Source organism: Abrus precatorius, unplaced genomic scaffold (assembly GCF_003935025.1).
Source record: "Abrus precatorius isolate BTA unplaced genomic scaffold, Abrus_2018 Scaffold7, whole genome shotgun sequence".
Taxonomy (NCBI): Eukaryota; Viridiplantae; Streptophyta; class Magnoliopsida; order Fabales; family Fabaceae; genus Abrus; species Abrus precatorius.
Window position 1 is genome coordinate 965010 of NW_020874417.1, and position 59068 is coordinate 1024077.

Genomic DNA, 59068 nt, shown 5'->3' on the forward strand with positions numbered 1-59068 from the left:
TCTCTTACTCACTCACCTTCAACTTCATGAGGTAATTCCTTTCCTTGGTTTTTGTAATTTCCTGCGTGAAGTTTCAAATTTACATCATAACTCTTCTTCTTCTCCTTGGAACAGTGTGAAGGTTAGGATATCAGGTTTGAATCATGGTCTCCGATAAATGTAGTAGAGAGAAATAATTACCATTTTATCTGACTACCCTTTGAACATTAAATTCATTTCTTCACCGAGATAACGTGTACCATGTGAGCTATAGCATGTTTATGTGAGAACTATCAATACATTCTCTTTTATTACGGCGTCTCTAGCTTGAAACTTGATCAAGGGACACTGTTTTACGTTTATAAGCGGTTTCTTAACTTGAGCTCCTTTCAATTCTTTCGAGTCTTCGCGTGGAAGTTAACTGGGCAATGTAACTCAAGCACCATACTTGCACAAAGACGAGTTTCTTGGAAGTGTAATAGAGGAAAGTTTTCAATGAGCGAGGCCTTGTAACAGTGTAATCGAAAATGATGAAACATGATATAGAGTCAATACGACGGTTCTGCTGTCCAAATGCGTTTGTTGTTAAAAGAACCATTAATCTGTTATAGACTTTAGTGTTTGTTTGGAGATGGTTAAATTATGAAAATATTCTTAAAAAATGTGTAGAGCAAGACACTCAAATTCAATTTTTTTACTCTTCTAAATTAATATTTTTTCTTATATTTTTATAATTTTGAATAAATTTAACTAATAACTAAGAAGGCGTAAAAAAAGTGTATTATAGAAGTGTTGCTATTGTTAAAATTAACTAGTTTAAACTTGCTGTCAGTGTTTGGTGTGAGAGATTGAAGTAGGCTCCAAGTTCAAAGAGACATGGAGATGCATGTTGGTCAACTGTTTTACACCAGTGTCTTACGCCTCCATATTCTTCTAAACATCATTGTTATTTGTTGCTAAGTTCGGAAAGCACAGTTCTACATGAAGTTCTATTAATTTTATTTCAATGAAAAAACAATGCTAGAGGAGTTCAAACTTGTGATTAAAGTAATTTAAAGTGAGGGTTTTTATTACAGGATAAGGTAAAAAAATATATAACTATTAATAAAAATCAATGGTTAACTTTTGTAAAACTATATTATTTATTTTATATATAGAATTTACTTATAATACATATACCATGAAAAATGTAGAAAAATGATCCATAATAATTTTTTATTAACTTTTACAATAATTATTTTTGAAGTTATATTTATAATAAATTTTAAATAATTAATAATGTCAAAACCTTTACATTAATAGAATAACATTGTGTTAAAATTAAAGACACCCATATACGTATGCATGTATATTCGTATTTGATCACAATTTGAACAGTTTATTCTTCATATTTTAGACCTAGAAAGTTTCGGTGTCCATAAACTATTTGAGAGGTTATGGCAAACAGAATCGAAGGAGTCAATATCCATTATGGGAAACCTGTAAGCCACCCATCACCATTATCACATTCTGCATATGGAAGGAAGGACTTTGATTTCTCGTTTAACCGATAGAGTCAAACGTCTCAATAGAAAATTAAACTTTAGTTTGTGAAATATGAAAAATTATTGTTAGGAGGACGACGAGGATGATGAAAGGTTATGTTTAATCAAGTTTAATAGGATTTTAATCATGTGTAATCTTTCCTAATACAACAAAATCAAGTTTTTATTTTTAAATTGACATAACTTTTATTATATAAAAACTAATAAACATCCTTTCTACAACCTCAACCCCCAACATAAGCATCCTTTCTTCTTTAGTAATTATTGAATTAAAACATATTGTTATATTTTATTTTTCATTAATATTTTAAAAGTGACTAGTTGAATTTGCAAAAATATATAATATTTTTTTAAAATGAATTTTATTAAATCAAAATTTTAATTTAATTTTTTTATATAATACATTAAATTTACAAATTTAATATTAATTAATCATTTATCGCTTTGATATATTTTAATAAATAAATTGTATTTTATTTAAAATATAAGTAGATAATGCTAATGTAAACACAAAGTTGATTTAAGTGATAATGACATTGAAGACATGTAATTTTTATTTTGACAAAATTCTAATGAAAGTATGAAAAGTGTTTGTAAGAGAGATCGAGTGAGAAGGGAAGTGAAAGTGATAATAATTACAGCATCAAAGTTTGTTAATGATAGTTTTAGTTTCATCAATAAAATTTTTGCAAATATAAAACATTATTGTAACCATTTTTCTTAATCACGAATTCCATGTCATTCTAATCACAACATGATCTAAATAAATATTGTTGTACTACTTTTAAACATTTTTCTTATAAAATGATAATTGTGATAGCCACTACACCATTTTTTGCAACTCAATGTGAGTGAAGAGAAGATTAAATGATGGATGAGCTTGATTTTAAGGAATTTTATAGCATGTTTCTCATGGGTCAGATTATTTTAGCTTTTTGAGTGATTTCTAGAATAAATAAAAATCATTTTATTTTTAGAGATTTCTTAAAAATTACAAATTAATTTTTATTTGATTATAAAAATATTTTATATTTAGTGGGTAGTTATAAATTTAAATTTTTTTAAGAAACTATTTAAAACAGTTTCTCTATAAAAAATCAGATCACTTTTAGCTTTTAATTTTTTTATTACCGAACTAAATAATTAAAAAAATGAAAAGTGTTTTTTTTTTAAATTTTTCATGAAAACTTAGACAAACGAGTTAATTATAATTTTAGGTATTGAAATTGATCTCATTTTATGATCACTGTAATTAAATTGTAAAATTTGTAACACGTAGTAATGGAACAAGAAATTTCATTTGTTAATTAAATATTTTAGGATATGTTAAAGTAATTACTTAATCAAGTACTTTAAAAAGCTCTTATGTTATAAAAACTTACGATATATCATGCGATTTGTTGAAATAAAAAATTATAAATTATATTTATATTTTTTTTTATAAATTCTTTTAAACACTCCTTTAACATAACCTAATTCTAAAGATCACTTTTATTTACTTTTAAAAATATAAGAAAAAAATAAAATATTTTCAATAACCAGAACACAAAATTAAAATTTTTCAAAAGACTAAAATTATAAAATGAGTTTTTAACTTTGAAAATAGTATGAAATTTTAGAATAAACGTAGACAATCCAAGTAATTATAAAGCGACACAGTTATATATATATATATTTTTGAGACTTGAGTATTATCTTCAATTTTTCAGAAATTATGTTTTGTCTGAATTGTTTTTTCTTATTAAGTTGTTATTAAAACAGTACAGAAACAACAATTATGTCAGATATATTGATTAGAAAATTATAATTTGCTAACATAAAAATTAGAATAGTTTTGTTTTTCAGAAAACTATGTGAAGCAACCAACGTGTGTTCTGGGACCGGTTTGCTTAAAAAAGAGCGCTGCAAAAATGATTCTCGAACTTTCAATTTGGACTCTATTGGGACTTGGCAAAAATTCAAGTTTCTCTGATCTAGTCTAACAATTTTCCACCAACAATCCCCATTTCCTCACTCTTCAACATATGCATCTGCATCACTATCGATTTGTTAGCTTCTCAAGAGACTAACAATGTTGCATGAGCTTCTGCTAGCTTTACTGGGCTACACCGGCGACTTAATCGTCGACCGGAGGGACCAACTCACCGTCGAAACCCCCGTCTCCGAAGAATGCACTTTCAAGCTCGCTCCTGACATCTCTTTTATCGATCCAAGTGACAGGTTCTCACCCCAATTTTCAATTTTCATTTTTTCTAAAAACCCCCAAAACAATTCGTTTTATAGGGTTGTTTATTGATGGGCACGTTGAAAATTGAAACTTTCGAATGAATTGTGTTGGTTTCAGGGAGCTTATTGAGAGGATCATTGTGTTGGGGTTTTATTATAGGGAGATGGAGCGATTTTCTGCCAAGTCTAGGAATTTAAGTTGGATAAGGTCTTCAAATGTGAACCCTTTGGAGAAAAGGGAGAAGGCCAGTGTTTATCGTAGGGCTCTAGCCAATGGCATTGTTGAAATACTCTCAGTTTATAGGTCTGCGGTTCTGCATATTGAGCAGAAGTTGTTGTCTGAGACCATGCCTATCTTGGCAACAGTTACTCAGGGTCTTAACAAGGTAAATTTTTCTGTCCCCTCTTTTCTGTTTATTTTGACATTGACTTTATTTTTTATGTGATTTCCAGTTTTTTACCCTTTTGCCACCACTGTATGAGCTCATACTAGAGATTGAGCGTGATGATATTCGTGGAGGTCAACTTCTTAATCTTCTACACAAACGATGCCACTGTGGAGTTCCGGAATTACAGACTTGCATACAAAGGTATGCAGTTCTTTTCATGCGTAGTATTGTTGGTAATGTTAAGATGCGTGCTATGTCATTTCCATGTATACGATGATCTGGCTAAATTTTGCAGTTGTATAAGACTATTAGTCAATAAACATTTACAGTTTTAACTCATGAATTCTTTAATGCTATTAGTCGCTAGACAGTCCTTAATTTATTAAAAAAATATTGGTGAAGGAAAAATATCGAAGACTATCATATTCACAGGTTAATGATGAATTTCTTTTTGGGACCAATTTGTTTATTCTGGTTCTGAAAATGCCTAGGTCTTTGCATCAGTCTTCAGATCATACTCCTGGCTAATTGTTATTATTATCTTTTTGGTTATTCTTGTCCAAAGCTTAGGCTTCTTTGGCATGGGCACCAGGTCATGTATAACCAGCTTGCATCATGGATGATTTATGGGATTCTTCAAGACCAGCATGGAGAGTTTTTCATTAGGAGGTAGCTCAATAGTAATTTTTAGATATACTGTTGATATGTGTTATTTGTTTATCTTTTTGTATGCATATCTTGTATCTCATGTCACAGTTATAGGGTTGACTGATGTGGTGTTGTATTGCAAGTGTGGTGATTAGAATATGATATATATTTTTCCATTTATTATCTGAGAGTTCGTAACTTGTGATTCTGTGAAGGCTATTTTTGAAAATATTTCCATAGTTGATGCATCATACTACTAAATTGGGTATAAAACCATAAGTTATCAAAACAACTGTAACCCTTGTTATATTTCAGTAGTTTCTGTTGTATGCTATTCTCACCTGGATTTGACCATGACTAATCAATACTTTTTTTTTTATCTGTTAGAATATATGAAAATTTCCAATATTATCTTGATCTTATCTTAGATTATCCTTTAGGATTAGTTTCTCTATTTCCTTATCCTCTCTTGAGATTGGCTACCATATCTCTCACGACTTGTTATTTAGTTAGGATTATGATTAGTACAAATAGGGTTAGTGCTTTAGGTTTTATGATCATATCATCACACTATATCAAGTTATACCTATTTCATAGTATTTTGTCTCTATTCCTTCTATATTCTTTCTCTATACCTAAAAGCTCACAATTTCAACATTGTCCATTATATTGTATACTTAAGACTTAAAGAGAACCTATTAGCAAAAGAATATAGAGAAGAAATGTGGGTGATGAAGACAATTAAAAGTATGATCTCTGCTATTAAATCTAAGTGCTCTTTCTCTCCCCTCAAAACTAGACAAAACTATGTGGTATATATGTCTATTATGATGTGTTTGGTACATGAAAACTAATTTATCTGGATATTAGTTCTTCCTCTACACTTCTGTAAAAACTTTGTGATTGTTTGGTAGCATTGATAATTTCTGGTTTCTCAGGTTCCAAAGTCTCATATTTGTGATTGCTTTGCATTTATATACTTGACCTGATTCATTTGCTTTTCAGGCAAGAAGATAGAGATGTAGAGAATGGATCATCTCATCCAGACATCTCTGAAAAGTTGGCACGCATGTCAACGGATGATGCATCTTTGACTGATTGGCACTTAGGCTTTCATATTTCTTTGGTAATTGCTCTCATTATTAGCTAATCTGTACATGTCATGACATGGAACTCATTTCATTTTTAATGAAAATTGTTTTTGCTCTTATTGTTTGTAGTTCACTTGTCTGTTTAATAAATGATATTTTTTTTCCAGTTTGATGTCCTTTCCTTTAAATTGACTAGCGACCAATGGTTTATACATACAACTTTTGTTATTTGCATATGTTTTGCAGGATATGCTGCCAGAATATATACCTATGCGTGTAGCAGAATCAATTCTTTTCGCTGGCAAAGCTGTCAGGGTTCTACGAAATCCAAGTCCTTCCTTCCAGTCTGGAGATGGCATGCATCCTCAAATGCCTAAGAGCTTTCAGAAAACACTTGGATTGGCAGGGCGTTTTCATTTTCAGACGGAACCTGCAATCAATATGGGAATGGGAGGAGAAGATCTGCTTCCACAATCTGAGGCTGATAAGATTGAAGCAATGCTTCTGAACCTAAAGGTTGTTGGGTCCTACCACTTTACTTTAACATATAGATGCTGATTTTCCAAAGCTGTTTTCTTATTGGTTGGATACTTGAACTGTTGGCAGACTTTAATTTGGTTTACTTCTACAGTTCTGAAAAACTGACTGATGAATTATGTGTTGTGATTCAGATTTTCTTCGCCATTAACATTTCCCATTAGTCTCAGGCAAACTCATTTTTAGCTTTCTGCAGGAATCGTCTGAATTTCATAAAAGATCATTTGAATGTGCTGTGGACTCTATTCAGGCGATTGCGGCCAGTCATCTATGGCAGGTGCTTAACATAAATCTTATGTTCATATATTTATACATATTTGCTGCATTTTTGTTCAGAGATTTCAATTTCTTTTCCATCCATGTCTGCAGCTTGTAGTTGTACGTGCTGACTTAAATGGCCACCTTAAGGCCTTGAAAGACTATTTTCTTTTGGCAAAAGGAGATTTCTTCCAGGTAAAGCTTGAAATAGAGTCTATACTGACATTTTGATTGGCAATGGGTGCCTGTAAACTTCCACATTTTGTTTTATTTGTGTTGAAGAATGTACTGTTTATTATAAATTAAAGTTTGACATTTGCTTGAATGGAAGTGACAAAAGATGGACGATTGGGGTTGGGGCTGGGGCAAGGGGGTAATGGGAATTTTCAACTTTTGATAACTATCCATGAAATAATGATTTCAATTATGTGTTTTCTCTTTTCCTGTATGTGTTTGTTTTAACCCTTGAAAGTGATCATACTGGTTTCATCCTAGTCCTTTTATGTGTCTCTGTCTATTGCCATATCATATGACATTACTTTTAATAAATCATACTGTACCCATGTAGTAATTTTAATCAATCAGCATGTAGTGTAAATTGTGGATTGCTAGTTATTTTGATAGTAGCTGATTGATTTGTAATTGCTCATAAGTTTTGGTTCCTATCATCCTAAATCTCTGAAATCTACATTTTCTTTATTTCAGAATTATCTCATTTGGGATGAATGGGAAAAGATAACTTTTGAACCTGCAAATTGGCTTGATTCTTGAACTAGTAAATAATAAATAATTCAGTTACAAGATAGGAGGTGTTGCCAATTACTTTAAACTTCAAACTGCAAATCAATATTAGGTAGTTCTCCCTCTATGTTGTGTCCTTGGATATGCATAAATTATTCAGTGAGGTTCAAACTTCAGGTTATCATCTACTTTTAATGCAATTATACTGATTTCTTTGATTTACTCATGATTTTCTGCACAAGTGTTTCCTTGAGGAAAGTCGTCAGTTAATGAGATTGCCACCGCGCCAATCAACTGCTGAAGCTGATCTTATGGTCCCATTTCAGCTGGTTTGTTTTACTTGATGATATGATTTTTAGGCTTAATGACTTTTACATGTTAGTTACATAAGTATGTTTGTGTTTTTGATGCATTAATGAAGCTTAGTTACAATGCAGGCTGCATTAAAAACTATTGGTGAAGAAGACAAATATTTTTCTAAAGTGTCCTTGCGGTTAGGATCCATATTCATATATTTCCTTTCACTTGTGCTATCATCATGCTGAGCTGTTATGAATTGTATGCGCTAATATGTCTTATTCCTCTTCTAGGATGCCATCTTTTGGAATCACAGTTAAATCTTCCCTATTAGATTTACCAAAGGCAACCTCTTCTATAGATGGTAGCTCTGGTGCTTCACTCTCAAATGCTTCAGAAATGTCATTTGATGGTTGGGATGGCATTGCTCTTGAGTATTCTGTTGACTGGCCTTTGCATTTGTTCTTTACTCAAGAAGTCCTCTCTAAGTAAGTTTCTACTGCTAATGTCCTGATGCCAAGGGATAATTATTTTGTCTTGCTATTTATTTTATACTATATCTAACTGGAAACTGTTACGATATAAAACTTTTTAGAAAGTGTCATGGCATTGTAAACCAAATGCGGAAGATGTAAAGATGTTACATTATTACAGGGATCATTGGTTTAAGAGATATATATCAGCTGTATTGGGGATATATCTTGTGAGAGCTTGGTTTACTTTATTATGAACAAATGGGGACTGTTGGATAATCTGGCTTAAATGGTCATGTTTGAATGAGTTTTTAAATAAGTTACATAACTTTGTGTTTTAATCATGACCATTCATGCAAGATTCAATAATCAGGATTTGTCCGCTCACTCTCATACTAAAACAGTGCTCTGGTATCATGTCTTCATAAACTTGCTATGTTGTTTCTGCACAATTAACACTTTTAACAGGTACCTTAGAATATTCCAATACTTACTGCGGCTCAAACGAACGCAAATGGAGTTGGAGAAATTATGGGCATCTGTAATGCACCAGTATCACAGTGATTTTGCTAAACACCGAAAGGATCAAGACAAGTGCTCAATAACACTGCAGAAAAGTCAGCGGTCTCGACCAATGTGGCGTGTTAGAGAACATATGGCATTCTTGATCAGAAATCTCCAATTTTATATTCAGGTTGTTGTCCATATTATATTTTGGATGCAGAAGTTGTTAGATTGCTACTACAATTATTGTTTGAAGTAATTGTGTTATCTATATACTCATTCAGTGCTGATACGTTTGTTTGGATATACACACAGTCACACAATCAGTGGGCAACTTGAGAGAAAAGTTTGGGGGATGGGCATGCTGGAACTAAGGGGGCATGTGGCCATGGTTTAAGGTTTTTATTGGTTGTGCTATCATGGGTGGCTGCATTGAACCTTATTTTTATTGTTGGGGGGGCGGGGTGGTGTGAGGTTAGAAAATTCTCCGCTACATGCACTCACATATTTTAATGTGTGTTGGATTGAGTAAAAGAAGTACAGTGATGGTATCATATTGACAATTGTTTGTAGTGTACTGTTACAACTGTGCCTTTTGTAATGAATAAATGTCTATCTCACGTTTAAAATTTTGTCTTTCCCTTTGCAGGTGGATGTGATAGAGTCTCAATGGAATATTTTGCAATCTCATATCCAAGATTCTCATGATTTTACAGAACTTGTGGGCTTTCATCAAGAGTAATAATTTTTCTATTGCATGCTTTTAACTTTTACATTTTTAGTGAAAAATTGTTTTGCTTGCTAAACTATTTCACATGCATTATATAATTACCAACACAATTATATTTATCCAAATTAATATTAGCTTCTTGGTGACCGTCAAAATGGTAGGCTGATTTTTATCCAATTGCTGTTGCCTGTAGGGATCATATTTTACTTTTATGGTCCAAGATAACATAGGAGCTGCTTGGTTATAGAAAACATATTTTATTTTCACTTTTAATTAAAAAATGCCATATTTTTTCATTCTGTTTCTGATTTTAAAGATTTATAAAGGAAATAAAGAAAACATTTTTGAAAACAGAAAATAAAATAAAAATAAAGTGACGTTTTTGTAATTAAAAACGAAAACCAAAAAAATTTCTTGAAACCTAATGCCCCTTAGCTTTTCAGTTTGCTGTGATTGGGCATAGATAGGAATACTATTGTAGCTCAGGAAACTGCTTCCTTTACCATGAACAAGCAATTCAATGAGGAGAAATAGGAATGTTGTTAACATTCACTTTATTCTCTTTGGAAGCAGTTCTCAGGTGCCAGTGTTTAAACTTACGGCTTTATGAATTATGAATGTGTCATTGTGGTCTATTGTATTCCTTGTGGTGACTGTTTTACCTCAATATTGTTTATTACTGCATCTTTCATATTTGATTTTCATGTATCCTACAGGTATCTGTCAGCCTTGATTTCACAGACTTTCTTGGACATTGGTTCTGTGTCCAGGATCCTGGATAGTATCATGAAGCTTTGCTTGCAATTTTGCTGGAATATTGAGAATCAAGATAACTGTTCAAATGCTTCTGAACTTGAACATATAGCTGAGGTAGTATGAATTACTGGCTTTGCCAAAAATATGTACAGGAATATGCAACTCACTTAAAACCGATAATGTCCTCATACAGTTTCATATATTAATCTTGGTAGGCTTAATAGCTGAACATTTTTATTCAAGAGAAAAATTAATATGCTAATTTATCTTCTTATTCATTCCATGCCATGTGTAACTGTCTTATTCGTTTTGTACTATTATGATATATTATGAATTGCAGAATGATACTCTGCATTCTCCGTATAATTCATTATGACTTAATAATAAAATCATGGGGGTATGATGATACATCTTGGACTTCTGTAGTTGTAACTTGTACCTCTCTAAGATCTACTATAAGACAGACTGAATTGGCTTTCAAGAACTGCAGATTTGACTTCTAAACAAAATTAATTATCAACTCTGGAACATCATAGACGATAGTCAGAACAAGTACTATATAGTTGCTTCCTTACAGTTCTGTTTTGCACAACCCACCTTGTTCAAATTGAGCAGGCAGAAATTTATACGGGATACATGCTTGAGCCCTTCAATTTCCCTTCAAATTTCTTAAGTTCTACCTCACTTAACAGAACAAACAAGAAATGAAAAATTACTATTTATTTCATTCTATTGTCGAGTGCATGCTGTCAAAAATTGAACTTTCTTCATTTTAGATGTATTCATACAAATTTAAATCTCTTACTGTGGCTAAATTGCTGAGGTTGTTTTGTGCTTGAACCTTTTTCATATTACTGGTTGCACTTCTATATTTTAAAATTAGATCTCCATCCTTTACTGCAATCTGTCTTTTTGACTGTGTATTTATCTTTTTGATGTTTTCTGAAACCTAACTTCTACAGGAATTCAACAAGAAATCAAATTCCTTGTACACGATACTACGCAGCAGCAGGCTTGCTGGAAGTCAGCGTGCTCCATTTTTGAGACGTTTTCTCTTGCGGTTAAATCTGAATTCGTTCTTTGAGGTAAAACAATCAGACGCTTACTCAATGTTACTGTTTAAATCTGTATGTCTTACTGCCTATTCTTTTGTCCCTTAACAGGCCACTGCAAGGGGTGTGCTGAATGTTGTCAGGCCACGTCCTACACTTCCTGTTTTAAATCAACAATAGTATCATACCACCACAAATTCAGAGTTTCTCACTTATAGGGATGTTTGGCATGTGTCCTTCGGTTGAGTAAATTCCCCCTTCCCATTTGGTGAGCAAATTTTGCTGTTGATAATCAAGTTACTTTCTAGTCGCCATTGGCATTTTATCATCCGGCAGCTGTCCTTTGAAAATCAGCTGCACATTCCATTTGCTATTTTGAGAAAGTGGTCCTTGATCCTAACTGATTTTGATTGATGTTATTGTAAATGCTGGTCATTTTGGAAGGTTGTTCATGCTTGTGCTTCTTATGTGGCTGGTGGATGGCTGTTGCTGTCTTTCCCACTATTGTTACCTTTTGTAGATGGAAGCAGGGATCTTTGTGTATAGTGTGATTGGTTTTTCATATCATGATTTACTTTACTCAATGCAATTCTTTTCGCGTGGTTAAATTTATAATCTGAATGTGTTCGGTTAAATGTATATATTTCTATTACGCTTCAAATCCTTTATCCCGTCATACCCTTCGAAATTCTCTTCATATTTCCATCTGCCAGAATATTAATGCCTTGAATGACTTGAGCTATCTAAAAGTACAAGTACCATACCGGATGAAAATTGACATGATATAGCAAAATGACCAACTTTGGGTGATTGTTCTCTAACGTGTAAAATAAAAACTTTTAAGATTCTTCCTTTATCTGATAAAGGGTGTTTAATTCACTATAAAAAATGCGAACTTAACGAAACACTGAAAAAATAGAAGCACCAAAAGATAAGGAAATTTGGAGAATGGAGACCAAACTGTGTGTAGAAGAATGCTGAAGTGCAAGCAGAAGAAAAAGGTTAGGTGGAGGTTGTTGGTGGCCAGCCTTCAAAGACTATAATACATATTTGATTATTCCTTTGAAATCCGTTGATATCTTCTAATTTTTAATGAAAATTGTTATACATAATTTTTTATTATATATTTTTAAATGTGTATTTACAAAAATTATATATGTTAATTTATTGTAATGTAAAATCAAACAAACATTGTATATTACAAAGTAAATAAAAAAAATAGATGATCCATTAACAAAATTAGTTTAAGAAAATAATAATTTTATTTTAGGGTCATTCTGATATTTTTATGTACATGCGTTGCTTAAAAATTGACATGAAAAAGAGACAGATACAAAAAAAAGGGCCCTGATGGGATGATTGTACAGTACAATTCCAAGCCACAAGGAGAGAGAAAGAGAGAAGCGCCTTACCAACAACATCTTACACTAACCCAACATCACAAAGCAGAGGTAGTAGGTAGTGGAAAGATAACATAACATATACATAAACATAAGCTTCATATTCACTTCATTCTTCAATTCAAACTATCTCAACCCCAAAACCAAAATGGATTCCAATCACCAAATTGCAGCAGAAACAGAGAAAGATGAACAAAATCAAAACCCAACACACTCCACAGAACCTCCATTCGCGGTAGCATCACTCTCGCTCACTCTCTCCACAGTTCTCCCATTTGTTCAACCTAAGATCCCATCTTTTTTCTCTCGAACACAACCCAACAAGCTCAAGTTCCCCCCAACTCAGGCTTCGTCCCTCACACACCTCTCTCTCTCCACCCCCGCACCCACCAAAACCAGCTTCAAATCCAACCTCTCCGCCAACCCACTCCACACCCCACATTCCCTGGGACCCCACCGCCCCCTCGACCCTTCCAACGCCGCCGCGCTCCGCCGCGCCTCCATCGTATGGTTCCGCAACGACCTCCGTCTCCACGACAACGAGTGCCTCAACGCCGCCAACAACGAATCCCTCTCGGTTTTACCTCTTTACTGCTTTGACCCCTCCGATTACGGGAAATCCTCCTCCGGCTTCGACAAAACCGGTCCCTACCGTGCCTCCTTCCTCATCCAATCCGTTTCGGACCTTCGCCGGAACCTCCAGGCTCGAGGCTCGGATCTGGTGGTTCGGGTGGGAAAACCCGAGACGGTGTTGGTTGAATTGGCAAAGGCCGTTGGAGCTGATGCCGTTTACGCTCACAGAGAGGTTTCGCACGATGAGGTGAAGACGGAGGAGAAGATTGAAGCTGCGATGAAGGAGGAGAATGTGGAGGTTAAGTACTTTTGGGGAAGTACTTTGTATCATGTTGATGATTTGCCTTTTAAATTGGAGGATATGCCTTCTAATTATGGAGGGTTTAGGGATAGGGTTCAGAAATTGGAGATAAGGAACACTATTGAGGCCTTGGATCAACTTAAGGGTCTTCCTTCTCGTGGTGATGTTGAACCTGGGGACATTCCCTCCTTAATGGACCTTGGCCTTAATCCTTCTCCCACAATGCCACAGGTTTGTTCCTGCTTCTTCTTTTTGTTACTCTATTAGTAATTATTTATTTTCTTTATGTTTCTTATATTTAGTTGCTGTAGTGTAAATACTAAATGGTTTTGCATTCTTAATACTAGGCTACCTATGTTGAGAGTGTTTGAACATGGGGTATGTCAATTGTCCCCTTATGTGTTTATATTGTCACTCCTTTTTAAGTTTTTTTTTTTTTCTTTCTAAAATGCCCCCTTTTCTAGTCCTATTTTATGACTACAAAGGTATTTTACATTGAAAATAAAAACTTAAATAGAAGTGAAAAATAGTTATGAGAGTGACATTAAACACTGCCTTGAACTGAAACAGAAACATAGGGTAGCCTTAAACATCTGCACAACTGCCAACATTATTTCATTTTGCTTGCTATTGCTATTTGAGTTTTGATGCCATGCCAAAGTTGTTTGGGAAAAAAAATAGCGGATGTTTGCAAAATTTCGTTTCCATTTTTTTGTGCTTTGACTTCTATGTTGCCATCCATCACTTCTCGGTGTTCGTGTCAATATGTAGAAGTGTATCGTTAACCATCTGTATTTTCTGTCATTGTTCTGAAGGATGGGAAGCCAGCTGCTAATGCTTCCATGGTAGGAGGGGAGACTGAAGCGCTGCAGAGACTCAAAAGATTTGCAGCCGAGTGTGAAGCACAGCCACACAAAGGGTCTAAGGATGGAACACAAAGCATATATGGTGCCAATTTCTCCTGCAAAATTTCTCCGTGGTTGGCAATGGGATGTCTCTCTCCACGCACAATGTATGATGAACTAAAGAAGACTGTCAGCAGGTGTGCTCCAAAATGTTCTTTGGTTTACTGGAATTATCATATTTGTTATGAATAAGTTATGTACTCACCAATTACTATGTTACTGACAGATCCATTTCTGCTTCATCAAACCGAAATGATGGTGGTAGTGGTTCATCCAAAACTGGAACAAATTGGTTGATGTTTGAGTTGTTGTGGAGGGACTTCTTTAGGTAACTGTTTTTGGTTCAGATCTTTTGAGTTCGCTTGGAACTTTAGTGCAGTTTTCTTTTCATGAGATGTATGGAAGTAGGGGAATTATTTTTCTTCCCTAAACAGAAAGTTACAAGTTGGTGATGAAATGGGCATTTTTAAGTAGATTTCTTTCAAGTATGCAACAATTTTTCTTTTCCTATTGCTAAAATATGTAACTTCTCTATTTTCAAGTTTAGTAGTGTACACAGGAAAGTTGCTAAAAACTTATATCTAAACCTAGAAGTTTTAACTGTTTCTCAAAATGTGGTAAATACCGAACAAATGGCCTTTTTTTTAGGCATATATTTTCTGTACAGAACTCCCATAGATACATAAATCAACAATGTGTCCTTAAAGTACCGTCTCTGAAACATTTACTTGTCTTCTAAGTTTTATATTTTAAGAATATCATTCACATTTCCTGGAAATGTAAGGGCCCTATGGATGGTTATTGAAGGTATAGCAATTCTGATTCAGATTTCCTATTTGACTGATAACAATCGTCAAGTCTTGCTTTGTGATCACAACATGATGATTTCTCTTCATTCTGTTATCATAAAAGTGATAATATTGTCAATAAAATGTATTGTTGTGTTATTTGTTAGCAAAAAATTATTTTTGGATACTGTTTTTGGCAATAAAAATAGGTCTTTATCCGTATGATTTGTGAATTTATAATCTTGTTGATGTGTACAGGTTTATAACCAAAAAATACAGTTCTGCAAAGAAACAGCTGGAAGCTACTCCAGCCACTGCTTGTACGGGTGCACTTGCTTAAGCTAGAAGTTGTAGTGGGCATAAGAAAATTTGTTTAAGGATGTGGATTGCTTCCCTATGCATATTGGGCAGTAGGGTTCTGGATGAACAAGATTTGGTTCCCCCTCTGAAGTTCTGTTGTAATTGGCAGATACATTATTTCAGTATGGAAGCTTTACATTAATTTCTTGATGGCAAGTGTTAGTGTTGTTAAAATAGCATTTCGTCTGCATCGGGTATCTTTTCTGAGCTTTTCTTGAGTTCAAAATTCATCTCTCTCCCCACAATAACAATATTTTGGGAGAAATTTGAAATTTAAGAAAGGATGTAATTACTACGGTATTTATAATAATATAAGGATGAATTCTCAGATGTTTATTTCGGTTATGAAGAATAACATAGGTGATTAGATAAGAATTATCTAATAAATTTGATGGGAGTTGTAAGAAATTTTTGTTATAATCAAATGAAAATTTCCTTCATAAAAATCTAATCCGTGAGATAAAATCTCAATTATAGTTTCTTTAATAAGCCTTGCATAAGAATTCAAATTCAATGATAATATAAGGTTTTTATTAAGAAAAAACTTAGAGCATGTTTGTATCTATATTTAAAAATAATTTTCATTTTTTAAAAATTACTTTTAAAAAAACAAAAACATGCTTTAGATTCAAGTGTGTTACGTCTTCACTATCAAAATTTTCAGTAAAATAGTACTTGTATGGATGTTCTTTTTAATATTAAGTAATTTTTGTTAAATATGAATTGTCTATTATTTAAAATAATTACATGCTATCATTTAATTAGAGAATTTAAAGGAATATGGGGAAGTTAGGGTTTTGTCCTTTCACCAAAGTTCTACTTACTATACTTTTATTTCCTCTGGTAGTAATAAGCTATACCCAACCCATTGGCACTTAGCAGGTGGTACAGGTCATTTTCAATTAAAGTATGTTGGGTAGAAGAATTTTAGGTAAAAAACTTTACAATGAGTAAGATAACATAATGCAATTCTAAAATCTTAAGGTAATAGGTGTATGAATCTATCTTTTTATAGACTATTAACTTGTCCATATCCTATTTAATATGAGACTAATTTATACTTGATTATAACACTCTCTCTCAAGTGTGAACTTATCTATTTCATATTAATTTTCTCCGCATTTTTTTCATCTATGAGTATCCCTTTAAGTGTAAATCTATCTATTTCACATCAGATCCATGGTCTACACTCTTGTTATCTTCTACATAAGATGTGTTGTTCACTCAACGACATTTTTTTGAGCTCCACACCTTCCACACGTGGGTGTTATCAACTCTTTGCTAAGACTTATCTAGTGTCATTGTTTCCTCTACAGTGCATTCTTACACTAACCATGGGTACCACAAGATGCACTCTCATTCTGACTATGGGTGTTATAAGATAGACAACACAATGCAACTACAAAACCTTAAGATAATGAGTGTATAAGTCTATTTCTTTATAGACCCTTAACTTGTCCATATCTCATTTCATATGAGACTAATTCACCCATAATTCTAACACTCCTCTTAAGTGTGAACTTATCTATTTTATATAAATGTATAAGTAATCTTCTTATAAACTTAAGAGTTTAATGCAAACTTATCATGATTTTCAATGCACTTTTAATTCCACGAATAAATAGCTTTTATTTCTGAAAGTAAATTTGTATTGCTCCTCTCAACGGAGAAACTTTTTTTTTTTTTTGTTGAAGTGTAGCCAAGAGTAATACAATATGAAATATGGGATGAAAATATTAAGGGTGTTCAAAAAATTCAATTTTATAAACCCAATCCATAATCAATGTCAAATTGGTTTTAAAAATCTAGACCTATATTAAATCGATTTTTTTATTAATTATATTTGTGTAACTAATTTAGTGTCTAAATCTATTTTTTAAAATCAATTTTTTTTTAGTTATTCAAAACCATATATATGAAGCAACCTTATATCTTTATTTATTAAATTTTAATATTATATTATTTTACAAAATTTTATTGTAATTATATTTTACCACTAATATTTTTTTATTAATCTTAATTCTTATAATTAAAATTAAATATTTAAAATAATTAAAGATATTAAAATATAAAAAATATTTTTAAATTAATTACTACTATTATTTTTATATTTATGTTTTTTTAATTTTTAAAATATTATAACATAAAAAATTTATTATTATTTATATTATTAATTTTTATTTTTATAGATTTTAATTTAAATTTTTACTATAAATTCTATTTATTAAAAACAAGTTAAAAAATAATAAATATTTTATATACTTCTATAAAATATAATATATTAATAAATATTGTTAAAATCTTTGTGAAATGCACAAATTTATTGCGATTAATATTTTGTTTAATAAATTAGTTTTATCTTAAAAATATAATTCACAAATATATTAAAAGTTAATTTTGTGTTAAAAATTAAATTTAAAATCGATTTTAAACTAAATTTAAATTTTAAAACTATTTTTGAACCAATTAAAACAATAAAATAAAATAATTTAAAATTCAACTCATATAATTAATTTATGTGATGAATAGATGATAAAAAGTAGAATATCTCTAAATATTTATTACTTTAATAAAATAAAAAAATAAAAAAATATTATTAATAAATTAAAATATACATAAATATTCTCTAAACATGTATTGTTAATGTAATAGAATAGAGTACTCCTTGTATTTATATTTTATCTTTAATAAATATTGATGCTTAACAAATAAATAAATAAATAAATATATATATAATGTTATATTATTTATTATAAAATTTAAATATTTTTTAATATAATAATTTAATAATAATTAAAAAATAGTTATAGTATATTTTTACCATATGTAAAAATAGTTTAAAATCAATTTTAAACTAAATTTAAATTTTTAAACCAAATTTAAACTGGTTTTAAAAAAATTAAAATAGATTAGTTTATAATCTAATTCATATAATTGGATTTTAAATGTATCTAAATTGATTTTTTGAAAATCCAATCTATGAATACCTTTAATGGAGCCTATGGTGTAAATCTTTCGCATTAAGACCACGAAAATAAAAGAAATGAGACCATGATGTGAGAAAACAAAATATTGTAAAATTATAAATTTCCTTCAATTTTATAGGAAAGTTTTCCTAAAGCTTTAATTTTATCTAATTATCTGTTTGAATTTTAAGTATCAACACCTAACCATTTTTACTAACTATTTCATATTTGGAACACCAAAAGTTATTATATTAATTTTGTTTTCAGTAAAAAAAGAATCCCAAGCATTGAAAAATACAAGTATATGGAAATTGATTTGGGAAAAAATTGGTGAAATGCCGGGTGCTGAACGTTCAAGCATCAAAGAGAACAACAATTACCAAATGTTCCTTCTTGCAACATAAAGAGCACGAGGTTTTTCTATCCTTTTCTATCTTACATATAACCACAAAATTAGTGAACTTTATATTATTCTACATTGAGTACAAGGAGGAATTTTAACCAAAATTAAGATTACTCTAAACACAGATGGATGTTTAAATTATATGTAAGATATTCAAAATCTGCCAAGTAACAAAATTTTGCTTGTTGATGCAATCCGAAAAAATTACGAGTCTTAAATATTCTCTGTCCGGGTTTCTAAGATGTATTTAAGATGTTCTGGAATAATCAGCTGCAGCACAGAAAACAGAAACCAAACCAGCCATCCCAATCACCTGCGTCCAACTTCGTGTCCTAGCAGCAACAGCTGCACCTGCTACGGCACCCGCAATCAAACCATTGACCTGTTGGGGAAATTTAGAAAGAAAAGGAGAAAATTTAAAATTAATTTCAGCAACTCATTGAACCAGGATCATGTTGTATTGTCACTCGCGATTGTTAAAACTTAAGTGCCTACATATGCAACCATGCAAATACATAAATCTAGCCAGATCATTGCTCGAAACATGCTTTGCAATGTCAAAAATAAAATGGTGGTTTCCGAATCAATGCCAAAGTTAGCCCCCAAAACTACAAACATAGCGTTAAGCAGTGTGCTGTCTGGTAAGAAGAATCTAGCCATTCAAAGAACCTTAGATAAATATATAACTAAGTCCCTAATGACCTGTCACTAATATTCAAAGATTGAAGCTTCTACGCAATCAAAGGTTCATGGTGCTTGAGTGCCTTTTTTTTTCTTTTCAGTCTTGTGCTTGAGTGCTTTGTACTTGCAACATCGTATTAACGTTGAAGCGGTATGATCCTACCAGGCCCAAACCCAATACCATTGCTCCTACCACCTCGATCTCTAAAGGCCTTGCTGCCCATAATAAGCACACACCAAGGTGCATCCAAGTATCTATTAAGTCTAGAATAAACTTAAAACAACACGGATACAAGAAAATTTTCAAAATTCAAGATAGCTACAGTGTAGATACGTTAATGTAAATTAAAAAAAAAAAACATTAATGCACAATATTTATAAAGAGACTGGAGCCATGTGCAATTTTGTTTCAATGGTCAGGAAGATCAAGCTTCAATGATCAACGAAGACAGAGGATACGAAGAGATACAACATGTGAGACTAGAAGATGTGAGACCAGCAATATTGTGAGATGCAGAATAGAGATCACGTGCAAGACCCAGAACAAAAAGAGATGTGCAAAAGCCAAAAACAGCGATGTGTGAGATCAGCAAGCCCTGATACCAGTCCATTTTGTTACGACCGTACTATGTGCAAAACAGTAACAGAAGCACTGGGTTTAAGATTGAAACTAGCCATATTGAAAATTACCAATGCACTGTATCTTTGGTCAAACATATTTTGATGGTAAGTCATATGAAAGCAGTGCACCAAATGAATCAATTAATGAAATTAAAAAAAAAAAAAAAACGGAGGATAGTCCCGAGGATATTACGTAGGTGAATCATACGTCTGCAACACTGATATTTTGCCAATTTTGGAGTACTTGGGCTTCATAGGTACATACACCTTTCTGACATGAAAAAGTAGCATTGAGACCACCCCAGGAATAGTCAAGAATTAAAACAGATATCTAAACATCTGACATGACTGAAGGAACATCTCCGCCAATCCGAGCAAGCATAAAATAAATTAAAATCCGAAAATCATAAATCTATACTAGAAGCACAAATTCTATTGCCTGATACTATATCTGAAAGCTTCATCACAGGTCTAGATTTGTTGAAAGAATGACTCTATAGCATTTGCTCAGTAACAAAATCTATTTCACCTAATTGCAAATGAATATTTTTTATACTGTTGACCATTTGCAAACCAAGGCAAAAGAGAGAAGGAATTCACTAACCCAATCATTCTGCCTCCTGTATTTCTGAACCCCACATCGAGTAATGCTGAAAACGCCAGCTACAATCCCTAAAAATCGAAATCAAGCAACGTTAACGCTCAAAGCATGATTGCACATCTTAAACATCATCTTGTCCATAGTTGAATTACCACATCGAAACAAGTTTTTGCGAACTGAATTTGCCTGTGCAACACAAAATTAAGTCATCAGGTCACTGAAAACCTTAAAACCAGTTTTGAATTTGATAGAATAATAAATAAATAATGAAATGATTCCTTTACCACAAAAGAAGCTTGAGCAATACCAGTAAGACCTGCACAAGAAATGGATGATCACAAGTTAGAAATTCATATTCATAATCATAATAGAAATTATAGTGGTACAACTAGCATTACGAGTAAGCATGTATAACACAAATTTACCCTGTTGACGAGCGTCGTAGGGACCGCTACACAAGCCCCAGATTGCACCTGCCTGAAGAACAATTTATAGTTTCATTAGGTCGCTGATTTAGCAATTAAAGAAGAAGCAAGCTATAACATACGACGTTACCGTTCCGACACGAATGATAGACTCGACGGCGATGGAGGAGCACGGAACGACGTCGTCCATGTGTTTTTTTTCCAGTTTCTCCCAGTCGCAGCGGAAGGCACCAGGGATGGGAATGTTTTTCACAACTGGGCCTTTTGTTGGGCTTAGACCCATGCTAAAATATCATTGGCCCAAATACTTAGAACCCGAATAAAAAAAATAAATGGGCAAAACGGCAGCAGTTGCTGGCGTTTTAAGAGACGGAAACCCTAGTTTATATTGGTAGCGCTGCTTCTGTGTTGTTCGTTTATCCCCATCAGCAGGAGCAGAGTGTGAGAGAGAGGCGCGAAGATGAGCGGAGCGAAGGGGAAGAAGAAGGGAGCGAGCTTCGTGATCGATTGCGGGAAGCCGGTGGAAGATAAGATCATGGACATTGCTTCCCTTGAGAAGTTCCTTCAGGAGAGGATTAAGGTCGGCGGCAAGGCCGGTGCACTCGGCGATTCCGTTACCGTTACGAGGGACAAGAGCAAGATCACCGTCAACTCCGACAGCAACTTCTCTAAAAGGTGCTTTCTTCGTCTTTGACTAACGGTGCTTAGTTCACGACTCTGCTCTTGTGCTTCATGTTTTTTAAACCATTACCATTGTCGCGTTCCTCTAATCAAGGGGTTCTATTTTCCCATATTGTTGTTCGTCGTCAATTAATCTTATTGCTCCGCTAGCTGAGATATTTACCAAGGGGAAATTTTTTGCCATGTTACTGGCATTTTGCACTTCCACTCTTATGCGTTTCTATTAGGTTAACTAATTTTTTCCTTTAGTAATTTTGTACTATGGGATTGGTTGGTGGTATAAGGCTAAATGCGGTCATCATGGTGGAATATGCTTCATTTAGTTGTTGTTTAACGTTTATGATGTGATTTGTTAGATTGCTTAATAACTTGTCATGTTTATTTGAATTGAAAAGTATATGTAGAGATGCCCTGTTTAGTTATCTTCTCGGGTAAGAAGATTAGGTGTTGCTGTATGCATATTCTATGTATGTATCATGAAATTGAATTTGGTTTTTTTGTAGCCCAATTTTCTGTGGGTACATTTCCTCTCTCTAGTATTTTGATTTTCCTTCATTTACAATTTTCTATTCATCACCTTGCTCAGGTATCTGAAATACTTAACCAAGAAGTACTTGAAAAAACACAACGTGAGGGATTGGCTCCGGGTGATTGCCTCCAACAAGGACAGAAATGTCTATGAGTTGAGATACTTCAACATTGCTGAGAATGAGGGTGAAGAGGAGGACTGAATGTTTAATTATGTCTTGAGGCATTCTCCGTCAGGCTTAGTTGTTGTGGAGTCTTTTTTATCTTTGTTGTTTATTGACTTGTTACTGGTTGTTTAAATATTCCTGTGTTTAATTTGGAACTTTTTGCCCTAATGAAGTTTTACAGTGATTATTGGAGAGGTTGCCATAAAAATTCAGATACCGTTCGTGCAACTTTATGTTGGCATGACTATTGTTAATTTGGTCACCTTTTACTGTTACAATGCCAGATGTGTTTTTTGGTTTTTCCTCTTCCAATGGGGCATAAAATTTGTGTTATTATCGATGATAATCACAGAAAGTTTAATTTGACGCCGGATTCACCTTTATTAAGCAGGGTAGAGTTTTCTCCCCGAAACATCTAGATTCGGATCTCGACTTCTATGCACAGTATTTAATAGCCCAATGTACAGGCTCGCAGAAGTACAGTGTTGCAGGTGGAGTCTTGGTGGCACGGGAGGCTTAAAAAAGTAAAAATTCATGCGTGAATTAATACGATATAAGGGCAGCAAGAACTCTATTGAACGATTTTTTTTATGTTAGGGTGGTCCTAGCACTAGAATAGCGCCTAAATAATATTTGTGAAGGACCTCCGAGGGAAGTGAAGGAAAAGGGAAAACAAATAATTATTTTTTGTTAAATGATGTTGAAAGTAATCTAGTTCCAACCTATGAATGAAGCTAGAGGGCCTATTCAAAAATGTATTTTCTTTGGATAGATTATCATAACAACGATGTAGATCATAAAATATTATGCAATACTTTTGTTTTATAAAGTTGTCCTTTCACCTTAACATGAGATTGCCTTCGCGACTGATTATACAGCTAGAGAGAAGCATAATTTTGTTAAATAGCTAATGATTCATTGGCTTACAGTCGAAACAATCCATTATGTGTATTTGTCTTGTGATAAAATTCAAGTATCTTTGTTTTGTTTGATAAATATTTCCTTGATCAATTTAAATTGTAAATGTTACAAGAATATAACCACAATTCTAGGTTTTCTTATAATTTTATCATTATTAAGCCCTGGGTGAATTCTAAACAGTGCAATTACGAAGTAAGCAAGTAGCAACGAAAGTGGCAATTTTGAAGAAGTGAAGTGGGTAAAATAAAGGTCTCTACTCTGCAACACCAAAACCCAGTGTTTATGATTTCATTGGCTTTACGAGTGAGCTCCAATGCGTGCTTCGACGAAGGCTATATCAATATCATGTACACACCCAACCCTTCATCTGTCCCACCCCAACATCGAATCCTTCGTCTGGAATAACCTCATTCGAGCCAGCGCCAGAGCCACACTTCAACATTCACCGTTTCCACCATCACTCTCTCTCTACCTTCGCATGCGCTCCCATGCTGTGCTCCCCGATCTTCACACCTTCCCTTTCCTTCTCCAATCCTTCAATTCCCATTCTCAGCTCCCTCAAGGACGCTTACTCCATGCTCAAATCTTCCTCCTTGGCCTCACCAACGACCCTTTTGTTCAAACCTCCCTTATCAACATGTACTCTTCCTGTGGCAGCCTCACCTTCGCTCGCCAAGTGTTCGATGAAATAACTCACCCTGATTTACCATCTTGGAACGCTATCATCCACGCAAATGCCAACGTGGGCATGATTCATATTGCAAGGAAACTGTTCAATAAAATGCCCAACAGAAACGTTATATCGTGGAGCTGCATGATTCATGGTTACGTGAAGTGCGGTGAGTACAAAACCGCACTTTCTTTGTTTCGTAATTTGCAGGTGTTGCAAGGTCGTGAACTCAAACCCAATGAGTTCGTCATGTCTGCTGTGCTCTCAGCTTGTGCTCGCTTAGGTGCGCTTCAGCATGGGAAATGGGTTCATGCTTATATTGACAAATGTGGGATGAAAATCGATGTTGTGTTGGGCACATCTTTGATAGACATGTATGCCAAGTGTGGAAGCATTGAAAGGGCAAAATGCGTATTTGATGATATGGGTGTTGAAAAGGATGTGATGGCATGGAGTGCCATGGTTGCTGCATTGGCCATGCATGGACTTTCCGAGGAATGCTTTGAACTATTTGCGAAGATGGTAAGTAATGGGGTGAGGCCAAATGCTGTGACGTTTGTGGGTGTTCTTTGTGCTTGTGTACACGGAGGTTTGGTTAGTGAAGGAAGTGAATATTTCAAGAGGATGAGGAGTGAGTATGGTTTTAGTCCTCTGATTCAACATTATGGTTGCATGGTAGATCTATATAGTAGAGCAGGTCGTATAGAGGATGCTTGGAATGTTGTGAAAACAATGCCTATGGAACCTGATGTCATCGTATGGGGCGCTCTGCTTAGTGGGGCTAGGATGCATGGAGACATTGAAACTTGTGAGATCTCAATAAAGAAACTTCTTGAGTTGGAACCCACAAATAGTGGTGCCTACGTGCTTCTTTCTAACGTGTATGCAAAGCTAGGACGGTGGGGGGAGGTGAGGCATTTGAGAGACCTTATGGAGGTGCGGGGCATCAAGAAAGTTCCGGGGTGTAGTTTGGTTGAGATTGATGGGGTTATTCGTGAGTTTTTTGTGGGGGATAATTCTCATCCAGAAACCCAAGATATATATAGAATGCTTGATGAGATTATGAAGAGGTTGGAAAAGCATGGTTATACACGTAACACGGGTGAGGTATTGCTAGATTTGGATGAGGAAGGAAAAGAATTTGCATTGTCTCTTCATAGTGAAAAACTGGCAATTGCATATTGCTTCCTCAGGACAAGCCCGGGTACCACAATTCGGATCGTAAAGAACTTGAGGATATGTAGCGATTGTCATGCTGCAATCAAGATGATATCTAGGGAATTTAATAGGGAGATTGTTGTTAGAGATTGCAACCGGTTTCACCATTTTGAAAATGGGTTTTGCTCCTGCAAAGACTACTGGTAAATAATAATGGAAAACTCGAGTGTATATTTTTAATGTAGGATATATGTACAAACTATTGACTCGGATATAGTTTCACGAGAGAAGGGTGGACAGTATTCAGATAAAAAGAAAGGAACGAGAGTCGAGAGTATACTAATGATTCTCTATGGATAGAGGGCGAGTTAGAATAATACCACATACCAAAGTTCAGTTAGACAAAAGACACAAAGCAAGTGTTCTTTCGTTTGTTTGCCTTTAATGAAATTATTGTGTCCTTTAAACAGAAACTTCCTTTTTTGGTATGTATTGCCTTAAAATATCCGTCCACAGAGTGAGCTTCCTTTAGCAACACACGCTAATGCTACGTTATATACACAGTAAAAGGGACAGATGAAAAGAAATGAACGAGAGTGCGTGAATGATTCACTGTGGATAGAGGGCGAGTTAAAGTATAATACCACACGCCAAAATTCATTAAAAAGAGAAGAGACACATATAAAGCAAACGTTCTTTCGTTTCTTTGCCTTTAATGAAATTATTGTGTCTTATTCGTAATTTTATGATTTAAAATAGAAACTTCCTTTATTGGTATGTATTGCGTTAAAATATATTTGTCCACAAAGTGAGCTTCCTTTAGGAACACACACTAATGATTACTACATTATATACACGAGAAAAGTGAGCGAGGCGAAACACACCCTTAACTTTTACCTCAACTTTTGGACCTCTCAGCTAGATTCTTAACTCTTAGTTTATCTGTTAATTTTGTATAATGTGCCGTTAACAAGAAAGGCCAAAACCAAAAGTGGGACTGAGATATGTATGAGTGTGTGTTTGGAATAAATTTGCAAACTTGAATTTAAATTAATTTGACTTTAAATTTTTTATTTTGTTTTAAAGTAAGTGATTTAAATTGATGTGATTGATGTTTAATAGAAATTCTCTTAAAAATAAACTTGTAATAAAACTCAATATATATATATATATATATATATATATTTTATTTAACGCAAGAGTTATAGTTTATCATATTTACTCACATGTAAGTTTAGAGTTAAAGTTAAACAAAATAATCAAAGCATGTGTGCATCAATTTAATGTGATTATAAAAATGTAAACAAGATACTAAACATGCACTAAAATCTCTAATGATATTTAAAATTTAATAAAATTAAACTGTATATTATTTTTAATTTGAATTAGTTTTTTACATAAAAATTGGAGAGAAAAAAAAGTCCAATAAAAAATACCCCTTCCAGTCTTTCGGCTCATTGACGAGGAGCTAATGAGAATGAGAAGCAAAATATTGAGTCATTGACATCATGGAGTGTATCAGGAATAGATTGCGCTGTGTTTTTTTTTTTAATAATTTTTCGTTAATAATTTAACTAATTAGTCACTGATGTGAATTTCATGTTTTCAAAATAAATATCTTGCACTCTTCACACTAAAATAATAACAAATATCTTGCTCTATTCATCAAACAGTTAGAACTACATTGTTTAAAATTTAATTCAACATTTTAATAAGATAATTTTTAGTTATTATTTAACTATAAATTACTATTCTATCTTTAAAAATATTATTTTTTATTAAATAATTTCAATATTACATGTAAGAATATTTTTAATTAATTAAAAATATAAAAATATTTATATTAATAGTATATTAAAATTAAACTCTATTATTTATACAACAAAGTTTTATAATTATTTTCTAATACTACTTTTTATTTTGCTTAACCATAGTCCATATCACTTAATTACATATTCATTTTTATTTTTTTCTCTCTTTCTTTTATTTTATAGAAGATTATATAAAATGTACAACTAACACCTCATAGTAATAAATATCTTGCCCCTAAAACTTTAAAAAAATAATAAGTATTGCGTAAGGGTAAAATTGTGATAGGGAAAGGTAACATTAGTTTATTACTAGTGGAAAAGGGACAAGTGGCAACTTGCTTTGAAGCTTTATTTCGAGGAGAGATAAAATAAATAATAATAATAATAATAACTAAAGAAAAAAAATTATTTGGATAATGAAAGTAACGAAAAAAAATTACTTATTTGAATATTGAATGAGTAAAAAATATAATACAAAATAATAAAATTATATAAGAATTTTTTTTGTAATAATAATAATAATAATAATAATAATAATAATAATTTACTAAGAAAATTAACATAGTATCCTTTGTTAATACTTTTTATAATAATTTTAAAAAAATTAATATTAAAATAAACTTAAAAAATCATCTTTCATTTTATTATTCATTTCACTGCCAGAAAGGGTAGAAAAATGTAGGACTACCTTCCATTTTTCTTTCTTATCACTTCAAATAAAAACATTCAAATAAAACATTCAACCCCACGTTATTCTCGTTTCCAGCTGTACGGCAACTGGATTTGCCTCCGATCAAGTAAAATATTCCCTAATAAATTTCACTTTAAATTATATTTTTAGTCAAATATTATATTAAAAATTTCAATTTAATATATATATATATTATATAAATAAATGTTTTCAGATTAATTTTTACCATATTATGACGCATAAAAACAAACAAAAAATATAAAAAAATTATTTCTATGCGTCTATCAAATGTGCATTTAACTAATAATAATTTTTAAGAAAATATAGAACACTAAACTTAATTGAAATAAAAATTTGTATTATAATTTTATTTATTTTTAAAATATACCTGATTATTGTTAAAAATTTTGCTTTATTTGATATGATTTGATTAATATTAATTTTTGGTATTGAATCTAAGTATGTAAAAGGAGTAAAAAATATTCGTCGCAAAAATTGATAGAAAATGTATGAATTATTTAATTTATGTTTCCCCTGTGGTCCAAGCAGCCAATTTCTCGCTTATGAATTAGGTTCACAAGTTCCTATTAATGCTTGGGTAGCAGAGTTCCGAAGGAAATGGAGAAATAATTTTTCATTTATAAATTTAGAAAATTTTAGAAATATTAATTCTTAATATAAGTTATTTATATATTTTTTTAAAATTATTATCTTTTTACATATTTTTATTATTAATTGTTTAATAACTTATATAATAATAAATTATAAATTTAATTAAAATAAATTTAAAATACCGCAATTAATCTTTTAAAAAATAATATATTAACTATTTTTAATATTTTTTCTTACGGGGAGTGATTCAGTCCAACTATAAAATGAACCGAGAACCATGTTGGACCATGCAACAACACGTTCTGTAAAGTTACTCTCAAATCCAAAATCTGTTCCATTTGTATGGGAGTAAAAAAAAATGGCTGTTGCCGGGAAAATCCCCCGCGATCCGGTCCGGTGAATTCTGCCTTCGCCGGTACATCTTTGATTTGTCCTCTCCTCATTCCAAATCCATAACTCCACCTCTTTTCTTTCTCAATTTGCACTTCCCATTCTCAGATCAAATGCATAGTTTGCGTGCTCGAACTCTCGAATACAAGCTCGTGATTAGTTTTGCAACTTCTTAAAAAAATAGAAAATAATAAATATTAATTCTTCTGAATCTACTACTGATACATACTTGCTCGACTCGAGTTCATGCTGCCAGCTGAATAATTGCTTCTATTTTTTTTTTCTCAAAATTCGAAAGGGATCTCGTGTTGTTTAAGCAATAGATTGTTTTGGTCAATTTTTTTTCAATTTGGTTTTTGACGGAGGTTAACGACCTCGCATAATCAGTGTCCTGAGTGATGTATCTGATATCTTACTTGTTGTACAAGGGCGTGGCTGTTTTCTGGCGTGAACTCTCTGAATTGAACATTGTTGGTACATAGCCCAATAAGGCAAAAAGAATGGTTAACTTTTCGAGTATACTGGGGGATGAGAAATGTGAAAAGCACTTAATTTTTAGTGGAGAAATTGTTCTTGGAGGAAATTTTAGGACATTTTTGTATTTTCTCGGCCTTGCTTATTGTTTCATTGGATTATCGGCTATAACTGCTCGCTTCTTCCGATCAATGGAAAATGTTGTGAAGCACACAAGGAAGGTAGTGGAGGTAGATCCTGTTACTAAAACTGAAATTATTAGATATGAAAAAGTTTGGAATTACACAATTGCGGATATTAGCTTGTTGGCCTTTGGAACTAGCTTTCCTCAGATATCATTAGCCACCATCGATGCTATACAAAACATAGGGAAGCTTTATGCTGGAGGTTTGTTTTCCAAAGCTATTGTCCTGTTTCTCTCTTATTATAGAAGATTACAATCATGTTTGATTCGTTTATTGATTATGATTTTGGTGGATTTGACATTTAGGGAATATATGCAATGAAGTAGTTTTTTTTTTTTTTCCCCTCATGTTTTAATCCTCTGTCTTTCTGCTCTGACAGCCGCTTTCTTTTTACTGCTAAAATTACATTTATTTGGTAGGCTACATATAGTGCTGATTTGGCACATTCTGAAGTATTCACTTCTTTCCTTGTAGTTTCCTCAAATTGCTAAACAAGGGTTAATTGACCAAGCAATTGATTTCTCATTGTTTTACATGTTTACAATGGTTATTATAACCTCTTTTAAGACTTTGACTCCACCTCTGACTACTATTTATTCTGTACCAGAAGTACCTAGAGAATTTCTTGATTGATTAGTTGCTAACAACCTTAAACTGTCTAAAGTAGTTTTCCAAACTTAAGTGTGTGCAATAATTTTATTCCTTTTCAATAATACTGATGCTGCAGTATCAGTATTTTTTCATTCTTATCTTCAATTCTTTCTGGAATTATTGAGAGGCTCTAGACTGTTAACCATTATTGTAACTCTCTATAACTCTGCTAAATATTCAGGTTTGGGACCTGGAACACTTGTTGGTTCTGCTGCATTTGACCTTTTCCAGATCCACGCTGTTTGTGTAGTAGTTCCAAAAGCAGGAGAGCTGAAAAAGATTGCTGATCTAGGAGTATGGCTGGTGGAGCTGTTTTGGTCATTTTGGGCTTACTGTTGGTTATACATAATTTTGGAGGTAATTCCAATTCTTCTGTTTACAACATCTTAAATTTCTATTGTTTGCTTCCTTCTCATTTTTATCAATTCATTTCTGGACGTGTAAAAATCTAATTTGGGCGTTCATTTCTGACACGAACCCTGCTTTTCTTAAAAACAGTATATAACCTACGAAAAAGAGAAAACTTCCGAGACTGCCTCTCACTTTCAAGAATGTTAGATGTGATTCTTAGGTTTTCATGGCCAATGTCTTTAAGTGAATTTGCATCTCCTACATGGGCACTGATATCCTACAAAAGGATGCGCCCCAATCAGCAAGTCATGACAATTACAACTCATTACTCATACTTAGGGTTTGATAACTTCAAAAACAATAAAAAAAAATATAAAAAAAGTTGACATATGAGGACTATCTTGTTTAACTGTATCATGACTTTTTTTATTCAATATTTTATTGTTCTTTTTTATTTTTTGTGATATATTGATTATGAAGCTGAATGTAGGTGTGGACTCCAAATGTGGTGACTCTGTGGGAAGCCTTGTTGACAGTACTGCAGTATGGATTACTATTGATCCATGCTTATGCTCAAGACAAACGTTGGCCCTATATTTCTCTACCAATGTATATGCTTCCACTGGTTTCTTTTTATTATAATTGACCAAAAATATTAAGATTCCTTGATCCTCTCAAATATTGATCGTGCTAGTCTGATGCCTTATTGTATATTTGAAGTGCAAGAGATGATAGGCCTGAGGATTGGGTGCCAGAAGAGACTCCTTACTTTCAACAAGAAGCGCATGAGAAGGTGGAGTGCTATGACGAAAAAAATGTGGACACTGTTGAAATTTTTTCCATTTATTCAGAAAACCTGACTGGTAGTTGTCCCCACCTTAATGTAGTGAAATTTGGCTTGACTTGGCACGATGTTTTCTTCTTCTGAAACAATTTACTTAGAAACTGAAACATCCTGAAATTCCCGATCATACTGTGTCAAAATGTTTCTAATTTGCAGATCCATTGTATGTCAGAGTACCTCAAATAGATGAGGAGGCTGAAATTTCAGACGAAGTTAAAGAAACTACGTTGGAGGATACCCATTTGTTTACAATTTGGACACAACAATTTGTGGATGCACTGAGGGTACTTCATTTTATGTTGCTAGTGTGTCTTTAAGATTAAATGCTGATATCATAGATTCAAGGAAAAAACTGTTAAGAACAAGATCTTATCATTGATTCATGAACATCGTTACTATTACTGTTACTAAGGCTATATACTAAATTACTAAGTTTATGACTATGAAGGCTAGGATATTGGCCTCTTCTGATAAAGAAATGTATTCTCTCAGGATAGTACAATTGATCTTATGTTATTATATATATATATATATACCCACATCATGTCACAAATTCACTTATAATTTTAAGGAAAACTGCAAGTTGAAGGTCATGCCCATCTCTCTGCTCCTATGTTGATCTCACTCTATTGTCTTTTGCCTCCTGGTAATTCCTATAGTTATGAAACCATCTTGCTCTCCTGTTTTGGTTGCCTATGTTCAAAATCATTTTCTCTCTATTTTAATCCTTCGCTTCTTCTGTCCCTTACCTTCACAAAGGATTGTCAGTATCTGTCTACCCCCAAATAAATTTTAGATAGGTCAAATTTTCTAATAAACATAGTTCATTGTTTACATTTTTCTAGCTTTTGAGTCAGTTTGTGATTCCACACTAAGAAATTATAAATGGAAATTCCTAACTATCAAGCTAATTTTCTAAAGGCCATTTCCCTTTTGTACTTTATGTAGTCATAAATTTAAGACATTTATAACATTTATACCTTGCTGTTATTTTGAAGTTTGGATATAATGGTATTTATTGAATTACAGAGAATTAAGTGTTATTCATTGTAAGGGCAAAAATTCACAGTTTGGAGCCAGATTTGGATAGTAGTGCAATTTACTAACCATACATCCTTTAATAATTAGCATTTTTTTACGGTAGTTTGAAATTGTGAACATTAATTTACTGATAAATAATTCTGATGTAGAATTCCAACAACATATTTTCAATTTCTGATGTCTGAGTCTGCAATTTCTTCAACAGTTGGAGAGCCCAGAATCAAAAAAATTGAACAATGTCTATCTCCGCATAGCTCGAATTTTCTGGCAATTGCTGCTTTTACCATGGAGATTTTTGTTTGCTTTTGTTCCTCCATGCCAAATCGCTCATGGGTGGATCTCCTTCATTTGCTCTCTGCTTTTCATCAGTGGGATAGCTTACATTGTGACTAGGATCACAGACCTTATAAGCTGCGTCACAGGTTTTCTTAGAACTCAATGATATTCCTGTTCACTTCTTTAAAGTTCAGCATAGATCCAATGTTTTCTCTTTGATTGTCAATTCATATTTTAATTTGTTTTTCTTAATATTTGGCAGGCATTAATCCTTATGTTATAGCATTTACAGCACTAGCCAGTGGAACCTCATGGCCTGATCTAGTGGCGAGCAAGATTGCTACTGAACGTCAAAAAACCGCAGATTCTGCAATTGCAAACATCACTTGCAGGTCTTTATCTCAATATGCATTTCATTCTTGCTCTAGGACATGGTCACATGTCATCAATACGTGATGGTTTGCCTTAAAGCTTTTCTTAAAGAAGGATATTAGTAGTTAGTAATTTTCCTGGAATGCAGCTTTTGATTTTTCTTGCATTTTAGTAGTTTAATCCGAAACTTCTGAAGGAAGTTATAAAGTCAAGTGGTTCAACCCCTTATTAGCTTTACTACGTGTTTCAAGCATCTTGGCTGATTTAAAACACAATCTGATCGATATTATTGAAGTCTATATGGTCATAAATATAAATGTTATGGAGCTGGCATCTGGAACTGAATTGGACCAGCAAACTATAGATTGTTTTGTGTTACAATGTCATCAAAGTGAAGATTGCAATGTTAACTGCAGGAAAAGAATTATCTTAATAATGTCCTTTAATTCTTGAAAATTATGAATATAAGAGAGGGAATTTATTTGCTCAGATGAAATTCAATTCAAAGGAAACGAGGACTAAATTGGACACGAGTTTTGTAATTGATAAGTATTGTGATCTGTGGTACCTTTTTTAAATGTAACAGGTATACCCTTTTTGTCCTTCAAGTCAAATTTTGGAATTAAAAAAATCAAATTCCTATATTCACGACCACTAAAAATTTCAATATGAATATGGAATACCCAATATTGCAGAGATCTTAGGTCCGCAGTTATTCTTATTCCCTTGGTCCGAAGCCTTTCAGATAATAGGGGATCTTACATACTATTATAAAAAGAGATATATTTTTTGAATCCGGATCGCCTGTAGTTCTGGCAGAAACTGCATACTGCAGTTTTGAATTAGCTTAAACGAAATTTTTTTACTTAAGTGAATTTTGGTAAAAAAATGATTTTGACTTAAGCTATAGAAAATTCGTTTAAGCCAATTTTGCTTAACTCAGGAAAATTTGCTTAAGCGAATTTAGAAAGAGTAGCAGAAAAACTAAAGAAAAAAAGAGAAAGGGAGGGAAACCAAAGATAGGGCAAGAACACAAGGGAGAGGGAGAGCAGGAGAAAGCTAACAGAGAGAAGAAAAAATGGTTAGATGAGGAGAGAAGGAGAGGAGGATGAGTGGGGGTGAAGGGGAGGGAAGGAGAGGAGAGCTAGATGAGAAGAGAAGGAGAAGGAGACTGGGTGGGCCGAAGGAAGAAGAGATAGGGAAGGGGAGAAAAGAAATGGATTGAGTGAGAAGGAGAGAGGAAGAGTGTGGCTGGATTAGAAGGAGAGGATAAAAAAGAAAACCGAGAGAAGGAAACATTTTCTTCTTCCTGCGTATTTTCGCTTAAGCGACTCCAAATTCATTTAAGCAAAAATACCGCTTAAACAAAAATACGCAGAAAAAAGATGTTACAGTATATTTTCATTTTCGCTTAAGTGAATTTTTCTGGCTTAAGCGAAATTGGCTTAGGCGAAATTTCTTCGCTTAAGCGAATCCAAAACTGCAGCTTGCAGTTTCCGTTAGAAGTGCAGACTATCCGGATTCATATTTTTCATGCAACACTTTTCTGTATCATTATCTTCTCTCTCTCCATCACATCAATCATCCTTTCTCATACTTTTTTCTCTTCTCTTCCTATCTCCTCTCTAAGTTGTACAAAAAATTACACAAACTAACTTGTACCCAATGTAATTTCTCCTATAAAAATGCTAGTAATGCCTTCTTTAATGGTATCAGAGAAATGTTATTCTCATATCATATCTTCCCAAAAAACATGATATATTTATATACAAATAGCTTTTGATAACTAATGACTAACAGAGTAGTTACTAACCGATAACAACCAATAACAGAAAATAGCTATTACTGCCTAACACTTTAAATAACTAAATTATTTGCTAGGATTTCTGAATGAAATATCTTTATTTTGTAACATGCTTTTCCCTTTTCATTTTATGCCCGTCTGAATCCTGTTTTTATGAAGCATGGACTACTTAAGGTTACTTTATGGCTCGCCAAATCATTAGAGCTGGTTAGCTCAATTAACTTTAGTCTTTTGTTCTTTTTGCAGCAATTCAGTGAATATATATGTTGGTATTGGCGTTCCATGGCTTATTGATACTTTGTACAACTTCATAACATATAGAGAACCTCTCCGAATCCAAAATGCAGGGGGACTAAGCTTTTCGTTGATTGTTTTCTTCTCCACTTCTGTTGGCTGTATAACAGCTTTGGTTTTTAGGCGTATAATTTTGGGTGCAGAGCTAGGAGGGCCGAGGCTCTGGGCATGGATTACCAGCGCGTTCTTCACGTTGTTGTGGATTATTTTTATTTTACTATCTTCGTTAAAGGTTTCTGGGTTTATTTAGAATTATTTAGGGAACATATTTAGTCACTTAAATTTATGACATAGGTCAAACGCCATCTTTCTGGGTATTACTTCTATTTTTCTCTCTTTACATGTATTACATATTTTGATTAAAAGGCTTGTGGGGTGGGGATTCCAACAATTATCTAATCTAATAGCCATTAGATATTGATTTAGGTGGTGAAGTGAATAGAAAAGGCCCCACGGTATATAATTTCATCTTCTTGTCATTAAGGAAACGATAAGAATGAAGCAAAGCACCACTGATCGCCTTGTTAACGTCTGTGGGATAACTAGAATTATCCAATGGTGAGGCATCAAGGAAAGCCCTACACTCTTTTAGTTCCCTTTTTTGCGTCGGTTTCCCCACTTAAGAAAGACAACGGTGTCGTTTCAAACCCATATTCATCTACAGCCTCACACGTTATCCTTGTCAATGCGCCTATGAATATGAAACAAGCAACACATCCAATAATGTATGTATAATTTTATGTGGTATCTAGCACAATGCACAATAATTAATTACCTTCAAGTGGGATGAGTTTTGAGCCTGATTTGCAATAGACAACGCCTTGAACACCTATGTTGGTGGATACAAGTTTTTTGAATGTTAGTAAATAACAATATTTTTGTTGTGAATCGTTTAACAATAAAATATGAAGGTACATTGCATGGGCTATAGAATGTTGAAAGTTGTCTTTCTCAGACTGGGATCAATAATTGTTTTATTCCTTTTTTGGTCCAAAACATTGCTTCTAACTTGTATTTAGAAAACGTAAATGCCAACCGCTTGTTTCCAATTAAATTAAAAAATTACATACATGCGATGAACGCACAGCTACCTGTCATTCCAGGCCATACATAGCTTTAATTAGGGGTGATCATAAATGAATTCAACTAATATTCCATCAATCTGACTTGATTCAAACTAAAAATTTTAGTGTATATATAAATATTAGATTACTTTAATTCTAACTCGATTATTATTGGATTATGTACAATCAACTCGATCAATTTGAAATAACTCGAACTACCTTATTTTCGTTTTTTCTGGTTTTATTATTAATATTATTTTAAATTTTGTATATGTTGTGGATAATATGGAAATTTATCTTTATTTTGAATAATTGGTTGTTAAAATATAGTAAAGAATTATTTAATTTGTATGCAGTTCCTAAAGCTTTTGGGATAATTCAATCGTGCCATGCTTTCTGTATCTATGATTCATGCCATGCTACTATTTTATTATATATATATAAGGAACTCTTGCATGAATGGTTTGTTAGAAAATTTTTGATTAATTTGATTTTAATTAATTGGTGATATAATTTTTATAAAACAAGTAAAATGGATAACTTAATATTTTTTCTATAATTACATATAATTTTGTGATCTATTAGAAATTTAAAAAACATCATGCTTATGTATTTACTGAGTTTAAACTTAATTAACAGGTGCATTACAATTTTGTGTAGAGCTTAATAGGCTTGATATCCACAATAAACGAATATTATGCGTTACATGTATATTATACAAAAAAAGAACAGGATCACTGTTTATTTTTACTTACTATGACTTCTCACAGTTTTATCAGAGTGAGAACTCAGATAAATTAAGGAAGACTATGAGTAGAAAATTTTATTCTTCGACATATGCATTTGGGCACGAACTTTTTTTTTAAAGTATCGTTTTGAATTTTTTTTTCAAAGAATATGCAATTTTATTTATTCCAAAATTAAGCATACTAATTTTTAATATATATTTCATTAAAATTGCTTACATCTTCACTTTAGAAACAGAAAAATGTTAGTTTTGACATCTGTGAGAAACACGCGTACAGTGGATGTCGTGATGTCTTCATTTTTTATTTTTTTTTTCTGATCATTTCTTTAGTTTTTATGTGATATGAAGGAAATTAAAAATATAAATAAATCTAATAAAATATAAACATACAATATAATTTTTTTCAAATAGATGCTACAATAACGTGATTCTTTTAGAAAAAACAAATTCATGACAAATCTCATGAATTGACTTCACCATTGTCATAAGCAAAATTCAACTAGATAGTTGAAGTGGTTGGAGAGAGGGAACAAACATGAAGGAACAAAGGATGGCTCAAGAACCTTTATGAATCCATATCGGAACACCGTATTAAAACTTGCAATAAAAATCTTAAAGGGAAGGAGGTTTCGTCATTTCCTCCTACCAACGAATTACATATGAAATCAACACGTTTAGCAAAACATTAGAAAAACCACGTACACCATAAACAAAAATAAAATAATAAAAAACAATAAATCATGCATGATTCTTGACTTCGCATCCTTTTTATGTTAATTTTGTTTGGGAAACCGATGGACGTGGATCATATAGAAGCCGTTTCAATAACCATTAGGGGCTGGAACTGATGTGGATTGGGAGGTGCAGAAGAAAGGTCCGACAGAGTACAATTTCTTCTTATTGTCAAGAATACGATAAGAAGAAAGGGTAGCACCACTGATCCCGTAGTTAACATCGCTGGGAACTTTACACGTCTCTAATGGAGAACTCTCAAGGTATGCTTTGCATTCTCCAAACTTCAGTTTGTGTCCAAACTCCGCAAGTGTCACTGTGGCCAAGAAATAACCTTTTCCATCTGTTGCATCACTCAATACTGATATAGGACCTGTCTCGTACCCATTCTCGTCCACACATCCGCACGTAACTCGTGCCACGGCTCCTGCACCCCTCACACGTCCATCCATATACAATTATTAACAAATATATATCACCATACCCCAAACTATCATAACATAAGTTCTTTAATTGACAACACAGCCATAAAAAATGTTTTAAAAATAAAAAAAAATAATATACCTTGAATTGGGAAGTAATTAGAGCCTGATTTACATAAAACAACTCCTTGGACACTGATGATTGTGGGCAGCAGTGGCACTTCATCTTCTCCTTTTGGTTTGGGCACTTCATAATCTGGTTTCGTAGGCTGTGGTTTGTAATAATCTTTTTCGGGTTTGGGCACTTCATAATCTGGTTTTGTAGGCTGTGGTTTGTAATATTCTTTTTCGGGTTTGGGCACTTCATGATCTGGTTTTGTAGGTTGTGGTTTGTAATCTGTTTCGGGTTTGGGGTTCTGAAGCGTTGGTGCTGGACCATATCCATAATCAGTTGCCGAGGCAAAGACTAGCAATGCCGAAAGCAGCATAGAGGTTGCGAAGAGGGACTGAAGGAAAGCCATTAATAAAATTCTTTGTAATGCTTTTGCAAAGGGGTAATGAAGAAATGCTTCCAATTTATGGTGAGGTACGAATGCACTAAATACCTTCTCTATTTATAGAGAGAATGATTGCCCAATTATCTTATTCATAATGTTTTGGAAATGTGGAAGAAATATATAATACTGTATGGATGATTGGATGGAACAAGATAGTTGGTTTCACGTTATGGACCTGACAACCATAAAATTCATGGTCAATGCTATGTGATATTCACCTCTATATATTTTGGACACGGCATGGTATTTCATTTGCAGGTGCTCCTTAAATCCTTTCGATGCAATCATAATATTTTTTATTTAAAAAATTATTTTAAATTTTTTAACCAGTATTCTTAAGACAACAGTTCACATATATCAAATTTAAATACTAAATTATTTGATTGGATCAACTAATTTTTTATTAATCATTCTTATAAGCTTCAATTGTTTTACTGAACTTCCCTCAGGATAAAGTGCGATCGAGGTTCATCTAACATAAGACCTTTCTGGTTAATATCTGTCGATAATAGATGAAATACTCGTAATTTGTATCTCTTATTTTGGTGACATAATAGATAAAATAAAAACAATTGTTATAAAACAAGATCTTAGTGAATCTGTTCTGTTCATATCTTCAGCAACATGCTATCTTGTTAATGTATGTCACTCATTCCTATTTATTTTGTTAGATAAAATCTCATATAAATAAACTTATTAAATGATTTAAATTTATCTTTTATTAATGAAGTAACGTGAAAATTTATTTAATGATGAAAGTATTTAGTAGTTAAAATCATTTTATAATAAAAATTTATTTAATGAATTTTGAGTGTAATTGACAACTCCATAATAGAAATACGACAGAAATGTTGTATTTAAAAATCTTCGCGCAATTGGTAAGAATTGCACCAGACTATTTGATTTTAATAAATAGAGTTTATAGTAAAAATTTAAATTAAAATCTATAAAAATAAAAATTAATAAATAAATAATAATAAATTTTTATGTTATAATATTTTAAAAATTAAAAAAAAAACATAAATATAAAAATAAAAGTGGTAATTAATTTAAAAATATTTGTTATATTTTAATATCTTTAATTATTTTAAATATTTAATTTTAATTATAAGAATTAAAATTAATAAAAAAATTAGTAATAAAATATAGTTATAATAAAATTTTGTAAACTAATATAATGCTAAAATTTAATAAATAAAGATATAAGGTTGTTTCATATATATAAATTTAAATAATTAAAAAAATAAATTTTAGAAAATAGATTTAGATACTAAACTAATTACACAAATATAGTTAATAAAAAAATCAGTTTAATGTGGATCTAAATTTTTAAAATCAATTTGACATTGATTATGAATTAGATTTATAAAATTAATTTTTTTAACACCCTAGGCTCCATTACGAAATCTCATACATGTTATGTTTGAAAATTTTGTGTTGCTAGTTTATGAAATGTGAAAGGCGTATGAGACGTGGAGGATCCAAATATAGTTTTAACATTGTGTAATGGCCTTTTTATTAGAAAAGGAAAAAAAAAAAAAAAAGGATAATAATAGCATGTGCTGCGCGATTCAGTAATATTAACAAATACTGTTTAAAATGGGATTGGGAATAGCACACATCTTTGCAAATATGGAATGGGTTATCGGCCCCAAATTCATTTTCTTTATTTTTTATTTTTGGATCAAAATAGTTAAACCGCAACAACACAAATTCTTAAATAGAGAAAGGATAGGATCACACAAGAACGTGGTTCATTGAAATGTGAGTGAAATCCACCCTCTCTGCCCCACCCCCAATTTCCCCATCTCCTACAACGAAAACGGCCTTTTACCCTTTCATGAAAAGCTTCGTTGCTGCTTTCAACTCGTCAACACTCATCATCACCTCATCGGAATAGTTACCTTCCTTTGCATGGATATGAAGTTTAAATATTTTGAAGTAAATTATCCCAATCCGGATCTTTCTCTTTCAGGCTTATATAGTTGTTTTTCATTTGTGTGATTATCATATTAATTGTAGATATTATATTATACTTAATATTAGGTTTACACAAAGAACTCAAGGGGATTGCAGCTTTTCACCTGCCAATGGTTGCCTTTTTCTTCTCCCAAGGCTCTTGTTTTCCTTTGTCATGGTTGATTCTACACTTCTATTCTCTCTCCTTCACATTCTTCTCTCTATCTCACGTTGGGAGTGATTGTTTAACCTGATATTGTTGATTGCTGGCAGGTTATGGCATGGAATGTAGTAAATTCATGAGAGGTAATCTATGTTCTTTGATGACTTCTTGTTTTCCTTTGTCATTACTCATTTCTCTCTCCTCTTTTTCTTTTATGAATTTTTTGCTGAATTGTATTTTTAGTCCCTTATTTTAGTTTAAGATGCAATTTTAGTTTTTTATTTAATTTTAATTGTTGATATTTATTTTTTATAATTTTTTAATTATTCAAATTAAAATTAGTAATTTTGATTTCTTTGTTGATATTTTATTTAAAATTCTTAAATTCTCAAATCTCATTCAAAATTTTTATAAATAGAATTAATTATTTCTTTTATGCTTATTTCCTCCAAGAGCCTAATTTTTGCTCAAACCAGCTGAAGTTTTCAACCTAAAGAATGTAGTGTTACGTTTAATATATGATAGAGCATTGTATGATCTTTTGCTTGTTTGATGGCTACAGCATGTGGAGAGAAGTTAGCGAATGCTGGATATGCAGTGTTTGGGTTAGACTATGAAGGACATGGACGCTCTGCTGGTGTTCGTGGTCTTATAAATAGGATTGACAATATTGTTGATGACTGTGAAGAATTTTTCAGGTCAATTTACGGTAAGGATTCAATTTTTGCCTTCATAAACAAAATTCTCATTGTTGAAATGAATACTTGAGAATTTCTTTATGTTGAGTTGCTTACTCATTTGGGTATCTCAGAGTTCGAAGAGTACGAAGGAAAAGCCAAATTTTTGTATGGGGATTCATTGGGAGGGGCAGTGTGTCTACAATTACATAGAAGGGACCCTTCATTTTGGGACGGTGCCGTTCTTGTTGCACCTATGTGTAAGGTATGAGTGCCTTTTGCACGTGAGAGTGTGGACATACAATTTTAACTCTCTAAGCAGAGTATTAAATTTACATATTTTTTTAATAAGTTAAAAATAATTTATACTTCTCAATTTTTTAAAAATATTTTCTTATTTAAAATTCTCTATATTTTAAAAAGATAAATCATTTTCAGCTTGTAAAATAAGATGGATTATTGTTGACCTAAGAAAATGTGTGACATGCTTAATGAACATATGTTCAAATAAATGTCAGATATCAGAGAAGCTGTTCAAGCCACTCCCTGGGGTTTTGAACGTGTTAACGAAAATTGAAGATATTATACCAAAGTGGAAAATAGTTCCCACAAAGAATATCATTGACTCTGCCTTCAAAGATCCTACCAAAAGAGAAGCGGTGAGGTTTAGATAGCGTTTGATACACATGATAAACTGGGATGCAACATAACATATAAACTTTATTAATGTTTCATGTTTTATTTAAAAAATAAAACACAACAAGACATGGGGCTATAAAAGTACTACATTTTAGTACCATTATACCTAAAAGAGGTGGATTCTAAGAGACGAATAACATGTTCCATTTTATAACACTACCCCAATGTCCTTTCTCTATATTAATGAAATTTCCAAACTTAAAATTAACTATAATTGGCAACTATTGAGTAATGACTGAAGTCTTGTTTTATAGTGTCCGGGTTAGTTATATGTCCTTTAATGATGATTGCAGATAAGGAGTAACAAGCTGATATACCAAGATAAGCCCAGGTTAAAAACAGCAATGGAAATGCTAAGAGTTAGCACGAATATTGGAGACCATTTACATGAGGTGATTTATAGATTCATTAATTTGCTTTTTGAATATATTTGTAATCAAATTAGCCCACCTTCTATTTTGGCTTAAAAATCAAATTACCCCTTTTTGGTCTCATTTTATGAGTTTTTAGCAGGTGACACTTCCATTTTTACTGTTACAAGGGGAGAAAGATATTGTGACAGACCCAGCAGTAAGCAAGGCATTATATGAGCAAGCAAGTAGCACAGACAAGACCATAAAATTGTATGACGGAATGTGTCATGGTATAGCAACTGGAGAGAGTGATGAAAACATCGCAATTGTATTTTCAGACATCATAACTTGGCTGGACGAGCGCGCTACCGAGAAAGATTTTTAAGTCTTTTGACCAACCAATTCAAAATGATCCAGCATTGAGAAATTAGCAACAACTACTTCACCTGCTAATGTTGACAAACATGACCAATAAACTGAATCGTGGAAGAGCAATCTTGATTATTTGCATGGACTCGGATCATTAGTGTTGAGTTATATACGAGCCACTCTTGTGGGTGTTGTCTTTTATGCCATGCCAACTTGTTAGAAAATTTTGTTCTATCTTGGCCAACTTCATCAACCCTAATCCAAATTGTTTCCATAACAGAGCAAAAAAAGGCTTCGAAGTGCAAATTTTGTGGGGAAGATGCTTTTTGCAACTTTTTTTCTCCCTTCTTATTACACCATTAATAAATTTTGTAATTGTGGAAACATATCACTAAACAGAATCTGAAAAACATAAATTATTGGTGTACGTCTCTTTTTCTATTTCTTTCCAGAAAACTTATTCTAATAAGTTGTTATCTCTTCTTCTCTAGAAAGTATGAATTATTCTTCTACAATGATCCTAAATAGTTTTGGAGTATCAATAATCACAATACATCTAACCATTAAATTAAAAAATGCATTTACTCACAGAAAGAAAATGAGCAGATGTCACCATTAGAATATCATCAATCCTTGCCAAACATCTTCACAGCCACCATCGATGCCTTCTCTACCTAAGCCACAGCACAAAATCAACTCTACAACGTTCCACTTTTATGCCATTGCCAGGTGTACAAGCCACAGACGACGCGATTTTTTTTATTATCATAAAAGAATATTTTAAAAAATAATATCAAGAAAGTGATAAAAGAAAGAAAGAAAAAATGGTAGAAAGCGAGATACTTTTTTGGGTTAGTATGATAATAGAAATGATATTTTGATTGATCTTAAAATATTTATTAATGTCACTTGTAAATTCTATTTAAATAATGTATTTTATAGTTGAATTGAATTTATGATAAAAGAAATTGTTACAACTTTTTATGAATAGTAAGATATGGATTTTAGAATTTAGTTCTTTTAAATCTTTTTATCAACTAAATTACGTTAAAGTCAATTAATACTTTTTAAAATATATGACATAATAAATTTACTCTTATTTAATATTATTGAATTTAATTTTACTAGCATAGTTGTTTATTTTAATATAGGTTTCTATAAAATTTATTTATTAAGGATAAATAAAAATATATTAATAATTTTTTATAAAAATTATAAAGTACCTTATAAAAATAACTACTAAAATTTTCTAGAATGCGTCTTATAAAAAGGATTAGGGGAGCATAAACTAAGAGTAAAGTTCTTCCACCATATTGCAACATGACATTTTTATTTTTATTTTTAAAGTTATTACTTTTTAATATTTTATTTCATTTATATGTTGCTTAATATTTTGCACTCTAACATTTTCAACTAAGTTTTTGATAATTTTATAATCATTTTAATATTTTTAAAAATTAATAAAAATGTAATCATTTTAATAAAATAAAAAATCTTATTATAAATGTTAAATATAAAAATTATATTAATATAATACTCAACATCATAAGAATATTATTTTTTTATAATATTTTATTAATTAAAATTTACAACAGGAAATTTTTCATATTTTTATTTTATTAAACTTATCACCTCATTTATGTTTTATTAATTTTTTATTTATTTCACTAAATGTTACTTAATTTTTACAATCTACACTTTTCAATTTATATTTTTTATGATTTTATAATCATTTTTAATACTTTTTAAAAAGACTATAAAAATATAACAAATTTTAATAAAGTATAAACTTATTATTCATCACATCATTTAATCTGTCTTACTGTGGTCACTTGCATAGTATTATTATTTAATCTCTCTATTAAAAATTACTTAGATAAAATTTTCTGAACCCTTTATAATTAAAAGATTTAGCACCCTCTCTTACACATAAAATAGTCATCATGTTAATAGATAGGAAAGTTAGTGATTTAGTTTAAAAAAATATTAATACCCTCTATTTTTTAAGATATATCACAAATGTTAATCTAAAAAAGTATAAAATAATCTTATAAATTTATGAGCATAATAAACACTTTATATTAAAAGTATCATAAAGTTAACAAACCTTAATTTTAATTTTAATTTTAAATTTTATACTTTTACCTACCATATTAACAAAGATCATTTGTATCATAATTTTTTTATAAATATTAAAGTATCAACAATATATTTTATTTTTATTTAATAAAATAAAATATTTATGATTAATAATAAAAGTATTGTATAAGTATATTTATAAATTTTATTTAAATTTAACTATACTTATACAATGCGTAAGAAACTTGTTAAAAGTTTATCAGCCAAATATCAATTTTCAATAAATTTTAGGAAAAAGAGTACCCTGATCACTTAAACTTTTGCACGTTTACAAGTAGACTCCTTAAATTATATTTTTTTCATCTCAATTACTCTTTAAACTTCATACCAAGATCAAATAATACCTTCTGTTAAGCCAAAATTAATTGACTGACATAGAATAAATCATGCCCCATTGATTGAGACTAAATCTTAATTGTTTATTAATTATATTTTTACAATTCGTTTATTTATATTATTAAAACATAATTATATTCTAAATGAGTTTATTTAAGTTTCGCTATTAAATAAACACCTTCATCCTAAGTGCATTAATAACATTTAATTTATAAAACAATAATATATTTTTTTACACAATATCTCAAGTTCGTGAGGTCAATAATTAAATTCTGTGTTATGTTCGAAAACCTAGTGTTGCTGAACTATGAAATATGAAAAGTCAACTCGTGATTTGTAGGATTCAAATATACATTTAGCATTTGCAATGCCTTTTTTTATTCTGAGAAAAGTAAAAAGGATAATAGTAGCGTTTGTTCCCACTATTGGTAGTATGCACAAACATAACATCCGCAAATAATGTCCACTGTTTTATTTTTTCTCATTCATACAATTGATGTTAAAATTGGGATTAAGAATGTCTCATTCATTGTGCATTTTTGGATCCTTTTGGTGAGAATAAAAATATGCAACGATGCAAATTCCCAAATAAAGAAATGACAACATCATGCATTTCTAAATAAACCAGATTCCTCTGGACCCACCCCATCTCACATAATGGAAAATGTCTTTTTCCCATATATCATAAGACTTTGGTTGTTGCTTTCTACTTTTTAACTTTCATTATCACCCCACATTGCTCATACTCTTCTCAAAGAATATCAAAACATCAACCAATTGTGTTTTGTTCATCTAACAACATCCACTAAACTATCATCAGACTATTGGGCTTCCCTTTCATGGAATTGAAGAGCAAATATTTTGAAGTAATTAAATTCTCCTAACTCATCTCTTTCTTTCAAGCACTCATGAATAGTTTGTGTGATTATTTTAATTTATTAATTTTGGACATCACATCATCATAACGTCAGGTATACACGAAGAATTCAAAGGGAAAGCTGATCCTTACCAGCACATGGTCACCCAATTGTTTTCCAAAGGCCCTTGTTTTCCTTTGTCATGGTTCAATTGTTTTCCCTTAATCCTTTACTCATCAATGTGTACTTGGTCCATTAGTTTGTATATGCTTAGAGGGGTTGTTTCACCTAGCTTTTGTTGATTACTTATTGCAGGTTATGGCATGGAATATGGTAAATCCACGAAAGGTAATACATATATTCCTTCTTTGTCGTTTCCCCTTTCTCTTTCTATTAATGTTAATTATTGCTTTCCAGCAATTATTACATGGTTCCAAAAAATTGCAATTATGAACGGTGCACTAATTAATCATTTCTAAAATTATTTTAAGAATATTTTTTTAACCCATTTAATATTGCATCATAAGAAGATATATAACAAATTTTTATCAAAATAATAACATTTAAAAGTATTAATACATTTAATCATATATAAATTTTAATAAAAAATTGATGTATATAACTTTTTATCCTAGGGAACTAGATTCCTTGTAGTTCATTTTTCAATTGCATAGGATGCAGTTACAAATTCAATAATATTTAGCTTATAAAGAAGTTATCATACATTGCTCAAAATCAAACAAATCAAATAAGATAAGATTTGTTGTTCGTTTTATGCTTCTAGCATGTGGAGAGAAGTTCGCAAATGCAGGATATGCTGCGTTTGGGGTAAACCATGAAGGACATGGACGTTCTGCAGGTGTCCATTGTCTCACAAAAAAGTTTGACGATGTTGTTAATGACTGTGAAGACTTTTTCAAGTCAGTTTGTGGTACCGATTTAATATCTAACCTTATAGAAGCAATAAATAATCTCAATGCTGAAACACTTTAGAATATATTGAGTTGTTGACTCCTTTGAATATTTCAGAGTTTCCAGAGTATAAGGGAATGGCCAAGTTCTTGTATGGAGAGTCAACGGGAGGGGCTGTGTGTCTACTATTGCATAAAAAATGCCCTTCATTTTGGGATGGTGCAATTTTTGTTGCACCCGTGTGTAAGGTTTGAACACTTTTTGTGAAGCTAAGACATTCATTCAAAACATCCTCTTTCTCTACTTAATAACATCGTTTATATATAAATACAAACATTTTTCAGATATCAGAGAAGCTAAGGCCGCATCCCAAGGTTGTCAACATTTTGACAAAAGTGGATGATATTATCCCCATATTGAAAATATTTCCCACAAAAGATGTCACAGACTCTGCCTTAAAAAACCATGCCAAAAGAGATACGGTGAGATTTAGGTACCATTTAATATATATATCAGAATGAAACGAAATACAACATGAGTTTTCATATATATAACTTTTTATAATGCAAATTTGATTATATGTCCTTTAATGATGCTTGCAGATAAGAAATAACAAATTGAAATTACATGAGGACAAGCCTAAGTTAAAAACAATGGAAATGTCGAGAACCAGTGTGAACCTCAAAGATAAATTACATGAGGTGATATGCAATTTTGATTTTTAATCTAATTTGAACCCGAATTACCCCACCCTTTTTTGCTTACAAAGAAAATTGCCCTTTTTATTGGGTCTCATTCTGAGTTTTGAGTAGGTGAAACTTCCATTCTTAGTATTACAAGGAGAGAGAGGAGTAGCAGATCCGAAAATAAGCAAAGCATTGTATGAGCAAGCCAGTAGCACAGACAAGACCATAAAATTGTATAAAGGAATGTGTTATGATGTAACATCAGGAGAAACTGAAGAAAACATCACACTTGTATTTTCAGACATTATGGCTTGGTTAGACAAGCGCACTAGCAAAACAAGTTTTGAGTCCTCTTAACCAATTCAAACTGACAGCATTTAGACATTGACATCAACACCGTCACATGTTAATGTTGATAAACAAAATGTCCAAGGAAAACGGTGAATCAATTTTGATGAGTTGCAAGGACACCACTTTCCTAGTGGATATTGTCCATTGTGACTACGTAGTTACAAATTGTTTGAAAATTATGTATTTTTTGTGGCCAACTCACTTTCGATTGGTCTGTTTTAGTACAATTTTCATTGAAGTACAAATATTGGTAGGACTTCTCTGGGGCAGTTAATTAGGTAAGGTTCATAGTAGTTCAACATGATTTCTTTGTTCTTCCAAATTATATTACTATACCGTATTAGTTCGTTGCAAAATGGAATCTTAAACCACGAATGGTGATGATCATAAGAATGATTTCAACATGAAGGCAGCAAACTTTACAAAACCAAAGATCAAATTTCGAACAAGTGATTGAAAAATCTGAGTGAAATGTAGTATGTGAAGGTAAAATGTTGAAGTAACTATAATTGTATGGAACCTCTCCCACGTATCAAGTACATAAAGAAAAATAATTTAATAAAATTAAAAACTTTTGCAATATCTTTAAAGTTGAAATAGATAATTTTAACACTAACTTTTCTACTGCATCGGATCATGGTCTTATTATTCACTACCACTATGCTTAAACATAAACTTTATCTAATCAAAATAATTCCTACGCAAAGTAATCTTAAAATTCATATCTCATGAGCTTAGTAATTAAATCTCGTACGTGTTATATTTGAAAACCGTGTTGTCTACAAAGGATAAAAGGTCAACGCTTGGAAAACAATAGCATTTCTTTTTTGGATCTTCTTAATCAGAATAAATAAGCGCAACAATGCAAATTCATAAATAAAGAAAAGATAGCATCAGATGTCTTGTCTCGTTAGAATAGAAATAAGGCTTATCCTAACAATTCCTTACTTTATCGCACATTATGGAAAAGGCTTTTGCCCCGATTTAAAGAACTTAATTTGCTACTTTCAACTTATGAAGTTAATTTTATCATAATGTGGTTGAAACATTGACCTGATTGTTAGTTTAATATGGGATAAAGGTCAAATCAGATCAATGAGCCCTGAATTTTAATAAATTTTTAACTTACTTTATCAACCTTCAAAAGTTTATTATATATTAAGTGGGTATTTAATTAAGACCATACGTAAGGAACGATAATGAATGTCCTTTGTGTGATTGTGGACACCATTCAAAACTTCCTCTTTATCTCCTCAATGAGTGTATAACATGGTTTACGTTGACACAAAAGATATGACATGGTTTATGCAAATGTTTTAGTGTATGCCAGATATCAGAGAAACTAAAGCCATTTCCCGTGGTTGCAAGACATGTTGACAAGAATGGAAGATATTATACGAAAGTGAAAAATAGTTATCGCAGGGGATGTCATCGATTCAGCCTTCAAAGATTGTGTCAAAGGAGACTTGGAGAGACTTACGTGACATTTGGTAGACTTGTTTAAACAAAAAAAAGAAACATGGATTTTATTTTATGTTCAATGTATTTTAAAAATAAAAGCAAGTTGATATATCACAAACCCAGGTTAAAAGCAGAATTGGAAATGCTAATAACCAGCGTGAGTCTTGAAGGGAGTTTACATGAGGTGATCTACATATTTGCTTTTTGAATCTAATTTGTTATCAAATTACCCCTTTTTGGGTCTCATTTTATGAGATTTTGGGTAGACATTTCTATACTGAGAATTGCGTGAAGAGAGAAAGATACAGTGACATACCCAAAAATAAGCAACGCATTATATGGGCAAGCGAGTAGCGTAGATAAGACCATAAAATCATATCCCGGAATGTGGCATGACATAAACATGTGGAGAGATTAATGAAAACATAGAACTAGTCTTTGCAGATATCATCACTTGTCTGGACGAGGGAGCTACAAGGCAAGTCCTTTCAATCAACTGAAACGATAGCTTTCCGAAATTGACAACAGATGCACCCCCTGCTAATGCTGGCAAACAAGGTATCCACCAAACAAAACGGCAGGAAGCAACCTTTCCTAGGACGCTGCCCGTCAATGTAAAATTATAAACCGCCTCCAGTGGGTATTGTCAATTATGACCATGTAGGCAACTTGTTTTAAAATTGTATTTTACCCTGCCCAACTTCATCTATCATGTGATCTAAATTGTTTCAAAACTAAGGCTTAATGGTTAAGTGTATCGAATGTTTTAGTACAATTTTCATACTAGTACCATACGGTGCGAGATTCCCAGCCAGTCCATTTGGTATGATTCATAATAGTTCAAAAAGATTACTCTGTTCTTACAAATTATACGACTATTAGACTAGTTTGTTGTACAAGGAAATCTTAAAACAATGAATGATGATGTTCGTAATTATCTCAACATGACGGTAGCAAACTCTAAGGTCTAAAGATCAAATTGCAAATAAGTGTTGAAGTAAAGAAATTCGACTGAAATGGAAGGAGTGAAGGCAAAATGTTGTAATAACTATAACTGTAACCTCTTGCACATACCAATTACATCCCCAAAAAAAAAAAAATAGAAATAGAATATAGATGGCAGAAATTTGATAAATGGAATCATGACTAGCCTACCAATCTTGAAAGAGGGTAAATAACCCGCATATAAAGACTGACAGATGACAAATGCCAAAAGGGGGTTTAAGTAGAGCTCATATGATGATGCGACTAATGGACCTGTGTGCGGGAGAAGGGAAACACCCTAATTGTTATCATCGAACTATATTTTCCCATTCTCACTCTAACACGTACATGTAATATATTCCAAGAAAGACTTAGGCGATGGTTGCACCTTCCTTATGGTCACCAAAAATGCGTTGCCGGAAGTCAGAAACCATTAGTGGGAGACCCTTGCGCAAGTCTACCTTGGGTTCCCAGCCCAGAAGCTCCTTCGCCCTTCCTATATCAGGCTTTCTCTTGTGTGGGTCATCCTCTGTGTTCGGCCTGTACTCTATCTTCGCATCAGGGTCGATTGTTTCTTGGACCACCTACATCAGCATCACCCACAAAACTAATTTTAACGTACGTGTCTGGGCCAAAAATTCGCGCACGTACATCGAGGCATTCAGTAAACGGGGTCCATCACTTTCGGACAAAAGTTACTGAAACCACCGACGAAAAATGCAACCCTTTCTTCCAAACTAACACTCATTACTTGCATACAAATGATTAAAAATTGAATAAAAAATCTAGAATGTAGGAAACAATCACACCACAAGGTACATTGCTCCCGTGCATTTTTTGCTCTGGTAAATGACAACAGGAAAAATGAAGAAACTGATATCCCATGCCTAGAATGATGTACCGGGTTTCCTTAAGAGTAAGCTTCGATTAACTTGTTCGAAAGGACATGCCTTTCGAATTTGTTAGTACAATGCATATTAAAGAAGGCTAATATATATATATATATATTTTAAATTTTTTAATTCAGTTTTTTTTATTAGTTTATATTTAAAAAAGTCGAAGTAATATTTAAAAAATAAAAAATAAATCAATCGTAAAAAAATGTTTTAAAAAAATGTGTTGCTTAATCTTTACACTCTGGAGGGCAATTTGTCTCAGTCAAGCTAAATATATAAGGCAGTTTAAAACCTACCCCTCGTATGAAATATAATCGCAGAAAAACCCAACTTTACCTTGGCAAGTTCAAGCATGGTAAATTCTCCCGGATTTCCAAGATTGAAAGGTCCCACGTGTTCTCCTTCCATAAGACGGATTAGACCCTCCACCTATACCAACATAGACATCACATTAGTACAGCAATCTCACTGCATACAGATCCAGGCCAGAACCTAAGTAATTGCCGACGATATTTAATTATTGACAGTCCACGACTACAGGTGTTATTTATCAACCTACTGCATTCATATTACAACGAGATTGCCACTGTAATTTATTTATGCTTCATATTTCACTGTTTTCAGAGTTCATCTTGTGAACCTTTTATTGAGTAAATTGCAATATTAAGAGCTGGCCCACATGGGCCCTCAAACTTGCTTTCATTCACATGCAAGGGATTCTTCAGTGAAACGGGCCACGAGAAGATCACACACGAGTATTATTGTTTACTAAAAGAAAAGACCCTTTGCAGAAATCCAGGAATTGTTAGTGAACTTTGCAGCATGCACATGGGGTAAGATTGTTTTAAAGTTTCAACCAAATGAACAAAACTGCCTGTAATTCAAATCCAACCTTGCGCAACAAGCACCATATATGAACAAGTATACACAGATTGGGCAAAAAATATGCTAAGTAATTTCAGTTAAAGAAAGATATTCTGGCTTACCAAATCAGATACATACTGGAAACTCCTTGTCTGCTTCCCATCCCCATAAACGGTCAAAGGTTCCTTCCTTAGTGCCTGCAATAACGCCAACAATTAGAGAGAATTATTACCAATAAAGCCAACAACAACACGTTGCTTTCCCATTCAAAATCAAATAAATAAATAAACAAAAGGCTAACCTGAGCAACGAAGTTACTAACAACACGACCATCATCTAAGCACATTCGGGGGCCGTATGTGTTGAAGATTCTAGCAATTCTAACCTGAAAAAACAATGCATGTGATAGGAGGAGACACCATTAGAATTTTCACTAAACAGTTGAATTAATTAGCAAGGAGAAAAAAGATGGAACGTGACATCAGAAGAGTACCTCGACACCGGCACCTCGGTGGTAGTCCATGGTCAAAGTCTCGGCCGTACGCTTTCCCTCATCGTAGCAGCTTCGGACACCTGTCACGCATCCGTGCACCCACACAATTATTAAACGATAAATCACATTAAGAACTAACGGACAAACACTCCTTACTCCAAGCGTTACTTTACCCCTCTTTAGTACAAAAATAAATACCAATATGATAAATAAATCAATAAATTAAATACTGAGCGCTGCAGGTCCCGATCTTACGGACCAAAGTGCTCCTTCCTTCCCTTCCTCAAATCACAAACCCATCCAACATCGTACCAAGATGGTATAGCCACTGCCACCCACTATTACCACCCGCCATCTACCCTTTTCACATTTTGCATTCACCACTGCTTTGTTTGGCTTTGCGATGAACATCACCCAACGAATATCTCCACCTTTCATTTTGTGGACCCGCAAATCACGGGTTCATCGTTTGCGAGAACCTGTAATTCCTAGACGTTGCCCTATTGCTCCGTTCCACGTGTCCCATTAGGTAACAAAAAAGCCTAAAGAAAAGTTTTTTTCCTTGAAAAAGAAAACACACGGAACATGCTGCGGGGTGTGTCCCTGAAAATGCTAATTCTAATTCTATTTAACGGAACAACATAAAAAGTCCGGTGACCGGAGAATATGATAAGAGAAGAGGATGGTAATACTAACCAATAGGATTAACGTTGCCCCAATAAGTCTCCTTCTGAGGGTGCTGCAGAGGATCTCCATAAACCTCACTGGTACTGGTTAACAAGAACCTCGCACCCACTCTCTTAGCAAGACCCAGCATGTTGAGGGTTCCCACCACATTGGTCTTGTGAACACAATTAAGGACTACAAATTCCAAAAACAATTCGTAGATCCCTAAAGCAAACGATGAATGAAAAAGCCAAAGTAAAAGAGAAAAAAGGATATGATAGTCTTGACAGGGTTGAACTTGTAATGAACAGGGGAGGCAGGGCAAGCGAGATGGTAGATCTGATCCACCTCCAGCAAGAGAGGTTCAACGACGTCGTGGCGGATGAGTTCGAATCTAGGGTTCCCAAAATGGTGCATCACGTTCTCTTTCCTTCCAGTGAAGAAATTGTCCACAACAATCACGCTGTCCCCTCTCGCCATCAACCGATCCACCAAGTGCGACCCCACAAACCCTGCCCCGCCCGTTACTACGATCCGTAGCCCCTTCCTCTTAATCCCCAACGGCACCTTCCCCACCGAATGCACCGCCGCAACACGGTGGTGGAACGCGGGCAGCTTCGTCTCGCGCTCGAAGTATGAGATCGGATGCGGCTCGAATGGAACCGTCGAGGAGGGTGAGGAGGAGGATGAGGAAGGGACGAGAGTGAAGAACAAGGTGGCTATGATGACGCCAACTAGAACGAAGACGAGTCGCTGTTCTCGGAGCATGTAGCGAATCGGGCGAGTCACGGAGAGCCACGGTTTGAGGGGCTTCGGCGAGTAAGCGTCGTCCACGGGCTGAGTCTCGTGCCCTCTGAAAATCAATTCGGAACCCATTTTTTCTTTTCCGCTTTGAACTCTCACTCAATTATGAAGCTTCCTTCTTCCAATCGAAGCGCGAAGAAGAAGGAAATGAAGTTTGGATTGTGCGATGCGGGGAGAAGAAGGGGAAATTGAAATGGGGAAAGGGACTGAGTTTCGAGTTGGAAACAGACCGGAACTCGGTCACCGGCACGGTGGTGAGATGCTGGTGATGTCTAATTAGTGTAGATCCGCGGGTGCGTTTTGGTATTTAAAGTAAGAGGGAGTGTTAGAAGGGGGGGAAGGGGGTTTCATTAAATGACCAAAGTACCCTCATTGGCCTCAAAATTTAACGGCTGTGATTGGGCGCGTGGGTTGGGGAAATTGGGAGTTACTTAGGAGTGAAACAGAGAGTGGTGTTTTTTTCATTTCAAAGGAGGTTGGGTTTGCTGATTTTAAGAGCTACCTCGCTTTGACTAGCAATTGGAATTGGAATTGTTGCAAATCCTCTTTTGATTCTTTAGTCATAGATCAATTCTCTGCCGCCACGGTTTATGTCACCAAAAACACCCCTCACCGCCCCAACTATTTCTTTCTTTCTCTATCATTTTTAACCACAGTAAGTAAGATTCATAGTTTCCACTTTCTACCCCATAAAAAACATAATTAGGATCATCATAATCTAATCATTTATATAAATTTAGTATACATTTCAAAACAAATGTAATAATACAACATTTTATACATATATCCCATGTTTTGTGGTTTATGCATCGCAATCATTTTAGTTGGAGATGGTATTTTTTAAAACACAGTTTGTAGTACTGCTTTAGGTGAAGATACCTCCAACATGCTATGTATCCTTTCTAGACCCTGTTGGTTTTTTAATTCAACCTAAGCATTGCGTGATAAGTATTATATTTATACTTCTGCCAATATACAATTTTTATAAGGAAAGGATACCCTTCAGGTTACTAGTTATTAATATTTCATATTTTAAAAATACAAATATTCAATATTTTCTTTTTTAAAAGTAAATAGGAAGACCATTCGAAAGATTTAAACTTATTCTTCATTAAAATCAATGAATAATATTAAGAAAATAGTTTGAGAGGATAGAGCAACAGTTGATTTAAAATATTGTGAAATATTTTTTTTATAATCGTGAGGTATCATTGCAATGACAGCAACCTTATTACGCCAACTTTACGGGTCTTGTTCCGTATGTCTGGTGTGGGCTAAAATAAAAGTGAAATAGTGATGACATGATAATTTGGTGAGTTCTTAACGGAATGATATCATAATATAAAACAACTATAATAACATTTTATCTAATTAGGAGTGCATGGTTATTGACAAGCATATGCACAAGTTGTATAGAAGATTAATTGTTGACTCTATAGGAAGGATATCAAAACAAGCTAAGGGTGGGGTTTAGATCAATTTATTTATTCAAAAAATACATTTTGTCATTCTATTAAAAAAGATCATTAAATTTTAGGGTCAAAATAATAACAGGGAAACATATAGATTATATATATCCAAATTTGGTGAGGGCAGTCTTGGTATGATAACAATATCCGTCACCGTACACCATTTGATTACCCTTATCCTCGTAATTTAAATCTATAGGACACCGCGACAAAAAAGAAAATGCATTTTTAAAGTGACTGGTTACCCATTTCTTATAGTATTATCACTTGAAAATTTAGATGAAAAATGCACAAATCATTTTTGTTTATGTATATATAGGCATTTTGCATTTTGATTTAATCACGCCAAGCAGTTGATGAGTTTATAAGAAACGAGAATAGTAAAAAAGGGCAATAACTTGAGATGCAAAACACAAAATTGTCTTTATGACTTGTCAAAGCTTTGGAAAACTAACTTAATTAGCTTAACTTGATGAAAAGGTTTGACGTAATACTTTGATATGCTTCTCAAGAAGGGAAGGGAATTCCTAAATTAATTACAATGAACTTTATTTATTGTAAAACACCTAACAATCACACTTTAGACCAATAGCTTTTTGGTAAGAGTACTGCTGGTGTTTGTTGGCAATCATGTGCCTATTTCCCACTGTGATTAGGGCATTTGCTAAATAGGTACCAATTCCCAATCATTTTTTTTCTCTTGTTACCTAAGGCAAATAATTAAGCTCCACGCAACAACCACTACAATATCAGGAACTATCCCATTTCTCATTACTGTCTTCAAGGTGATTATATAATATCCAATTTTCAACCAAGCTTCGATAACATGCTTTTCCATTTTGGTTTTTACACTCTGCTTATGTATTAGCTAAACGCAATTCAACTTTGGCATTATTGGGTCTAAAGAAATCAACTTTCTAAGTAAACTAAATTGGACTCAGATTTCTTCAATTTTTGGCACTAACTGCATCTTGTAGTTAAGCCATTTTTTACATTTTTTTTAAGCGAAAATGAACTTGTTTGCATTCTTTGATGTCATAAATGTGTTATAATTGATACATATATATACTTAATATAGTCCAAGTATTGAGGGTCACATGATATAAAACTCCTTTTGATGGTCGATAAATTAATTGGAGAGGTAAAGAGCAAGTTGAGTGATTTCGAAGCTCTTTCTTTGACTAAACTGGGTACATCCATTCGCAAAATTTTATGTACGTACAAGAGTAAAGAACACTTTTTAATCATAAAATGGGAAATCAATTAATATAAGCAAATTCAATTAACTTGAATATTACTTGGCCCCAGGAATAATAATAATGTTATATATTATAGCATAAATGACAATAGCAACACTGCATATTTTAAAGAATGGTAAGCTATAATAAGTTATATATTTATTATTAATATGTTATATGTAAAAATAAATTAAACAGAGAAAATTTGTGCAAGTGAAGAGACGTTAATATGTTTTATTAAGATGAATGGTTGCGGAAGTAAAGGGGTTTACAGGGGTGCAGTGTGCACGTCGCAGGGTTCTTTGAATCGGAAGCGAAGTTGACTTGTTCCGTACACGTGGCGCTTAGAGAAAAAAGCACGTTTATTGTAGGCTTGGGCGACCATCATTGCACACACCAATAAGCCAAGCTGAGGTTATCTGTCACTTCAAAGTTAACATTTAAATTAATTTTATTTGGTTAACCTTGGTGGAAAGTAAACAGGTATTTGGTTTATTTGATCCGTGATGGTAGGGTGCAACTTTGACGTCCAACATGGGTTTGACTTTTCTTTTTATCTCTGTTGAAAGATGGAAAAGAAAAGATGAATGTAGTTCACCATGTTAATTTTGTTAATAAATAGTTTGAATGTGACACACAAATATGGTGAATACTGAACCATTTCAGTCATAGCAAAGACTCCATTTCCACTCTGCAATTAATCACTCATACCATCCTTTCATTTTTGAACGTCCGGCGTGATTTCTGGTGTCTCATGCCGTGATTCACAATAGTTAGGTCTTAGACAAATTTTATTCTTTACACTTTTTCTTATAAATTTGCCTAACCTGCCTAAGCACCCAACCCCCCTCTCTATGGACATATTGAGAGATGATAAGTATATATTAATATTAGTAATTAAACTTGAACATAAAAAGTCTAAATATAAATTTAATGCATATTTATAATCAATAATATTAAAATTAATGCTAATAACTTACACCTTGACGTATAATTAAACGTGTTATAAGTGTCAAATATGTTAAAAAGTGTCAAACATAAATTTTGTCCCCTAATCTCGAAATTTCTGACGGGGCCTTAGAAAAGAAAAAGAAAAACAAAACAGAGAAGTATGAAACAAGTTAAATAGTATAATAGAAAATGGAAAAAGGAAAAAATAGTTGTAAATAGATATTTTAAAAAATGTGCATAAAAATAATATAACTCAAATTCTATTTTTTTGTGACCATAGTGAAAATTAAAAAAGTAATTAATCATTCTACTATGAATGGGAATGTTTTTAAGGTAGAAATTGGAAACATATTTTGGTCCCTTTTATGAGGCTTTTGTGATTAACAAATCAAGTTTGCTAGTGTGCTGAAATCGAGTGCGTCGGCCCATTTGTTGTCAATCGGCCTTTTTAGTTTTCTTTTAAGGCTTCCCAACAACTACAGATTAAGGTAACCTTTTATGGAATAAATATTTTTCCAACCGATCTCTCATGGGTTTTGACAGTAATTCCTAATGAGTATTTAGCATTCATCTATTTTGTCTGACATGGTGGAATCTAATACAAAAGTTGTTTATAGTTGAATTGTGTTTCATCCAAGTGTTAAGTAGGTAAGGGTTGGAGAAATGAAGGATGGGTGAGTGGTAGATTAGATTTCTTCAACTGAGCTTATCCAAATTTGTAAAAAGCTTAGGGCATCTCCCACAAATGTCTTTGGTCTAAACAATGGATTAAAGCCTCTTAATAGTTAGTAGCGATGCAATGTCCTCAAGTTTTCAAAAGACGTTAAGGGGTATGAGGACAACATCAGATTGCTTGGTTATGTAAGATCTAATTTTATGTTAAGAACCAATTATCATCAAAAGCTTATATTATCAAGTGAAAAATGCATGATTTGTTTTGTATTACATCTCTAAAAGTTAAGAGCAGAAAATATGAACTCGCACAAAAAGTGACACAAAGCGAAGACTACAGTCATAAATTTGTGGCTGAAATTTTTTCAATGAATGC

At 32.8% G+C, this 59068-nt stretch overlaps 11 protein-coding genes across 20 annotated transcripts; 7 read left to right on the forward strand and 4 right to left on the reverse strand.

Moving 5' to 3' along the window:
* Positions 1–3368: 3368 nt before the first annotated feature.
* LOC113870967 (gamma-tubulin complex component 4 homolog) lies at positions 3369–11836 on the forward strand. Of its 3 annotated transcripts, XM_027507586.1 has the most exons (16): positions 3369–3743; positions 3868–4135; positions 4203–4339; positions 4709–4807; positions 5792–5912; positions 6124–6393; positions 6611–6691; positions 6784–6867; positions 7656–7742; positions 7851–7906; positions 8004–8198; positions 8652–8877; positions 9337–9425; positions 10134–10287; positions 11136–11258; positions 11337–11836. In XM_027507586.1, exons 1-16 carry the CDS (start codon positions 3595–3597, stop codon positions 11403–11405), a joined length of 2208 nt encoding a protein of 735 aa, XP_027363387.1. In that variant the 5' UTR covers positions 3369–3594; the 3' UTR covers positions 11406–11836. The 3 variants fall into 3 exon arrangements, with proteins under 3 accessions (XP_027363387.1, XP_027363388.1, XP_027363389.1); XM_027507587.1 differs by lacking the exon at positions 6784–6867 and having other exon boundaries at positions 3392–3743; positions 11337–11652; XM_027507588.1 differs by lacking the exon at positions 3369–3743 and having other exon boundaries at positions 4016–4135; positions 4704–4807; positions 11337–11652.
* A 765-nt stretch (positions 11837–12601) lies between these two features.
* On the forward strand, positions 12602–15885 carry LOC113870972 (blue-light photoreceptor PHR2). The gene is made up of 4 exons (XM_027507595.1): positions 12602–13730; positions 14315–14541; positions 14631–14732; positions 15451–15885. The coding sequence occupies exons 1-4, from the start codon at positions 12774–12776 to the stop codon at positions 15530–15532; spliced, it is 1368 nt and encodes a 455-aa protein (XP_027363396.1). The 5' UTR covers positions 12602–12773; the 3' UTR covers positions 15533–15885.
* Positions 15886–18999: 3114 nt separating this feature from the next.
* Positions 19000–21457, reverse strand: LOC113870978 (outer envelope pore protein 16-4, chloroplastic). The gene is made up of 6 exons (XM_027507601.1): positions 21380–21457; positions 21250–21301; positions 21109–21140; positions 20977–21010; positions 20828–20895; positions 19000–19303 (listed from the first exon to the last, which is right to left on the reverse strand). The coding sequence occupies exons 1-6, from the start codon at positions 21437–21439 to the stop codon at positions 19169–19171; spliced, it is 381 nt and encodes a 126-aa protein (XP_027363402.1). The 5' UTR covers positions 21440–21457; the 3' UTR covers positions 19000–19168.
* LOC113870979 (60S ribosomal protein L22-2-like) lies at positions 20568–22996 on the forward strand. Of its 2 annotated transcripts, XM_027507603.1 has the most exons (3): positions 20568–20587; positions 21715–21924; positions 22517–22996. In XM_027507603.1, the coding sequence occupies exons 1-3, from the start codon at positions 20568–20570 to the stop codon at positions 22659–22661; spliced, it is 375 nt and encodes a 124-aa protein (XP_027363404.1). In that variant the 3' UTR covers positions 22662–22996. The 2 variants fall into 2 exon arrangements, with proteins under 2 accessions (XP_027363404.1, XP_027363403.1); XM_027507602.1 differs by lacking the exon at positions 20568–20587 and having other exon boundaries at positions 21658–21924.
* A 721-nt stretch (positions 22997–23717) lies between these two features.
* Positions 23718–25830, forward strand: LOC113870969 (pentatricopeptide repeat-containing protein At3g62890). The gene has a single exon (XM_027507591.1). It carries the CDS (start codon positions 23860–23862, stop codon positions 25579–25581), a length of 1722 nt encoding a protein of 573 aa, XP_027363392.1. The 5' UTR covers positions 23718–23859; the 3' UTR covers positions 25582–25830.
* Positions 25831–28775: 2945 nt separating this feature from the next.
* Positions 28776–35635, forward strand: LOC113870971 (magnesium/proton exchanger). Its single transcript, XM_027507594.1, has 8 exons — positions 28776–29739; positions 30370–30545; positions 31030–31148; positions 31260–31402; positions 31540–31667; positions 32630–32846; positions 32963–33092; positions 35123–35635. Exons 1-8 carry the CDS (start codon positions 29379–29381, stop codon positions 35418–35420), a joined length of 1572 nt encoding a protein of 523 aa, XP_027363395.1. The 5' UTR covers positions 28776–29378; the 3' UTR covers positions 35421–35635.
* On the reverse strand, positions 35571–36087 carry LOC113873819 (proline-rich protein 3-like). Its single transcript, XM_027512152.1, is given in 3 exon segments — positions 35571–35766; positions 35768–35861; positions 35946–36087. Coding segments are annotated over 3 exon segments (432 nt in total).
* A 1716-nt stretch (positions 36088–37803) lies between these two features.
* On the reverse strand, positions 37804–38657 carry LOC113870973 (proline-rich protein 1-like). The gene is made up of 3 exons (XM_027507596.1): positions 38499–38657; positions 38279–38405; positions 37804–38141 (listed from the first exon to the last, which is right to left on the reverse strand). Exons 1-3 carry the CDS (start codon positions 38655–38657, stop codon positions 37804–37806), a joined length of 624 nt encoding a protein of 207 aa, XP_027363397.1.
* Positions 38658–40411: 1754 nt separating this feature from the next.
* LOC113872599 (caffeoylshikimate esterase-like) lies at positions 40412–43707 on the forward strand. 5 transcript variants are annotated; one of them, XM_027510282.1, is made up of 8 exons: positions 40412–40634; positions 40740–40830; positions 40926–40958; positions 41378–41524; positions 41627–41757; positions 42011–42151; positions 42485–42583; positions 42705–43707. In XM_027510282.1, the coding sequence occupies exons 1-8, from the start codon at positions 40608–40610 to the stop codon at positions 42927–42929; spliced, it is 894 nt and encodes a 297-aa protein (XP_027366083.1). In that variant the 5' UTR covers positions 40412–40607; the 3' UTR covers positions 42930–43707. The 5 variants fall into 5 exon arrangements, with proteins under 5 accessions (XP_027366083.1, XP_027366084.1, XP_027366086.1 ...); XM_027510283.1 differs by having other exon boundaries at positions 40443–40634; positions 40740–40786; XM_027510285.1 differs by lacking the exon at positions 42011–42151 and having other exon boundaries at positions 40443–40634.
* Positions 43708–46227: 2520 nt separating this feature from the next.
* LOC113873820 (caffeoylshikimate esterase-like) lies at positions 46228–48200 on the forward strand. Its single transcript, XM_027512153.1, has 8 exons — positions 46228–46254; positions 46360–46450; positions 46561–46593; positions 47030–47176; positions 47275–47405; positions 47502–47639; positions 47760–47858; positions 47970–48200. The coding sequence occupies exons 1-8, from the start codon at positions 46228–46230 to the stop codon at positions 48198–48200; spliced, it is 897 nt and encodes a 298-aa protein (XP_027367954.1).
* LOC113870947 (UDP-glucuronic acid decarboxylase 2-like) lies at positions 46980–54648 on the reverse strand. 3 transcript variants are annotated; one of them, XM_027507545.1, is made up of 7 exons: positions 53835–54648; positions 53589–53736; positions 52893–52972; positions 52701–52784; positions 52522–52596; positions 51872–51958; positions 46980–51223 (listed from the first exon to the last, which is right to left on the reverse strand). In XM_027507545.1, exons 1-7 carry the CDS (start codon positions 54432–54434, stop codon positions 51011–51013), a joined length of 1287 nt encoding a protein of 428 aa, XP_027363346.1. In that variant the 5' UTR covers positions 54435–54648; the 3' UTR covers positions 46980–51010. The 3 variants fall into 3 exon arrangements, with proteins under 3 accessions (XP_027363346.1, XP_027363344.1, XP_027363345.1); XM_027507543.1 differs by having other exon boundaries at positions 51872–51964; XM_027507544.1 differs by having other exon boundaries at positions 51854–51964.
* Positions 54649–59068: the final 4420 nt, after the last annotated feature.

Bases quoted from the DNA above. Each gene is read 5' to 3' on its own strand.
- LOC113873820 (XM_027512153.1), top strand. From the start codon at position 46,228: ATGGAATTGAAGAGCAAATATTTTGAA. The intron at 47,640-47,759 runs GTGAGATTTAGG...TGATGCTTGCAG, and splicing joins ACCATGCCAAAAGAGATACG to ATAAGAAATAACAAATTGAA. The intron at 47,859-47,969 runs GTGATATGCAAT...AGTTTTGAGTAG, and splicing joins TCAAAGATAAATTACATGAG to GTGAAACTTCCATTCTTAGT.
- LOC113872599 (XM_027510282.1), top strand. From the start codon at position 40,608: ATGGATATGAAGTTTAAATATTTTGAA. The intron at 40,831-40,925 runs GTTGATTCTACA...GATTGCTGGCAG, and splicing joins TCTTGTTTTCCTTTGTCATG to GTTATGGCATGGAATGTAGT. The intron at 42,584-42,704 runs GTGATTTATAGA...AGTTTTTAGCAG, and splicing joins TTGGAGACCATTTACATGAG to GTGACACTTCCATTTTTACT.
- LOC113870947 (XM_027507544.1), bottom strand. From the start codon at position 54,434: ATGGGTTCCGAATTGATTTTCAGAGGGCACGAGACTCAGCCCGTGGAC. The intron at 53,737-53,834 runs ATATCCTTTTTT...AATTGTGTTCAC, and splicing joins TCAACCCTGTCAAGACTATC to AAGACCAATGTGGTGGGAAC. The intron at 52,597-52,700 runs GTTAGCCTTTTG...GCGTTATTGCAG, and splicing joins TTAGTAACTTCGTTGCTCAG to GCACTAAGGAAGGAACCTTT.
- LOC113870973 (XM_027507596.1), bottom strand. From the start codon at position 38,657: ATGGCTTTCCTTCAGTCCCTCTTCGCAACCTCTATGCTGCTTTCGGCA. The intron at 38,406-38,498 runs GTGCCCAAACCC...TACAAACCACAG, and splicing joins CTACAAAACCAGATCATGAA to CCTACGAAACCAGATTATGA. The intron at 38,142-38,278 runs GTATATTATTTT...TGAGGGGTGCAG, and splicing joins TAATTACTTCCCAATTCAAG to GAGCCGTGGCACGAGTTACG.
- LOC113870971 (XM_027507594.1), top strand. From the start codon at position 29,379: ATGGTTAACTTTTCGAGTATACTGGGGGATGAGAAATGTGAAAAGCAC. The intron at 31,403-31,539 runs GTAGTTGTCCCC...TCTAATTTGCAG, and splicing joins TTATTCAGAAAACCTGACTG to ATCCATTGTATGTCAGAGTA. The intron at 31,668-32,629 runs GTACTTCATTTT...TTTCTTCAACAG, and splicing joins AATTTGTGGATGCACTGAGG to TTGGAGAGCCCAGAATCAAA.
- LOC113870967 (XM_027507586.1), top strand. From the start codon at position 3,595: ATGTTGCATGAGCTTCTGCTAGCTTTACTGGGCTACACCGGCGACTTA. The intron at 7,907-8,003 runs GTTAGGATCCAT...TTCCTCTTCTAG, and splicing joins TTTTCTAAAGTGTCCTTGCG to GATGCCATCTTTTGGAATCA. The intron at 11,259-11,336 runs GTAAAACAATCA...GTCCCTTAACAG, and splicing joins ATCTGAATTCGTTCTTTGAG to GCCACTGCAAGGGGTGTGCT.
- LOC113870972 (XM_027507595.1), top strand. From the start codon at position 12,774: ATGGATTCCAATCACCAAATTGCAGCAGAAACAGAGAAAGATGAACAA. The intron at 14,542-14,630 runs GTGTGCTCCAAA...TGTTACTGACAG, and splicing joins CTAAAGAAGACTGTCAGCAG to ATCCATTTCTGCTTCATCAA. The intron at 14,733-15,450 runs GTAACTGTTTTT...TGATGTGTACAG, and splicing joins TTGTGGAGGGACTTCTTTAG to GTTTATAACCAAAAAATACA.
- LOC113870969 (XM_027507591.1), top strand. From the start codon at position 23,860: ATGCGTGCTTCGACGAAGGCTATATCAATATCATGTACACACCCAACC.
- LOC113870979 (XM_027507603.1), top strand. From the start codon at position 20,568: ATGACTGAAGGAACATCTCC. The intron at 20,588-21,714 runs GCCAATCCGAGC...CGCGAAGATGAG, and splicing joins ATGACTGAAGGAACATCTCC to CGGAGCGAAGGGGAAGAAGA. The intron at 21,925-22,516 runs GTGCTTTCTTCG...CACCTTGCTCAG, and splicing joins GACAGCAACTTCTCTAAAAG to GTATCTGAAATACTTAACCA.
- LOC113870978 (XM_027507601.1), bottom strand. From the start codon at position 21,439: ATGGACGACGTCGTTCCGTGCTCCTCCATCGCCGTCGAGTCTATCATT. The intron at 21,011-21,108 runs GTAAAGGAATCA...TGTGTTGCACAG, and splicing joins TTGCTCAAGCTTCTTTTGTG to GCAAATTCAGTTCGCAAAAA. The intron at 20,896-20,976 runs GTAATTCAACTA...TTCGATTTTTAG, and splicing joins CAAAAACTTGTTTCGATGTG to GGATTGTAGCTGGCGTTTTC.